At 39.9% G+C, this 72,089-nt stretch overlaps 1 protein-coding gene across 3 annotated transcripts; it reads left to right on the top strand.

The window, feature by feature from the left end:
• Positions 1 to 21,053: 21,053 nt before the first annotated feature.
• Positions 21,054 to 70,975, top strand: DAB2 (DAB adaptor protein 2). 3 transcript variants are annotated; one of them, XM_087443226.1, is made up of 16 exons: positions 21,054 to 21,450; positions 50,320 to 50,509; positions 51,806 to 51,945; positions 52,633 to 52,731; positions 54,414 to 54,545; positions 55,042 to 55,122; positions 55,572 to 55,598; positions 56,634 to 56,687; positions 57,085 to 57,147; positions 61,538 to 62,191; positions 63,173 to 63,332; positions 67,105 to 67,725; positions 68,281 to 68,390; positions 68,973 to 69,043; positions 69,817 to 69,852; positions 70,697 to 70,975. In XM_087443226.1, the coding sequence occupies exons 2-14, from the start codon at positions 50,419 to 50,421 to the stop codon at positions 69,036 to 69,038; spliced, it is 2,298 nt and encodes a 765-aa protein (XP_087299352.1). In that variant the 5' UTR covers positions 21,054 to 21,450; positions 50,320 to 50,418; the 3' UTR covers positions 69,039 to 69,043; positions 69,817 to 69,852; positions 70,697 to 70,975. The 3 variants fall into 3 exon arrangements, with proteins under 3 accessions (XP_087299352.1, XP_004422820.1, XP_004422822.1); XM_004422763.3 differs by having other exon boundaries at positions 69,817 to 70,975; XM_004422765.3 differs by lacking the exon at positions 57,085 to 57,147 and having other exon boundaries at positions 21,055 to 21,450; positions 69,817 to 70,975.
• The last annotated feature ends 1,114 nt before the right edge of the window (positions 70,976 to 72,089 follow it).

Below are 72,089 nucleotides of genomic sequence, written 5' to 3'. Positions count from 1 at the left end.
GTAAAGGCATTAATAGAACCACTGACTTCCTCCCATTTTGATTTACTGATTGTCAATAGCCCTGCCTATCTCTTTCTTCACTTGATTTCTTCATTATGAAAAAATATTTGATGCCTACTATGTGCAGGTCCTGTAGCAGGTGCTGGGGACACACAATAAACAAGAGACAGTCTTTGTGTTTAAGATGCTTTTCGTTTGGGGAGTGGATATAAAAGGCAGCTGGAGAATTACAGTACCATACAGTGACTATCGCTATACTAGACAGAAGCTCAGGACAGAAGTGAAAGGTGACTTAACTAAGTCTTGCAGAGGTTATGGAGAACACTCCAGAAAGGCAGTGTTTGAGCCAAGATCTCAAAGATGAATAAGAAGAGTTAGCCATTCAAAGGGACAAGGCAGATGAGGAAAGGAAGGATAGATATTCAGATAAAGGAAATAGTAGGCAGCAAGAGAAATTTTAGCATTGTGTTCTGGCAAATACAAAGGGTTCCCTAAGACTGCGGGACAGGAAGAAGTGAGGTAAACTAGGACCAGCTCGTGAATGGCCTTGCCTACTGTGCAGAGGAGATGAAAATTGATTCTGAGGAGATTGGGTAATCAGTAAAGGACTTAAGCATAAAGTGACAAGATTGGTTTAACCCTTTGTTTTAATTTGCCTTACTTTACTTTGTAAGAATCAAATTAATCATGAATCATAATTTGGATCTTCCCTGTACCCTTGGTTTCTGAAGTTGCTCTATGATTGTACTGGATACTCAGTTTTGTCTTCTCCTTTTGAAGATGCCTACCTATATCCATTTCGATAAATTTTCTTTAGTACTTTATAATTTTATCCCTCTAATATCTCTTTCTGAAATTCCCACTAGTCAGATACTCAGCTCCCTAGATTAATCTTCTGTGATTCTTACCTTATTGAAATTTTCCATCTCTTCATCATGGTTCCATTTCTGGGAGCATTCATAGAATTGATCTTCCAAGTCTACTGCTCATTTTGGGGGGGAAGAACAACACTATCATAATTTTAATTTCTAAGATCTCTATTGTTTTTTATTTTTACAGAAATTTGTTATTGTTTATGGATTTAATAACTTTTAAAATCTCTCCAGGAATATTATTAACAGTTTTAGTATGTGTATGACTCCTGCATTATCTCCATTGTCTTCTCTTGCCCTGTTTTCACCTTGTTTGCTTTGGTCCCTCTCTCCGCGGTGAGGGTTTCCCTTAACTTTCTGTGATCCCAGGTTGCTTATTCATATTTAAGAGTGGAGCTTTAGAAGCTGAGTGGAAGCTCAGAACACATGGACAGGGTTAGCTGACTTCCTTTCAGGAAGACCTTGTAGGGAGCTGGCCATTCCACTAAGTCTGTAGGGGTCTTTCTTCTGGGTGATTCAATTTTTCTAGAAAAATAACATTCTAATCTCTTGTCTTGGAGGTACCTTCTTTATTGTAGTGCTGTGTGCATAGGAAGGAAAAGGGGGATCAAACTATTCTCAAAGTTTCTAATAAGAGCAGACTTTTACTAGTTTCCTTGTGTTGAGCCGTGACTCTCACCTTCACTCACCCTTCACCACACCTGGTGTCTTTGAATCAACGGCCACTCTCATTCAATTTCTCCTGTTCATAAATAAAGCTCTGGTCTCCTGTGGTAATGATGGGCAATGTGGGGGGTGTTGTAGGCATTAGTGTTCTGTTCATGGTGGGCATTGGGCAGTTGGAAGGACCTGATTGTTAGTGTTCCATTCCTTGGGGAGAGGATAAACTTATATAACCTTACCATCTACTCCCTGGTCCAGCCCCATGCCTCAACTCTCCATCTACCATACCAGCTGCTGCTGTGAGCTGAACCTCTCCAGGATTCGGCAGTGTGAACTGCTGCTACTATAGTTATTGCGCTACCTGCATGTACGTGAGATCTGGAGTCCTCTGCCCAAATTAGTCAATATCTACACCTTCATCCACTTTCCATCGTTTGCTGATTTGTTCAAATAGCTTGCCTGCCGAAGCCCTCTTCTGTTCTCTTTGTCCTCCTGGGTTTATAGCCTTCTATTCATTTAATAATAGTTCAGTGGGGACTTAGAAGAGAGGGAGGGTAAACATGTGAATTCAATCTGCCTTCTTTAACTGAACACTATGTTTGCACTTTAGATTTGCAATGTTTTTGCTCAAATAATTCGTTAGGCTCATATATGGAATAAACATATTGTCTGAACCATAAATTAATAAGCATGATATGAACATTATGAGAGACATAAAGACAGAACATTTGAAGTCAGAGCTAGCCTGAAAAATCATGAGTGTGGTCATAGTTCTTAGCTAACACCTACTCTCTGCTTTCTTCTATTTTCATATGATTTATGGGCTTAATTAAATTTTCTAAAGTCATAAGTCACAGTGGGATAGTAATATGTCAGAAAAACTTGAACTCAGGCAACTCTCACCCCCAATCCCCACTTTCTCGCTCTGTTCCCGCAAAGAACTTTCACCACTACTTCAAAGAATTTATACACACATTTTAAGACTTAGACAAATTTTTAATCTAGATAAGGGCCAAATTTTTCACTCTTAGCCCAAAAGGACATATCATTTTACTTTTTCGTATTTGGCACAGCACAACTGAGCCAACAGCTAAGGTTTAAAAAATCTGCACTTTGCAGTCGGTTCGGTTACTTAAATTCAGTCTTCATTCCTCTTTTGTTCAGTTGCTTGAAATCTGCCTTTCCCTTGTAACCTTTCTCAACAAATGCACTGTAAATGGGGCAAAACCTGGAAAGATTCTCAAACACCAAAAATTTTTAAATATATACATATGTAGTCTCCTCAAGGAGGGAACAGGTTTTATTTAAAATGTCTTGATAAACCTTTGGGGTGGATGATAGGAAGCTGAGGGCATGAAAAGGCTCCAGGCGAGATAAAGTATATCAGCATGTCACCAACAAGAATTTAGAAGCCTGCAAAGACAGGAGGGAGCAAACAAAAGGGATTTCTAAATCACTTTTCATATGGAAAGAATGGGAATTTGAGGAAGGGAAAAGAGTATGGCTCTGCAAAGGAGCAAAGAATAAGACTTTTAACCATAGGGATGTCTAATATTCAAATACATATGTGTATATGTCAAAATAAATATATATCTATTTCAATATATATTAAAATATGTAATATATATTTAATTTATATACGTGTATGTCAAAATAAATACATATACATGTCAAAATAAATCCCATTCTTTTCCACACACCTTCTGCAAAGACTGCTGCACGCACAAAGGTCTTGATTTAGGCAGGTTTCGTATCGAGGGTAGGGTGAACCAGTCAAGGAAGGATGTTGAGTTTGATGTGGTGCAAAACAGAGATGGCAGATGAGGAGCAGCAGAGTGAACCAGGAACCGACAAGAAAGGAGCAGAAGCAAGAGCTCCAAGCCAGCAGTGACCGAGAAAACTGTAAATCATCTCTGCTCAAGAAGCCAGACACAGACAGGGACTCAAAGTTCCCACTCTAAGTTCATAATCCATCAGTTGACATCTGGGTTAGTTTTATGCAATGTCTCTGAGCCTTAAAAAAATGCAAGCAAAACCTGTAGCTTGCTAAAAATAGCTGAATATTACACTGTATCTGCTTTTGATGAGGACCAGATAGAGAAGGTATTTAACCCAAGTAAGGACAAAATAGAATGCCTCGGGAAATCCCCTTTGCTGAAAGTGTTCTCAGGTGAAGTTGAATAACCTCTTGGGGCAGAGAGAAGCTGTATCAGAGAAGGAATTAAGTACTGGATGGAAGGCTGGACTGGAGGACCCCTGAGGCTCTTTAAGATCCTGAGAGCCTATGGTTCTAGGAGCTATGCAGACTCAGATCATTTCAATTTCCCCAAGTCTAACTAAAGTTAAACTGATGTTATGTGTGATGTCTCATAGCTCTCTTAGCAAAGTTCAGCAACACCACATGGTAGTCCTTATTCTTGTAGAAGCCAGTGGTGGAGAAATGGATGTCTTGCAAAAACTATTCCAGTATTTCCTGTTGGATAAACTCTGTCGTTCTCTAAAAACACCAAAAGCAGAAGTGAGCAGAATCAGAAGTGGAAAAGCTTACAAAACCGGGAGAGGCTGGGCCAGGTTGGAAGAGCAGGGTCAGCCTCGTACACAGAGGTTTCCTCCTGGTTGGGACTGGGTTTTCATTTCTGTGAAAAGAGTTGGCATGCTAAATTATTATTTGTATTTATGATGCTTTCTCAAAAGCACCCTCTGGGGACTTGCATTTTAATTCAAGATGCGGTCTTTATTTTAGGGATAAATTAGTAAAAAGGGTCTGCACTAACCTGTCATTTTCCTCTTCTATTTTGAAGCTCTCTGTACGGGAGTTAACTTCTCCCAAAAAAGCCTTTGGAAAATTCCTGGTTAGGCCACTTGCTTGTTTTGTGAATGACGTTTGCGGTCAGCTATAACATATATAGCATGCCTTCTTCTTATTGCTGCCTTTTTCATGCATGTTTTTCTGATTTTGGCATTTTTATGGAAGTGATTAAATATTATTTGGTTTCAAGCTGGCGTAGAAACTGTGGAGATGTAGAAAATGCTCTCTAGCTGAAATTCAACATACGCATACGCACGCAATCATAAATACACACACATATGCATGCAACATTCCTAGAATATGTCCAGATAGCTTTTGTTTGATTCAGTTTGCTTTTCTTCTTTCCCTCCTTTCCTTCCTTTCTCCCTCCCTCCCTCCCTTATTCCTCCCTCCCTCTTTCCTTCCTTCCTTCCTTCCTTCCTCTCTCTGCCTCTCTCTCTCTTTCTTTGTTCTGATAGTGTGGAGGGAGGCAAATGAAAGTCAATATGATTTCCATTTCATTTGAAGCTTGCTTTCTAAAAGAGGGAGCATTGTTTGGATGCCCAAGCCTCCTGCTTTTACCCAGAGTTAAATGTTGTTTCAAGTCTTATTCAGAATGACTGAAATATTTTTTCAAGGTCACCTTCCAAGCCTTCATCAATGTTTACAGTTTCAATAGCAAATTGTAGTGCTATAGTAACTCTTAAAGGGATATTCTTTCTCAACACCACCCCACTCCACTCCACCTCCAAAAAACATTAAGCTGAAGAGAAAGTAAATCCTGGTATTTAGATAAAAATTCCTGACACACCGATTATTAGTATTTATTAAGTCCCAAAAAGTATCCCCAAGAAGCAAAATGTTTCTTATTCTATTAAATCAGTATTATATAATGTTGTACAAGAAAATCTAACAATTTTAAGAGAAACTCTGTTTTTTGTTATTAGAAAATTCAACTTCTATGACACAGAGAGAGGGGAGTATGAAAGAGTAAAATTGGGACTCATGTCAGAGTCAATTTTTTGTGAGGAATTCTACAGCTATTAGAAGAGTTAAAAAGTCTGTTCGATATCCCGTATCTGCCCATAGACTTAATGAGAGGAAAAAAAATCTATTCCATTTAATTACTTTCCAGAAGGTTTAATTAGAATATCTGGCTTCGTTACCATATAATCCAGCAGTTGGGTCTGCATAATATTCATGTTACAACTCAAAGGAGATTATATATGTGAATACATTTTAAAATACTCTATTTATATATGTTATAATAATAATAATGATTAAAGACATATTCAGAAATTTTCTTTCCCTATCCATATTATTTAGTTGCTAGGAGGCAAATGAATCATCTAATATCATTATTATTATTAAACGGGTCGAAATCCACTTTCAATTTCACAATACCAGTTACTTTGGGACGTGTATTTATTGAGACTCTGTAGACATATCGTATACTCAAAGCAAATAACAACATCTTTCTCTGCCTGATCTTTCATCGGTAATTTAGAGAAGGGTTAATAAACATGAACCTTGATAACCAAGCACGTTGCATGTTTAGTTGCATACTCTCCTAAAAAGCAAGATGATCTTTAACTCAGAGCATTGTCAAATTATTTGCATTTAAAAGTTATTTATGATTTACATAAATCAACTGAAAACAAAACTTGATATGTTTAATTCTCTTTTCACAACAAAAATGTGTAATGATAGCTCTTTCAACAATAGAAGTATTTTATATAACGTTTCTGTCATGATTAGTTTTCGCTCTTTTATCATGATATGCAGAACAGGTATTTTTCCCATTGAAGAATGACACACATAGAGATTAGTCATTTGCCAAGGACACAAAGTAGTGGTTGGCCCAGTATTAGCCACTAGGTCAACTATACCCCAGCCCAGTGTACCCTCTATTGGACTGGAAAAAGTCTCTCTTCTACTGAGGAATCTCAAACTTCAGTCTTCCTTGTTATTAATAAATTATCCTATGATTTTGTGTCTTCTAATGAAATGCTAATGCATTGTGTTCTTTAGAATAAGCACCTTCTATTACATTTTAAGAAGATCCACTCAGATAAATAACAAATATCTTTACTTCTTCAATTAACATAATACTTTGTTGCTTTTTTTAAAATCCCTAAATTTTTATTATGTCCAGACTTACATGGCAGTTCAGCTTGGAGACTATTCAATAATACTGAATAAGACAAATTCTTCCAAAAGATGATTTCAGCCCAAAATATCTCCCAGTCTAAAGAGTAAGTTTCCTACCTGATTCATGTCAGGTTTTACTTTTTTGTGTGAATAGCACTTCCTTGCCAACCCTACCTCTAGTCCCTCGCATTGTTTTCCTTGCTTAGATTGAAGGCTATATCTCTTCCTGTGAGCTTTGCTCAGGACTGACATAACCGGTGAGCATTCCTCAGCTAAGAAGAACCAAATGGCCATGAAAAACCCTTCATGTTCTCCTCACATGTCCTCGGGGCAATCTTTCTTCACATGGGACAATTGTGCTGATTTACCACTGCTCTGAGACTCACCTAATCCAAATAACAAAGGACAGTTGTCCTATCTTGATGGCAGGCATAAACCAGAAGGATCCTACCTTTATGGAGCAAGAAATCAATTTGTTGGGAGAACAACTTGTTTGGAGAAAGCCCTGAATTGTACCATATATAGTACTAAAATAATTTTCTGATCCAATTAATTAAAATATTTTAGGCAGGGCCGGTCCCGTGGTTTAGCGGTTAAGTGCGTGCGCTCCGCTACTGGTGGCCCGAGTTTGGATTCAGGGCACGCACTGACGCACCGCTTCTCCGGCCATGCTGAGGCCGCGTCCCACATACAGCAACCAGAAGGATGTGCAACTATGACATACAACTATCTACTGGGGCTTTGGGGGGAAAAAAAAAAAGAGGATGATTGGCAATATATGTTAGCTCAGAGCCGGTCTTCCTCAGCAAAAAAAGGAGGATTAACATGGATGTTAGCTCAGGGCTGACCTTCCTCACAAAAAAAATATATATATTTTAGGCAAAATAGAAATAGAAGACACTATGATTTTACATTATAATGCCCAGAGATACTTGGAGATTAAAAACAGTATGCATTTAGTAAAAACAAATAAATAAAACATAGCTAAGTTCACAGCATTTGTGCCAGCAGAGACATTATGGATATTTATATCCTGCTTCCTTCTTCTTCATCAAATGTTTAAGAGGTCATTCAGAGTAGTTGAAAGGTCACTGAGCAGGATAATAAGAGTTAGAAGAATTGGTTTGAATCTTGGCACCTTCACCAGCAATCTACATGCACTTGAAGGAGTTCCCTGACCTCTCTGAAACCCAGTTTTATCATCTTTAAAATAGAGACAATTATACCAGTCTAACTTGCAAGACGGATATGAGGATCAAATGAGAATATATTTGAAAGTTTGTTAAACTATAAAGTTGCATACAAAATATGCATAATCAGCATCCTCTTCATCAAGGTCAAACTAATTTCCAAGTTCTATCCCATTCCTCTTTTGTTCCCTGGTAGAGGTGCCATTAATGCCAGAAGAACAAACAATAAGGAAGAGAAGTGAAGCCCCCCACCCCGAAAATATTAGCAGTACCTTCGTAGAATTGCCTTTTGTAACCAGATCCTGACTACCCCAAAAGAAAATCAACTTGAAGCTTTGTAGATTAACATCCTGACTTTATGAAACCAGGAAAAAGAAAAAGCAAACTCTGGAACATCTCATCAGACAAGCACATGACAGCAATACAGGCCTCTTTCTAGGGCTCAGAAGCCAAACAGACTTTGTACCTATTTGTCCTCCTCGCCCTGTGGTGTGAAACAGGCAGGAAAGACGAGGTCATTTTGCAAATCATCTGACTCCAGCCTGAAATCAGTAACCCAGAGAAAAAGCACTTGGGAGAATAGGGGAATCAAAGAGGGGGCCAGGCCTGGGCCTTCTGATAAGACCTAATGTTGAGTGGAGAGTGATTAATATGACTCAATTGATCCTTGATCCCAGAGGGCACTCCTCCAGCACGCAGATGTCTGGATCCCCTCTGGAGGGGAACTAGGGAAACAAAGCGACTTTCTCTGTCAAGGGGTACTGTGATATTCAGAGCCTGGATTCTGAGCTTCTAAATGCTGACAAAATATTAGTTTTCCTATGAAATAACTCCACATGGAAAGCTGTATGAGGTAAATCATGAAAATTCTAGAGAGTGAAGCTATGGCTTGTTTATTTGCATCATCCAACTGGTAACCCAGCAGTAACTAGCACATGGAAAATGTTGAATGAATGAGTGAATGAATGAATGAATGAACTTCATGGAACACCTAAGGGTAGAAGTGATCTATAATTTTTTTTATTATGGAAATTTTTAAACATAAACAAAAATAGAGAGAACTGTATATTGAACCCCCATATACCCATCACTGTGCTTCAACAATCTCGTTTTGTCTATTCCTTCTCAATTTGGGGGATGGAATAGGTTATTTTAAAGAAAATCCAAGATATCATATCATTTCACCCTAAACACTTCACATCTCTAACACATAAGGACAATGCATTCACACACTTGGCAAAATTAACAATAATTCCTAAATATCTTCTAAATTCCAATTTCTCTGTCTCAAAAATATCTTTTAATGTTTTCTGTTAGACTCAGAATCCAAACAAGAGTCACAAAATTACATAGTTTTATTGTCTTATAAGTCTCCATAAATCTATAGTAGTCTTTCCCACCATCGCCCCCCGCACCCTACTCTGTTTTGTTAACAACGTTGACCTGCTGGAGAAAGCAGGTCATTAGTCCTGTAGAATGGGCCACATTCTGGATTTGGCTGACATGCGTGGTGGTGTCATTTAATTCGATCCTCTATCTGTGTATTTCCCCTAAACTGATAGATATATCTAGAGGCTTGATTAGACTCAGGCTACTGCAAATAAACTTCCTAGTTAGCTGTGTACTTGTTGCAGCCTCTCGCAGAAGTGATCTTTTTTTTCTTTTTTTTTTTTTTGTGAGGAAGATCAGCCCTGAGCTAACATTTGTGCTAATCTTCCTCCTTTTGCTGAGGAAGACCAGCTCTGAGCTAACATCTATTGCCAATCCTCCTCCTTTTTTCTCCCCAAATCCCCAGCAGATAGTTGCATGTCATAGTTGCACATCCTTCTAGTTTCTGTATGTGGGACGCGGCCTCAGCATGGCCAGGGAAGCGGTGCGTTGGTGCGTGCCCTGGATCCCAACCCTGGCCGCCAGTAGCGGAGCGCACGCACTTAACCGCTAAGCCGCGGGGCCAGCCCCCAGAAGCGATCTTTTAATAAGCACCAAATGGCAGGAATCTATTTGGCCTGTCTATGTGCCAAGTATAGAACATAGCAAGTCCATATTCCAGACCTACTGGAAATCGGATCCTCAAATTAAACAATACATGATCTCTCTTCGTGGTTTCATTTGTTTTAATGGGTCTGTATTGGTGCAGTAACTCACTAAGTGCAGCTATTTTCTTGAACCTGGGACAAGAGGAACAGTAGAAGTCAGACAAGTTTAGTGGTCATCCCCCTTACTAGAGAAGGAATGTCATGCATGTAAGGATAGACATTTCCAGTTTGGAAGGGTAGGTGAGAAGGGCAGCTAAATCTTGTTTGGAGACCGCAATGATTTGCTGATAGTTAGAGTCAGTGAAACATGTTGCTTAAGGAACCTGTGGAAATCATCAGGCTCTGTCAGTTAGTAATAATTGCTATGAAGAAAATGTAAATCAGAGAAGAGGTTATAAGATAGTAGGGCAGCAACTTGAAATCACATGGTTTTGTTAGCTTTCTAGGGCTGCTGTAACAAATTATAAAGGTCTAGTTTGTTTAAAACAAGACAAATATATTCTCTCACAGTTTTGGAAGTTTGAAATCAAGGAGGCATCAGGGCCCTGCTCCTTCTGAAGGTTCTGGGGAAGAATCTGGTTCATATTTCTCTCCTAGCTTCTGTTAACAGCCTCGATCCTTAGTGCACCTTGCCTTGCAGCTGCATCATTCCAACCTCTACCTCCGTCTCCACTTCACCTTCCCTATGTGTCTGTGTCCAAATTTCTCTCTTCTTATAAGGCCACCAGTTGTTGGATTTGGGGCCCATCCTAATCCAGTATGACCTCACCTTAACTTGATTACATCTACAAAAATCCTACTTCCAAATAAGGCCACATTCCCAAGTTCCAGGTGGACATGTATTTTTAGAGGACACCATTCAACCCAGTACAATGGTTAAAATGACTCTCCATGAGGAGATGACATGTGAGTAACTATCTAAAATAGATGGGGAGCTAGCCAGTCATGAATCTGGAGAAAGATAATCTGGGCAAAGAACGGCAAGTGTGAGGGTCTGAGATGTGAATGGGCCTGATGTGTGGAGCCTGTGAAGGGATGATGGGTAAGAGTGGCACTTACAAAAGGTACTGGGGGTGGAGGGCAGATCAATACAGCCCTGGAGGCTGTTTCTAAGGACTTTGGCTGTGTCTCTGGTGGAGATGGGAGTTATTGAAGGATTCTAAAAAAAGTGTGATATTATTGGACATTTTTCATGGGAATCACCAGCTGCTATGTTGATGGTAGACTGTGGGAGGGATAAGAGCCAAAGTAGTTAGAGGTTATTTCAATAACCCATGTGATAAACAATGATGGTTTGGACCACACTAGTAGCAGTGGAGGTAGTTAGAAGCTATCAGATAATAAGAATAATACAATAAAATTTTCCAAATTTTTTTTCCGTCAATACTTACCTACTATATTATAAAGTGTTTTGTCACCTGTTAGTATTCATTCTTAGGCAATGGAGGCAAGCACCAAAAGTTTAAGAACTCTTTTTATGAGAAAATCTTAAAATGAAAGAATCTGAGCATTTCCTCTTTCCTGTAACTAATAATGACAGCCACCATGGGAACTCTTATTTGCCAGGAATTTATTTTACATCATTATTACATCATTTAATTCTCAAAATAAACCTGTACCACAGGAATTATTTTCTACTTTATATGTAAGAAATTTAAGGTTCAGAGAAGGTAAGCAATTTACGCAGTCATATGGATAGTTAATGACAGAGCCCGGATTCTGATTTATGTACACTTCATCTCAGTCCCATGTGATGTTCACCGTACCACAGTGTGAATTAGGAAGACAAAAGTCATTATTCTGTTTAAATATCTAATCATTGTGGTCCAGATCTTTAGATATCATGTTCCAGAAAGACTTCACTTGATATTCTTCATTTATAGGTTGTTGATTAATCAATTTGACTGATTATTACCAGGAATATTGTAAAAAGAGACCCTTCAGCAGTCAACACATTGAGAGAGAAAGAAGCTAGTACATCGCTTGTAACCAGGGATGTGCTAGAGTCGGCACCCACGCTCACAAGAGCAGATTGTGCACATCTCTTTCTATCTCTACGTTGAATGATGTCACATGATACCTTGAAATAAGCCTTGGTGGGGGTAGTGACCCCATGGAAATCAGCAAACACAATAAATCAGAGCTTTTTCATCCAGAAACCCGGTTTACCAACATACTGTTGCCTATAACTCAAATTCAATCACAATAAAATACAAAGGGTGTGTGTGTGTGTGTTAGAGGGAGAGAGAGAGAGAAAGAGACAGAAGAGACAGAGAGCGTTTTCAAATTCCTAGGTGTAGTGAATGTCTAATATTAGTTTAAAAACTGCCGCAATATAAACCAAAATAACAGAAAGTGTTCACTTGACAGATGAACACATACGAAGTTTATGATTACACATTTCCTGGTTGACCTCAGCAAAGTGTCTATAGGACTTATGCATTCTCAGCAGTAACTACAGAGTTCCAGACCAGTTTTCCCTCTGCCCAAACCCACACCTAGCCTAGCCTTCACAGGTGGTGTTTTCTTTAGCAAATACACTTTTGGTGAGCTAGGTTCTTCCACGGAAGACTGAAGCAACAGCAATCCGGGCAGAGGCCTGTGGCATGGGTTTCAGGAGCTTTGGCTTCTCTCCCATTAGAAGCAAGTGATGAGGTTTCCTTCCCTGGGCTGGCCTGGAGGAAGCTTCTTTCACCCAGGAGAGGTTGAGGAGGAGAATCAGTCTGAATATTAACCAAAATAAGTATGATTCCTTGCCATGGGGAAAAATTCAGGGTACCTCCATTTAGGTGGAGTGATTACGTCTGAAAGTCAAGTAGAAGTTGTTTGAGGGCTATTGATTATTTTGAATCATCTCCACAACTTGTATCTTTCACCAGTATTTCTTCTAAAAAACAGCAGCTTATATCTTGAACCAACATACACACGCACAAACACACATCTGCTACCACCTCCACTTTTACCCAATCTCTCCTAAAACCTTTCTCAAAGAATGGCATCAGTGGCTCTCCATTGCTGTGCTCAGCTGTGATGTATAACTGCCCATCTTCTCGCCTCCCTCTCTCTGACCATTGTCCAGTCAGGGCCAGACTCCGGCAGAGGGTCAGGACAGAAGTTTATATTTATGGTCAAAATCCAAACACCACAGACAGCCTGGAAAGGGTGCTTAGGTAATGATCAAAGCCAGAAAAATTAATCCAAATGAGGCCATTGATTCAGGAAGGAGAGAACAGGAGCTGAGGTACAAAACCAAAATGGGACAGAGAAAGACAAGGGGCCTGGAGAACTGAAGGCGAGGAGCAGTCACAGCAACAAGCAAGTGAATGTGATCAGCGTGTGTTCTGAAGTGGTGTTGGAAAGTCAATGTCACTTATGGCCTTTTCATTTCTTTATAAAATACTAAATGCAAGTCAATGTTGCGTAGGGGTTAAGTCACAGACTCTGGAAATAAACTACCTAGCTTTGAAGGCTGGCTCTACCATTTACTAGCTCTGTGACCTTAATGAGTTTCCTCAGTTTCTTCGTCTGTAAAATGGATAGAATAACAGGTTTTCACTCACAGGATTGTTATGAGGATTAAACAAATTAATATCTGTAAAATGCTTAGAAGAGCGTCTATTAAAAAAAGACACAAAAATCGGGCCGGCTCCGTGGCTTAGCGGTTAAGTGTGCGCGCTCTGATGCTGGCGGCCCGGGTTCGGATCCCGGGAGCGCCCCGAGGCACCACTTCTCCGTCCAACGTGAGGCCGAGTCCCACGTACAGCAACTAGAAGGATGTGAACCTATGACATACAACTATCTACTGGGGCTTTGGGGGGAAAAAACTGAATAAATAAAATCTTTAAAAAAAAAAAAAAAAAAAAAGACACAAAAATAAAACAATATGCACCCAGGTACCCCGCATGAAACCTCAGGAAAAAAAATGACCAGCATGGTCGGAGTTCCCTTTTATTTATCCCTTGTCCTTCTTTCAAAGGAAACCGCCATCTTGAATTTGTGATTTATCATTCCTACGCATCTTTATATTCATTTATATGAATAGTTATATCTCTAAGTAATGAGTAATTTTATTTTTTATATATTAAACTGTATATAAATGGTATCGTGCTTTATGTATTCATCTGTAACTTGTTCTGTTTACTCGATTCATCTGTGTTGATACCAGCAGCTCTGGGTCACACACCCACGTCACTCCTATTACTGCTAGAGTATTCCCAATGGATGCATGCACCACAATTTGTCTGCTCTCCTGTTGATGAACATATAAGTTTGCTTCTACTTTTTGCTACTCTAAGCATTCTTAGACATATTTCTTGACAAATGAATTGAGTTCCTCCAAGCTGATTTAGAAGTGAAATTTCTGAGATTTAGAGTAAGCTTATTTTCAAATTTGCTTAATATTTTTAAAACTATTCTTTTAAGATATTCAGACAAATTTACCTTATCATCAGCACTCTACTACGTACGTGCTGACTACTACTGCAAGTCCTTTCAACGGATTAACTTATTTAATCCTCATAACAACACTGTGAAGGAAGTTCTATTATTTCCCTCACTTTATAGAAGAGAAGTTCAGCAATTTTCCTCAGATCACACAACTGGTAAGCTATAGAGCTGGGATTCACACCTAGACACAGTGGTTCCAGAGTTGTGCTAAATGCAAAACAGGATATAATAAGATGTCAAGCTATTCTGACCAAAAAGTATCACCAGGCAGATAAAAAGGTTCATTGAAGGAAGCGAGACTTCATATAATTCAGTATGACTTCATCTTATTTCCGAATGAGGCCCAGTCTGAGGTTCCAGATGGACATGAATCTTGGGGGGACATTATTCAACCCAATCCTAGTACATGTCTTCTACCATCTGTGACCAAAGAAAGGAATCTAATTGACTTTCCACATGACAAGGCTTCGGATATTTGGAAAGAGCTCTACTATTCACGGATCTCTGCTCTCTACCCACCTCATATGCCCAAGGCATCCCTCACCCTGGCTACACTTACCCAATTCAGTCAGGCCACCCTGTAGTAGAGTCTCCAGTAGTTCTCAGTCCCCAGGAAAGTTCTGTCACTCTCCAAGCAGCTCTGCTCAGGACACACTTCCATTTACCAGTGTCTTTCGCTTGAAGGGGTATCCACAACAGATATTCTTTTCCAGGTGTGGACAGACCAATACAGTGAACTCTAAGAGTTGTCATTGACCACTATAATTATGGCTTGGCCATGACTGCATGAGCCTTTTGTTCTAGGTCACTCAAGAGAGTTGAATAATAGTTCCAGTTCTGTCCATAACTCTGTAAACAGAAGTAAATCAAGAATTCAGCGCTTACATTTCTTAACCTTTAGAAAAAGGAATCCTTGCCCTAACCTGTTTGACAATGATGTTGTGAGGACAAATATCAGATTGGTACAAAAGACTCAGATAAAATCCTCAGATAAGAATGCCTAGGAAGAATGTGGCTATATACTCATAATACAAAGGAATGTAACCTTGTTTTATGTCAAGGGGTCCTTTGATAAGCCAATGAAATCTATGGTGCACCTCCTCAGAAAATGCACGTAAGCATGGTAACACACAGGTAGATAAGCTTCAAAATTATTAAGGATTTAAATTACCCTAGAGTTCAGACATGGTTTCCCTCCATTCTCTAACTAAGGAGTGATTTGGAACCTGAGCATTAAATGAGTACAGCAAACAGTATTCTTTCTTGATTCACAAGTGGCTGTTCCAGTTTAGAACAGAGGCTATTAAGCCAGTCCAGGAACCCCAGCACATGGTGTGGCCATAGTTGGTGTGGAGTGGAAACTTTTTTGGATTGAAGTGAGCGTCTATGGATGGTGAGGCACTTTTCTCGGTAGCAACAGATCTCCAAAGTAAAGGAGGTTTTTCTCTAGTGTCCATTTTCTGTCTTTTGCCCCCTTTTAATATTCTCATTTCCTAAGAAATTCACTCATCTCTCTCTGACAGGATGAAATTGATCCATTAAAGTAATCCTCACTAATATGCTAGAAAATCAGGGTCTGGAACTATCCCACGTGAGGGGTCAGCCTTGGGAAAAGTCATTACAGCCAGAGGAGCATAGTTATCCAAACACGTGATTTACTAATGATGGACTTTCTGATATTGGTGGTGGAAATAATTTGGGACAAGAACACCTTTCTAGTAATAATGTACTTTTTGCACAACTTTTACATAATTTATAGTGTTTGTATAGTCTCAAACTTTCCAAAGTCATCTCATGAATATGACTTCCTTTGCTTCTCACCAAAAGCCAAAATGGGAGAGGAAGACAGAGAATGCCCATCTTATAGATAAGGAAATTGCATCCTTGAGAAGTTAGGTGACTTGCCCTAAATCTTGCAGTTGATACGAGATGGAGCCAGGACTTTAACCCAGATCTGGTCCTATATCTCACTTTCCTTTGCTATATCATAAAGGCAATCATGTACCCAATATACAGTTTCAGTTTTCAAATGGCCCCTCTGAAGCCAACATGTAGTATGACTTCAGGATTAGTAGAGGGTCATCCCAGGAGTTGGAAGTCCTATAATCTTCTCTCTTTGTGGGTAACCTTAAGCTGGGTGCCGGATGGAGTTGACATTGCCTCCACCTCCTCCAGAATAGGAAAAAAAAATCTGTCCCTCCTCTGTCTGTTGCCTGAGATCCCTTGAACAATGAGCAGCGTCTTTCACTCCACATAAGGCACAGGCTTGGAAATGCAAATATCTGTGTATAAGTCAATGCAAATGGCTGATATCATATCTTTCTCTGAAAACAGGGGAGGGGACAGGGAGAGATGTCACCAGCAGAACCAGGACACTGTCTGAGGCTGCAGAGAGCCAAGGGTAGAGAGAGAGACCAGTGTCAAAAGACCAACGGCACCTGCCTCCTTTCAACATTGCGGGTCTCCCCCTCCACACAGTTCTCGTTGCTCAGAGAACAAAATGGGTATCTTTTTGACCACAGGAGAAATGCAGTGTTTCTCAAAGTGTGGTCCCCAAAACAACAGCATCCTAATTAGCCAGAAGTGCTGACTAAACATGCAGATTCCCAGGCACTTCACAACCCCACCCCCACCAACCCACCCACACACTTTTCCAGTCCAGGTCTCTGGGGCTGGACACAGGAATTTGCCCTTGTAGCAAGCTCCCAGGATGTCTGTTGTGAACATTAAAGTTTGGAAACTATTGCTCTAGAGGCCATACTAGATCTTGAGAACAGTGATGAACACAGTCACACACTGCATAACAAGGTTTTGGTCAACGATGGACCACGTATATGACGGCGGTCCCCTAAGATTAGTATCAGATAGCCTAGGTAAGTAGCAGGCTATACCATCTAGGTTTGTGTAAGTACACTCTATGATGTTCACACAATGACAAAATCGTCTAACGATGCTTTTCTCAGAATGTATCCCTGTCATTAAGAGACGCATGATTGTACCACTTTTGAAAGACCTTGAGGAGAGCACCTCAATGAAGGTTCTTTTACGGGGTTTCTTTTGCAACTCTTCTCTTTCCTTATCTTAAAATCATTTGGTGTATTTTTTTAATTATGCAAATCTGTGCATATACTATTTCAGTTAAATGCACAAATGTTATCTATATCTCTATCTGCAAACAGGCTATTTCTTTCTTAATTTCTTTCCCCTTTTGCACACCTATTACTCCGTTTCTCTCCTCTGCCTACTCTCATCTCCATCAGGTCCCCAGTAATCTATATTGCAATCCAGTGTCTAGTATCCTTTATAATCATGCATACACACACACACACAAACACATATACTCAAACCTATATGGATATGTGTTGCTTTTTGTATTACTAAAATAGAAACGTATTTGATATTTTTTCTGTATCTTGCTTTTCTCACTCAAAAATACCTGGTAGAAATCCTTCCACATTACAAGGTTTAACTCCAACTTATTCTTTCAAATGATTGCATATGATTTCACAGTGAAGATGAATCATAACTTATTCAATCATTCCCCTATCAACAGATGTAATTTGTTCCCTGGTTCCTGCTGCTATGGACAATGCAGCAATTAACATCTTTGTATTTTATATATATGCTTTATTTCTTGGGGATAGATTCTTATTCATAGGATAAAGAACTGTATAAGTGTTTGCTACAATAATAACTAATATTAGTATTTCGCAGGATTATGTTATTTTTATTTTTAATAACTCTTTTCAACTTGCTTCCCAAATAAGACAATATTTAACCAGTAATTCATATGAATACTCTTTTTCCCCTTTACAACTCACTATAAAAATTTATATTGGCAGCAAAATGTAATTAGTTATACAAATTTATCATATTGAATTTTTAAACATCCTTCACTTTACAACATCCCATTTGAGTTTTGCAACTATTTCACATCCTTAGCAAATAATAAGTATTGAGCTCTGAAGTGCCAAACAGGTGTAATCAAGAAAACAAACAAAAGCAACCAACAAAACAAAACGGATTGCTTTCAATGAGACTACCTTCCAAATATTTTAGATAGATAGATAGACAGATACTGATAGATAGGTAGGTAGATGGATAGAGAGTTGGCTGATAGGAAAAAGCCTCCAATATTTGTCCTGCCTTGCCAACAGCCAAATCTGATAGGGCCAGTTTTTCTGCATCTATAAATATGGAGGACCAGTCAAGGTCAAGGAACAGAGTCTGGAAACAATAGTTATTCTCTTCACTCTTTTGTGACACTGAAGAGGAAAAAAAAGAGATGTGACCTTGCTTGATCCACAGACTTCAACCATCCCTTGTTTGATCAGAACATCTGGAAGAGTCCAGCAAGGCATCAAGGTGCACAGACAGTTAACCTCTGGCCAAGTCTCAAGTGCCACTTACAGTCCATGGGAAATGGCAGGAATCAAAAACGGGATGTTCAAGGGAGACAAGAGCAGTAGGGAAGGGGGCAGAAGAAGGGCTGGCGAAAGGAGAGAGAAAGCAGTAGGTCTGTGAGTTAAGGGGGAAAAAACCCAGCTTAATTATAGAAGAAAAGACAGACACATAGGATAGCTCTCACAGGCAGAGTTGCTGTGGAAGCACATTCCAGGAAAATCTTAAGAGATTACTTTAATAATAAACCATGCATTCTTCAGCAAGCCATCACGGGATTAACTACCCCTTTCCTCAGCTGGAAACACAGTCGTCAGTTTTTTGTTTTATTTTTCCTTCTTCCTCACAGGCAGGTTTTGTACAAGGAGAAGAGACATGCAAGGATCATAGTTTTTCAAACATGGCATTGAATTTTCCTCACCTTAATTTTCTAGAGATGAATTTCAGTGGTGATAAGAAAAGCTCATGGTTTAGGAAGGGGGTTAACATCCGAGTGGGCTTGGGTCTGATACTCCAGCTGCAAGGATGTTCATTTTAGACTCACTGAAAAGTGAACAACTTCGATGGGACAGGAGACTACGTTCCACCAGGGATCAAAAGGGTTAAATTTATTTTCATTCTTCCTTTTTTTTCCCCCGAATGTGAGCAGGACACTGAATCACTGCCAGAAGCAATATCAGCTCCCTAGAGATACAAAAATACACTTCAAATCAGAGTTCTCCACCGTCGACTCCTAAGATTTTGGTGTAAGATGACAGAGCTGTCCATTTTAAGCTGTATGTGTGAGCCCTCTGCTCATAAATGAACTCTTTTCCTAAAGTCTTCTCTTGTAACTATAGCTTATTGTAGACGAAATCATTTTCTTCCTCTGGCTTCTTAGATAAATCCTTTCCATTTGGTGGGGAAAAGCAAACATAAATTAACTTTTCTCGGTCAGAGTTTTTCGATTTAAAAAATGGATTTGTGTTGTCACTTCTGAGTTGAGAAAGTATTACATATTGAGGTGAAAAGAGAGACCCATTTTTTTTTTTAATTGTCAAAGCCTCCATTTGCCTGAAATCAGCTGTCATTTTTCCAGCTACTTAGCCTTTGGAAGTGAAACCATCCCTCTGGACTTCAGGATCTCAGAAGTAAAGCACTATGTCCTAAGATGCACCAGAGTAAAAGTTCTCTGCACAAATATTATAAATACCATCCTAAGACTAAAGTTTATATATCTCTCGTCATTCACACGAAGTCATTTTTTTTTAATAATAGCAAATTACCTCAGAGGAATATTGAAAACCATCAGCCCACCTTCCCCACCCCGACACCTCCAGGTGTGAGGAGATGAGGCAGGTGGCAGAAATAGTAGAGGCCAGGAGAGGTAGTATTCTCATTGTCACCAGCTATGCTGCTCTGTGCCTTTGGGTCACTGGGTATTCCAAGCCTGACCTACTTGAGAGCAGGGACTGCCACTCACATTGAATTGCCCCAAATTACACAGTGGCTTTGCAGTCAGGGCTAGGCTTGGACCACAAAATACATCCTTGGTGTCCCATGCGCCCAGTTCGAACCCCCAGTTTCCAGAGGTAAAATGCAAATCCGCTGTGTGTTGCTTACCCGATAAAATCAATAACCCCTTCCCCTCCGAGTCATAATTTGGCGTTTTCACCGTTAGTACACACTGTCTCCCCCTTAAAAACAAATAAATAAATAAAAGGGAACATGGATATGCTTTCCACAAGAAAGGAAGGAAATTATTTCCTAATTCTTAAAAAGCAACCAAGCTTCTGGGGATGTTTTACAATTGTTCATGATTTTAAAATATGGAGAAAATGAATTCCCAGCTTAAGGCCCACTAACATCTGCTGTGACATGCCTTCTACTGCTGAGCACTGTACATCAATATTTTCAAATATTTTATTTCTCATAGTTTATATTTTTCATGGAGGTATATGAAACGGTAGGGAAATCAGTGCAGATGAAGTCACGTTACGTGTCTACACGTGGATGGACACACTGTGAGGGAAGCCAGTATACAATCTTTGTTTATATCAGATATATAGCTTATTTAGATAGGTGATATAGACGTGCACATTTTTGTTTATATCAATTTCATAGAGAGAGAATTGTTTTTATGTCTGTGTATACAGGATTCTATTTCATACATAAATACAGTATGTTTTACATATACACACACAGATTTCCCACCAATTTAAGCGCATTCACATCTGCAATGGAGACACTAATTCCTTTAAAGGGGGCAATCACACGTTCCACTGTAGAAACAGCAGATCTGAGCTAGGATCCACTGCCTCTTGCCAGGAAAGTCAGGAGTAAAGGCAGCCCTTTGTTCAAAGGGGCCCCAACGCGTAAGGATGACTTCGCGTGCCACATCACTCCAGTGGCAATCCAGAGAAGGAATTCGTGAAATGAAGGTTGGGTGGATCCCACCCCTTTCCTGCGGAGTTTCCCTTTCCTGTCCTTATTTGCACCCTCCTCTGTCCCGCGTCCCCAGCCCCGCGAGTCTGGGGCTGTTGACTGCGCCCTTGCTCGTTTCTCCTCCCCTTCGCTCCTGTTCCCTGCGATCGCCCCCCGCTGGCGGGGCTCGCCGAGCCGAGGGGACCCGGGTCCTCTGCGTGACTGGAGCTCGAGTTAATAAACAGTTAAGTTTGGAAGACTCAGCAGACACGTTGAGGGGGAGTTACCAAGCCCAGGCAGCAAAAACATCCCGGCGCATTCCTGGGGAGTCCTCAGCTGCCAGCATCTGATTAGAACCATATCTCGCCGGGAGTGGCCGCGCGGCTCCGAGGCTCCCGGCCGGCGGCTATTTAAGCGCGGCCGCCGTGTCGGCTGCGCGGCAGCCTGGAGGCTCGGGCACCGGGGAGTCATGCTCGCTCCGCAGAGGCGCTAGCCAGCCTGTGAGTAGCTTTCAAATCCTCCTTCCCTTTGGCTCCATTTTTTGGCGACCTCCTTCCCTGTTTTGCTTTCTCCCCCCTCGGGGTGCAGACCTGAGACTGTGGGTGAATCTGAGAAATGAGCCAGTGTACTTGGGGAAACAAGCGAGTTTGTGGCCTGACGTCCGAGGAATGCGTCCGCGGAGTGCGTTTTACCTTTGGGGTCGGCCTCCAGATGTCCAGCTTGTGACATTTAACCAGCGCCTCCCTTTTGTGTGTGTTAGTCTGTGTGCTTGTTTAAAAGCTCTGCAGGCAGCCCTGGCAGGACGCTGGTGTGGCTGCTGACCGCCTAATCAACTCCTCCAAGGGTGTTTATTTTTGCCTGTGACAAAGGCTGGGGACCTGGGTTGTGCCCTGGGGAAGCTTTTTCCTGGTGACTGACAACGTATGGCATTAAAATGTGAACTTTGTCTCACACCCGCATTCTTAAGAAAGTATCTGCCCCAGAGACTGAACAAACTTGTTTTAAAACCCCAAAGCACTGAGCGTTTAAATGGTGTCTGCCTCCTTGCTGGAAACTGACTGGAAAGATTAAGCAAGAATTCTAGAAAAGGGGAAAAAGTGAATGGGTTAAAACCATGGAGCCCCAGTCAACAGCGCGGTTTTCATAGCATAGAGCTGACTCTGTTATTTGTTTCTGCCCTCCTTTCCTCTTGACTTAATTCTCAGCCTGGAATTCAGGTCCGCAGTCAGTTTCAGCAGGGAGCTGTTTGAGTCCAAAGGGAAATTTAGCTGGATTAAAAACACTTAAAGAATCTGGATATTATCTCCACCCCATTCCCCCCCAAGCCCCCCCCCCACCTTTTCCTCTTTCTTTTTAGTTTGTGTTTGGAAGGAAGACAGGCACTCTGTAAAACGAGAAGAGCAGAAATAAGCTTCCAGACACATGGAAAGACTTAAAAATCATGGAGGGGCGACTTCATGAATAGTAAATGTTGTTATTGCACTATAAAGTGACTTAATGAAAAAATTTCTGGCCCTAATCAGGCAAAGCAGGGGAGTGGGGGAGAAGGAGGTAAAATAGAGCTAATTCAAACAGAAGTAATGGCCGAGAGAAAAAGGCAGCTACAAAAATGCCTTCAAGACATCTGATAAGGCTCTTGGAATGCCTTTGATGGGGTATATTGTTGATCTTCCTTATAGGCTTGAGGTTGGCTCCCCACACTGGAGCATCTACTGGCTGGTGGGGAGGCAGGAACTACCTGGGATTGTGGGAGCACTGCAGCTACCAAATGGTATGTCTCCATGCTCTACGGCACCTCCATGCGTGTTTCTTACACCAGCAGCCAGATCTTGATTCGGCTGCTCTTCTCTGGGCCTGGTGCCCCACTCACCCCAGATTCTGTCTCTACCTCATTGAAGGGAAATAGGCCTCAGTGACACTGTAAGAAAGTTTATTGCCTTGAGAATTGAGGAGTATTTGGGATGGAGCTCTCCTTAATCTTTGGGGAAGGACCTTTTTGGTGAAGTGCTGGGTATATGCAATAATGCCACACTTATACAACACGGAGTGTGCAGTGTGGACAGTGTCCTAGAGAGAGCACAAAGGAGGCCTAGTGGTCCTTTCCAAACTGTATTTCTGGGACAAATTACTTCTTCTAAATTCCTGATCAGTTTCCTCCTAAGGCAGACTGGATTCTCTTGCCTGTTGTTGGTGAATAACTTAACTTCCCCCTTCCCTTCCCACTCCCAGCTCTGTCCCTTCTTATTCAAATGACTACACTAGAAACCAGTTCTTCTTAAACTATACCCTCCTACGTTTTAACGTATGACCAGAACAAGTAGATGGTAGAGGAATGTCTTCCAGCTTTGAGCTATGACACACATGTAGTTGCCATTCTGGTGATCTTGGGCACAGTCAACCTTCACTTGAGTGTGTAAGAGAGGGAAGGGAGCCCCAGCACTTTAAAAGCCTTGCCTAATTTGTTAAGGACAGAATCCAGAGTCTGCATTTTTACTCAAGACTTTTTATAGTTTTAGATTCAACGAAAAGTCCAAATTCCTGTGTATTAGGCTTATTTGTTGCCTTGCTCAAAAGATTGAATTGGTTTTTGTCACCGCGTTTGGGTTGAAGGGAATTGCTTTTAAGACACTCATTAGCATGAAGGTCGTACAGGTGCCTCTGGAAGCTGCTGACCAGTAGGGTGGGGGTGATATTTATTGGCCTGCTCAGCCATGCCTCAATTACCTGAAGATTAAGAGAGCAGGAAGACATACACCTTGCTGAGTGGCTCCTGGCTGGCAGGGGACTTCGTGGAAATGTGGGCTCTTGGTGGTGCAGTGAGTACGTGCTGCTTCATTTCTAATTCTACCCTCATATGTCTGTTTTTCTACCTGGATAATTTCTACCTGGATAGTTTTGAAGGCTCCGTGTGTTTCTCTTCCTCAGTCTCTCCTGAGTTGAGGATTTAATTAACGCTTTTCTTAAAGACAAAGCTAAGATGCTGAAACACTTGAGAAGGCTGCTAAAGACTGAGCTCTCCAGGGTGTCAAGTCGCCCTAATGTTCGTCAGAACCTGCCTCCCCAGGTGGCAAGGCTTGACAGCAGACTGGTTGGAGAGGTTCTGATAACTGACTGAACCCGTAAGGTTCAGTCTTATTCTGGTCCTCCAAACAGAACCAGAATAAGAACTATACTGGCAATACGAAGCACCTAAGGAACAGGATGTGGTATTTTAAAATTCTTCCTGGTGCTGCTGAGTAATTCTAAAGTTGAAGCTGTGCCACCGACTTGCACAGAGGGAGGCCAAAATCACAGTTAGATGAAATAGCAGTGACATCAGATATGTGTGTTTCAGGGAAACCTAATTCATGGTAATGTGTCCTGCCTGGATTAATTGTGTGAATCAGAAAGAAAGCGGGCCATCAAGTCTCCTCTTCTACAAAAAACATGCTAATTTCTGATGAGGGGAACAAATGATACTGAGTGTGGACACAAAGGGCTAGCCTTCCTGCCAGTTTCTGCTCCCCCTGCCCCCAGCCCAGTCAGGTAGTGGTTGAGAGCCTGAGTTCTGGAGTTCCATTGCCTTGGTTCAAATCGCAGCTACACCACCGCTGCATACGTCACCTCCGGCAAACTGTTTAACCTCTCTGTACTTAAGCTTTCTTATCTGGAGAGAATAATAGTACCTACCCTCAGGTTTGTTGGGAAGATTGTTAATCTAATATGCTTAGAATACTTTCTTCTGTCTGACTTAGAAAATTGTGTTTTGTTTTGTTTTTACCCCCTGAACAACTGAATTGTGTATCTTTGTGAAAACTGAAGTCGGAATGGAGAATTTCTTTGTCAAAATTGGACACTACTCGTCTACCTGAAAAATGTTAATCATTCAAGCATTTCATATTAACAAAGCCAGCTTCTGTGCTGTGCTCACGCTAGAACAGACAGGGAGTTACTCTCTGTTCTCCGCCTAGAAGCCTGCAGTTTGGTTTGGTCATGCTGACCTCCTCTGGTGTCATTGAAGTCTTCTCCACCCCCTCTCGGACTCCCAACCAAGAGGGAGCAATTCTTCGACCTGAAGTCAGCATTATAGCAGAAGGAAGTGGGAAGGGAGGGACCACCCGTACTAAACTGAGCGACTAGGCTAGAAATAAAAAGTCTTCCGTGTGCGTGCAGCCCCATACTATCCTTGCCAACATTGCTGGGCGGGTTGCCATGGTTACTCCCCTTCTCGCATCCTTCTCCTACCCTGGAAGGAAGCCTGCCACTCTAGGGTAAGCAAAACCTGAACAAATTGCTTCCTGGTCTAAAAATGGAAGTTACTTTTTTATTAAGTGAGGTAGAATCTCCTCTTTACCTACTTCATCCTTTTCCTCTTCTTCTAAACCTATTTTAATCCTAACACTTGATTGTCTAACTCTTGCTAATTCTTACATCATCAAGATAGCAAAATATTAAGGCTTATGAAATTTCAGGAACATAAGAGCTGTTGCCTTGATATAGAAGAAGCCTGGCAATATTTCTCTGCTACCATAACTTATACAAGCGGGCTAGAGGCAAGCAACCTTTAACTGCCTTAAACTGGTAAGAATTCTGAGTGAATGGGGCAGGCTGAGTCAGTGTTCAGCTGTAGGGAAGTTAGCAGGAGGCAGAATGCTTATACGGAATGCAAGTGACAGGGGGCTGTCACTTAGGTAACACAGAGTAAAGGAAGCAGGTAGAACAGGAGGCGATAATCCTGGAGAAGCGGAGTTTGAAACACTATTCAGCCTGGAAGAAATTTGGGTGAGGAATACATGGTTTAACATTTTCTCTGGGTAAAAAGCTACCCTATTTCTCTTTAGCATTGTGATGCAAAATGCTACTCTGAAACAGACTTAGATCTTTATGTGGCAGGTGAACCTTCGTAAGTTCTCATTTCACAATCAAATTCATTCAGTCTTTCAAGACTGGACACTTAGTTAGCTTGGTGTGTATTTTACAGCTAGAGAGAACTCATCTAAGATAGTGGTTCTCAGAGTGTGGTCCCCAGACCAGCAACATCAGCATCACCTGGGAACTTGTTAGAAATGCAAATTCTTGGTCACCATCCCAGATTCACTGAACCAAATTCTAGCAGTAGGACCCATCTAGCTGTATTTCAACAAGCCCTCCACATGATCTCAGAGTAACTTTCCTAATTCAGTTGCTCAGTGGAAAGCATAGCAAAGTGTCTGAATTCCTACAGTCATGGAAATAATAAAGCAAAACATTTAAACACAGCTCAATTCAACTGAATCTGAGGATGCAGACAGATGAAAAAGCACAGACCTTGACATTTTTCCTACTATCTCAGGTATTGCTTTCTTGATCCTAGGAAAGCTGATGTACTCTTTAGTTTTACATAATCACCTTGCTTCCAAATCCTTTCCCCTCTTTTGGTGTTTTAAAAAGTGTAATTAATCTCCATTTATTAGGAAACTGTCCCAGTTACTTCTTTTAAAAAAGATTCTGGTAAACTAGATCATTATCCTTGAACCAGATGGTTTTCTCTAACCTATAAACTTTTTCTTTTGTTTTTCATACCATGCCCAGAGTGCAGATGAAGCCTTCTCCATACTGGTAAATGAACCCACTGCACTTAGTATTTATTGAGTTTTATGGTTTATGAAGTACTGTTCCATTCTCCCATTTGACTTTCACTTTATATAACTTAAGATAGATAGAAAAAAATCTTCATTTCTTAGCTCCAATATGATCAGTAGATATCAGCTTCACATGGTCATATCATTACATGGTAGAGCCAGGATTCAAGGATGAATCTTTGTGATTTGAATCTTGGTGTTTATCTGAATATTTGGTAAGTACCTCGTATGTGAAGTATGTTGCTAGGTTGGCAGTGGGAGAACTCCTAGTGAGTAGAAATCTAGAAGAAAGTCTACATCATGTGCAGCAAAGAACATAGAATCTAGTTCTACAGTGGAATGGCAGCTCTGCCATTTCTTAGGCATGCTATTCAATGTCTCTGACCCTTAATTGCTTCACCCACTTTGCAAAACACGTCCTAAGAATGACTGATGTTAATGTAAGACTGACGTTTAGCAAAGATCACACCTTAGACTGAAAAATGCAAGAGCGTGATCTAGAAGTAGAGAATTGGAACTCTGGTTTTGAGGAGGCAACATAGGTTAGTGGTTAAGAGCTTGGGCTCTGAACTACAACTGACTGTGTCCACAACCCAGTTTTGCCATTTAAGGCAAGAGACATAACATCTGAGCTTCTTTTTCTCCATCAGTAAAATGAGTTGCCTCGAAATTAAAATTAAAGGAGAAGCCATAAAAAATACTTCCTCAGAGCTGTTGCTTCAGAAATGTACCTGTTCTAGAACTACAACTTTCAATGCAATAACTAAGCTGATATTGAAAATAGTCTTGTTCTCATTGCTTGTGAGCTTTAGGCAAGCTAAAATCTAGAGATGAACACATTTGGGCTGAAAGTTAGAAGACCATCTTTCCTACATACCTTGAAACTATCAATGTGAGAGTCAAGCAAGACAATGTGGAAATGCTTCATAAACCAGTACATAAACCAGGCACACAAATGTTAACTCTTAATGTACCAGTTAAATCTCCTCTGGGCAGGAAAGTTGAGTCCCCCTGAGGTCTAGAGTTCATTCATACCCAAATAACTGGAAAGTGAAGAATAACTTCATTAAATCTGTCTGTATTGAACACAACTGCCCTCCTTTTTCTAAACATTTCACCCAAATGACTTCGCTTTTCATATTTTAAGTGTCCTATTAAGGGGCCAAGACCTGTTCTAATCTTCTATAATATGTACTACAGATGCTAACATGCTTTTTGTTACCATTTAGTGCAACAGAAATAAGCCAAATGTGTTTGAACATTTGTCAGAGGGCTGGCATAGTCATATGAAGAATGCTGAGCCAGTTTGACTTTGAGGAACAATGTTAATCCAAATGGGAAACATATAATTGAGTCTAGATCAGAGGATCAGAAGTCAGAACGGTACACATAGTAGGTGCTCAAATATCTGTATTTTAAAGGAAAGTCTCAGCTGTGCTTTAATTACATCAGCATTGGGTGGTGGTGTCCCTTTTTTGTTTTTGTTTTGGGTTTCTTTTTTTAACCTTTGCCTGTGAAGTCAAACATCTTAAATGCAATCTCATTTTTGAAGCAGAAAATAAATATGTAACAGAGAGAACAGGCTCTTCTATCCATAGCTGATTGCTAATAAGGAGATTTAATGTTGATTTCTGCCTGGACCAAGGTTCAACTATAGCCGAGGCTTTTCAGAAACATACATGTACTTGAATTGAAATGATAATTTTATTCGATGTCCAAGCTGTCTTCTGAAGGATATCTTCATGCACAGATGATTGCTTAGCTGCCTGATAACTTGTTCTCTAGGGTTTCTGATTTGGCCAGCTGGTCTAAAGTTCTCAATGACTAAAATTTGGTTGTGATTGAAAGTTGGATGAAAATATTTACCTAACACCTACTAAAGGATACATAGAGGTCAACAATTGCTGCCTGCAAGAAATTGAGACAGAGCCAGCCCTGGTGGTCTAGTGGTTAAGATTCGGTGCTCTCGCCACCCTGGCCCAGGTTCATTTCCCAGTCGTGGAACCACACCGCCAGTCTGTCAGTTGTCATACTGTGGTGGCATCTCACACAGAGAACTAAAAACTAACAACTAGGATACACAACTATGCACTGAAGCTTTAAAAAAAAATTTAGGCAAAATGACAGCTGTTCAACAAACATATGGTTTTATTACAGTTAAGTGGTATAGAGTAGGGTCCGGAGAAAGCAAAGGACTCAAGTGTGATAATGGACTTGGCCTTTAAAGGAATGGTGGAAGTCAGATCAGCAACGGTAGGAAGAAAAATGCATTCTAAGCAGAAGCTCATAAGCAAATCATGCAGATGTATGCCCAAAGAATACTGACCGGCCAGTTTGGCCAAGAGAACGTATAGGTGGCAGAGAGGTAAGAGGTGATATTGTTTGGAAAGGAGAGATGGATTGCACTGAGCTTTGGATGTCAGGGCAAGAACTTAGTTTTTTTTGTGTGTGTGTGTGAGGAAGGCCAGCCCTGAGCTAACATTCAATGCCAATCCTCCTCTTTTTTGCTGAGGAAGACTGGCCCTGGGCTAACATCCGTGCCCACCTTCCTCTACTCTATATGGGACGCCGCCACAGCATGGCTTAGCAAGCGGTGCATCGATGGGTCCCTGGGATCTGAACCGGCGAACCCCGGGCCGCCGCAGCAGAGTGCGCGCACCTAACCACTTGTGCCACTGGGCCAGCCCCAAGAACTTAGATCTTTATTTGCTAAGCAGTAGGTCTCTTTATGAAATCAGGAAAACAAAATGCTGACTTAGATAAATTAACCTGGCTATATTGGTAGGATGAGTTTGAGTAGAGATTGCTCAGCAGTTGAAGAAAAAACTATATTTCATGAAAAATCAGCAAAGTAAACATTTGCCTCATCAAATAATAAGGAGCAAATGGAAAATATGTGTTACCTCTAATGTTTTAAATGCACTGCTCTTTACCAGACTGTGTGGTGCCTAGAAAAGTAGGACAAATGATTCCCTGACCTCAGAACTTCACTGAGTTAGGGGAAGAGTCCTACATGAGTCAGAGGGCAACAAAGGTCATGGCAAGTGTAGGAAAATGTAGGGCTGGTAAGAGCTCAGTGAAGACTTCCCTGAGACAACACACCTTGAGTCGACTTTGAATAACAGGTAGGAATTCTAGTAGATGAAAGCAGTATTATAGGCCAGCGAGGCAACATGAGAAGGTGCAGTGTGTGTGTGTGTGTCCAGGGTAAATGGAAGAGATCAGCCTCTCCAGGGAACAGGTGGCTATGTGTATATCTACTGTGCATTCTAATTATGAAGGACTTGGAATCTCAGGTTGACTGCGAATGGAGGACTTGAACACTGATACCTGATTAGTACAAATCAGGAAGGTCATGAGGTCTGAGAGGGCACTACTGCAAGAATTTAGCCATGAAAGTAGGTCAACTAGAGTCTCTTACAACCTAGATTCTCATTGGACTCTTCTGAGGAGAGGGAAGGAAAAATTCATCCCACAAAGTTTCTTTACTTCTAAATTATGAAAAAATACCTATGCTGTATGTATAGACAATATCAAAATAACACTGTAGGGGCAGGCCTGGTGGCATAGTGGTTAAGTTTAGCATGCCGCACTTCAGCAGCCCAGGTTTGCATGTTCGGATCCCAGGCATGGACCTACACCACTCATCAGCCATGCTGTGGTGGCGACCCACATACAAAATAGAGGAAGATTGGCCACAGATGTTAGTTCAGGGCGAATCTTCCTCAGCAAAAAAAAATAATAATAATAATTACACTGTAATATGAGTTGACTAATTGTGAGGAACAAGGTATGTGATACAGGGTAGTACATCTTTTTTGGAAGCAGCAACTTGGGGTGGCGATGAGGCAAGATTGGGGAGAAATGCTGGAATTAAGTAAAAAGAATTTTTTCAGTGGGGAGAGAGGAGAGGTATGGAAATAAAGGGTAATTATGGAAAACAGAGGGTCAAAGTTTTACCAGATCCAGTAGACATGTGAACAGTCTACGATAAAATCTTAGCTTCATGCTAAGCTACAGACAATACCGGTGTGGGTCTTTTAGGTATGTCCATGAACAAAGTAAATTCTGCAGCTCTGTTTCCAGATAGTGTATAGAGATACAAATGTTCAGCTTTCTGTACCAGAACTTTTTAATAGAAACAGTGGATACAACTGTGTTCTGTCTTAGGATCTGGACTCTTCATTTCATGCAGCCAGCACTTGTTGAGAGCTTACTATTTGGGGTGATAAAAAGTCCATTTTCTTGATGAAGGCTGACATTAAGCAAATGCTACCTGATATTCACTTGCTAATGCTCTTGTAACTAGGTAGTGCTCCTTAAATAACCAAAGCCACGTGTCAGGGTCCCTGGTTACATTTTCATAATTGCTTCCTTTAAATCTGTGATTCAGTAGTTTAGCCTGATCTGAAAGTGACACTACTGTACTCTAAGAGAATCGGGTAATTAAGAGTGCCACAGAACATGTTTGGTTCTAGAATACAGAGGTTTGTGTCATCTCTGAATTGCTTGCACTTCTGAAGTGACAAAACTGAATGCCATATGAGCATGTGTTTCTTTCTGATGTTTCTGAAAATAGTATTGATTCAGAACTTTGGATTTTAAGACAACTTTGCCGGAAACATCATTGACATACTTTAATAACCTAGTGATTCACAAGATTCTTCCCTCCTACTCACTCTGTCATGCAGACACTCTTCCAGATTGCAATATGGTTATAGGAGATTTCCAAACATGAAGTGTGAATATCCCTCATCTAATTAATGTTTTAAGTAAATGTCATACTTTTAAAACTGTCTGTTGAAGAGGGTAATTAAGCCCTAAGACAAAATTTGCATCTTTCCATTGTTGATATTAATAAGAAAGCAATTTATATAGAATTTCTTAAAGTAGTACTAATTTTGCTTTCTCTCACTAAACATTATTAATAACAGTGAAGCTCTCTATCCTAATCAAAAACATTTCCTCTAAAGCAGTTGTAACTGTTGCTTATTCTCTTTCCCCAGCTTATCCTGTAAACCCCCTGAGAGTAGAGACCATGTCTATTTTTGTCATTGTATATACAGAATAATACAGTGCATGGCACATAGTAGGTGTTCCATAAACAATAACCAGATGGCCAGGTGAATGAGTGATTCAAGCCACTCTCATCTGGAACATTAGTTGTAATTTATTGTAGAGTGAGCAAAATGAGAAACTTCAGCTTGCCTTATCATCTGTTAGTATAACAATTCTGAGTCCCATATTTTTAACTTGAAGTTTATTTATAATGAGCAATATCCATATGTTCCTCTAGTTCATATCTGCTCAGGGCCTGAGAAAGGCAGAAAAGCTGTGACTAAAATTCTCCAGATGGTGTGGTCTTTTCAAGTCCTTGGTTTAACTTCTACCAGTGGAGTATTCATCATGGCGCACACATCTTTCTAACCCGATGGATGTAATCACGTGGATAATAGTAATCGTAGTGGTGGATAGTTTTCAACCTGATATTTCAACCAAGGACAACTTCTTATTCTCCATCTGTTTCTCTTTTTAAAAGTGACCACCACACTGTTTACTAAAGAACTAATAAAAGTTGAGAAAAGAGATGAAACCTTTGACTCAGCACTGGATCATTAAGGTTATCCCTTTGACTTACAATTTCTGCTCAAATCAAAGAAATCTGTTTTTTTCTCCCCTCCCCAAAGCCCCAGTACATAGTTGTATATTCTAGTTGTAAATGCATCTAGTTCTTCTGTGTGAGCCACTGCCACCACGTGGCTACTGACAGGCCAGTGGTGTGGTTCCACACCCGGGAACAGAACTGGGCCGCCAAAGCGGAGCACACCGAACTTTAACCACTAGGCCATCAGGGCTGGCTCAAAACCTGGTTTTTTAATTTGTGTGCATCTGTATTATGGGTAAAGACATGATATCCATTTGGCGCTTTAAAATGTTTATATCAGATTGCCAACTCATTACTATCCACGCAGACCTCAGTGGGTCCGGGAAAACCAGTCTGGAAACCAACTTTCGAAATCATAGCATAAAAGAGTTTTTTCAAACCCTAGTGACATTTGATTCAAAACTTACTGTTCCTTTTTGAATATATCAGGAGCTTTTCTCAACAACTTTGAACAGGTGAGTATCAGTTAATGATGTCTAAGATGATGGTGTCGGAAGCTTACTGTGGGCACCCTTTATGCTTTCAGATGTGCCCATGTTCACTTTGTAGGTTCTCCTAGCTTTTGAGTTTAATTTCATGTGACTGAACCTAGATATCTTCATGATTCTACCTTTAGCCCAAGTTAGACTATAGAGTTACCTACATTTTAAATATTGCTATCTGACAAATTAGCACGTCTCTAAGGAATTTAGTTTTAAAAATACAAAAAGACATGTGTCTCTCTAATATCATTATTCCAAATGTATAAGAAGCGGAAGTCTGTCTCTCATCATACTAAGTACCACCCTTCTTAACCAGCATTTCCTTGGCGTTCTGATCTTTCTGGTCTTTCAATAGTTATATAGGGAAACATATATAAAATGGGAAAATGCTATATATTCTGCTTTAAATGAGGAATTATAATGACATGACTATTTTAGTCAATAGCTGCCTTTTTCAAAAGATGTTCCTCTAGGTGCTCATATTTTAAAATATGATTTCTTTTATATAAGTGCTTATAAAACTGATGTTATGGAATTTTTTTAAAGGATGAAATGGATCTTAGAATGAAGGTTGTAAGACATAATAGCCTTTGATTTTTTTTTTTAAGCCACCTTTAGGACACTTTGTTTATTTGAAGTTTGAGGGTCACCAAGCATCATAGCTTGGCAAGATGGGATAACCTTGAATCTGACATTCGAGATTGTTAGACCTTAACCTTTCGATTAAAAGGCTTTGTTTCAGAAGGATTAGCCAAGTATTTAAATGAAAGAAACCAGCAGTGTTGAATCACTCAAAGTGGCAAGTTCGTGCAACTATCATACTACAAAGCTATCTGACTCTTTGATGCCATGGCTCCATACTTGGATTTGTCACCACCCCAACCTCCACACCATTGCTCAAAACCTCAAAGTCTTCCCAATAGTGTCTAGACAAAAATATAGTTCTGTAAACTCACCCTAATCCTGTTTGACTCACCTTTCAACCTCTTCCCTCTGATAACCCAGCATAGGTCCTGTATTCTAGCCAAGCTGACATAAATATCCTTTACGCATTGCTATCAATTCATCTTTCGCAAAAGTATTTTCTGGCTAAAACACATTCCACCTATCTGAAGAACCAGCTTAACTCTCTCTTTCTGCCTGTATTGCTCTAAAACAAAGACGTTAAGAGCGTGCTGTTAGCTCCGTGTGACTGTCAGTGGGTTGGTTAACTTCTGTGCTTGAGCTTCTGTCCCGTCAAATAGGGATGATGACACCTTCCCCACAGGATTAAATGCGAGGGTCTTAGCATCACACCTGGTCTAGAACAAACGTTCAATAAATTTAACTTGGAAAAATGTGGTGTTCCTTCTGTGTTTCTAAGAAACCTGTTTAAGCCATCCCCAACCACACAGTCCCAATCCACTTTACTCTGGTCTCTCTTTTCCAGGGCATTTATTATCTTCTGAAAGACTGTAATCCATTTATGTGTTTCCCCTGCTAGGGGATATTCCCTATAAGGGAATAGATCTTTATTTTGCTCACTAACATATCCCAAGCTCTAGAAGAGTGCCTGGCACATAACAGGGACATAGATTTAATACGCAAGTTAACTTGCTGAGGCTGATCACTGACATTCAGTGGCAAACTTTGTTTCCAGTCTGTAAGTCGTAATGGCTTTGAGCAGGGATCAATCAATCACCAAACCCCATATGCTCTGAACAAAAAAAAAAGCTATCAATATTTGAAGGCCTTTTAAATTTTCTAATAGCGTGGATTCAGAGCAAAATCTCGGGTAGCCAATGACTTACTATTGGCATAGTCACTCTGGCTAGGCACACTGTGAAATAGATGACATGCTCTTAAGAGTCAAAAGGGACGGCATTTGTTTTTACTCTCTTAAGGGAATTTCTTAGATGGAGGTACAAAAGTAGAATGCAATTTAGGGTAGGGAACCTCGACACTGGAGAGACTGATCCTGTGAAAGAAATTTTATCCACATCCCACTTCTGATAATTAGCCCTAAGAGTACAACTTTGCTTATTTTAGAGGGGCTAAGAAAACTTGTTAGTGTTATTTCCCTTACTATTTTATTTGCTGGAACCATTATCTACATGCTTCTATAGTTTGTGAAGGAGTACATTCTAGTTTTAAAAAACATTACAACAATAAACATATTCCTAATTTCAAATTTCGCTGCACTAGAAGGCATCTCTAGGGTATAGAAGGGCTCGATCATTACTTGTTTGAGGATTTGTCTTAACCTCCTTGTCTACAATATTGAGTCTTTTTAATAAAGATTGGATTAGGAACTTAATAGTGGCTTTCAAAGAAGACTTGTCTTTGCACAGGGCTGTAGAGTTCAGCTAAGGAAATGAATGATCTAACTGCATTCTTTGATGCTAAAAATGCTTATATAATGAGACTAGAAAATGGCAGATGCCACCATGGAGTGAATCTGTCTAAAGCTTCAAGGACCAACTCAAGTTGCTTTTACTTAACGACCATAATAGGGGTGGTAAAGAGAGACTACAAATGGAGCCCCTATCTAGTCACTTATATCCATCTCATATTTCTTTTAAGTATTTAAGTGTCAATTACTCAGCAGGCACAGAATTTTGCAACAGGTCATTAATGGTTCAGAGAACAGATGAGATTGCTCTAAAAGCTAATGAAACATCTTGCTTAAATATTACATTTTTTATGAACCAAGGAAACTTCTTTATAGTGAGTCATTGATGTTGACATTCCTGTGTAGTCTAACCAGAAGCCTTTTTTGTAGTTCATTATAAATGTGAATATGTCATAATGGGCCAGGAGGTCTCAGTGGAAATCCAGCGAAGTGACATAAGATAAGGAATCATTTCTACCAGTTTATCTCATGCTAGGACTATACACCCATGTGGCATCCCCATGATTTGTTATCTTAGAAAGGTAATAAAACCCAGTAGAGATGGTGTGTATTCAACAGGCCTGGGAGAAGGAACAACTCTCATCCCATCTGCTTATTCTGGGAAAGTCTCCCCGTGGTAAGTCACATTTTTGACCAACCTCTTGCCCCAAAGCCAAGCCTTGACCATTAAGTGACACTTTCTGACTCTGAGTGCTAGGCAGATTTGTAAATAATAACAATGCAAAGGACAAATACTCAACCCAATTTCTAGCCAACGTCTTGAGAAATAGAAAACAGAATATACTTCATAGGTTTTTCACACAACTGTTAGACAATACAGTAACCTCACTCTTAACTTAAGTCAAACTCATTTAACACGGAAGGAGCAGAGGGTCACCCAGCCTTAGATTCATACTAAAGCTGTCTGCAGCTGGAGATGATTTTGAATAACACTTAAAAGACACAGACATAGATCCAATAAACTGGTCTTTATAGACTAGAAAACCAGAAAAATTAGATTGTCCTAGTATATAAATTTATCATTTCAAATAAATTAAGCCCTTTGGAAAGATGCAATTCCTTTAGTATCATATGAATTGATAATTTCTTTAATTAATGCATTTATTGCCTTTTAAAATATCCACACTGAGTTGTTTTTTGGACTAGCAGTAGAGGTTTATAAGAAACAGCATATTGCATTGAACATTACTTCATATAAAGTTAAGACACTACTTCTTCGATCTTGTAGAATAATATCTAGACAAAAGTAAAAAAAAAAAACAAAATTATGTTTGACTGGGGGAAGAAAAAAAACATTTTTCTAGGCTCCTCACAGTCATTAATTAATGCCACTTCAGGAGCTTATCTTAAAAGAAAGAAAAAAAATGGAAATGAAATATTCAAGATTGAACCTTTGAAAATATTGTCTAATGACATAACTAGGACAATTTTCTTAGATATCTTGTTTTTATGCAACTGGTACAAATTTGATTTTTTTTTTCCTTCCCCCAGCCATAGAATGATTTTAATGTTAGAAGAGATGACTTAAGAAAACAATCCAGTGGAGTACATATAGTAGGAAATCTTCAAAGTCACTCTTTAAATCCCAGAATAAACTTTTTGTAACTTAGAGGGGAGAAACATGGGGAACAACTCACTCCACCATGATGCTGATGTCACCTGCCCTAAACTTTTTGAAATCTGTACAGATTGAGGTGATACTTGAGGTCTTTCCTTGTGTTCTTTGTTTATTACAACCAAGGAAGATGACCAGTAAGCTGTATCTTCATTTTCTAAGAACTCTTAACTTAGTTCTGCAAAACACCACCATCTATTTTAACCTTATTTGTCACTTAAATGACTTGCCAAAGGTGGTATAGAAATTGACTTCCTGAAAGCTTCTTTAGATTAGGAACAATATTTAATGTTTGGGATCACAGGGGGGTGGCTTCTTCCTGAAGGCTCTAGTAAATATGGGAGCCTTTGAATAGTAATTCAAAGCCAAGATTCCTTGAATTACTCCTCCAAACCTGCCTATTGTGCTTCGTGATCCCTAAGGTGGAGGTCTAGAAGTGTTTGTGGAAGGGGGGGACCTGTTAATGGTGATGACTTACATAATACTAACAGGTATAATTCTGGTTACATTAACTTGGATTTATATGTAGAATTCATGAAACAAAACCTGTCTCACCTACTTAGACTTTATAAGCAAAATTCTGATATTAAGTGATAGGCTTTTTATTGTAATTAGAACTTCCTGTGCTCCTCTATCTCTACAGTGAATGAACTGTGTACAGATATTTTGATACATTAGGACACTTTATCATTCAATGTAGTTGCTTCAATTGTGTAGCAACTAAAATCCCAAATCTGTTTCATTTAGCATAGGTTAATGTGCTGCCCTTTAGTATTTTTCATCCCTCAGTTTAAAAATGCGTTTATTTATTCCCACGTACTTATTTGGTCCAATACCATTTCCCAAAAGATGAGAGAATAATGACTATGTGACCTTTAGCTCAGGATACTTGTACATTTCTACCGCTTTGTCCATCTCGTACTCATCTGAAGCAGCTTCTTAGAGTATTTGTGCACACACAAGTTCAAAGCAGGTAGGCTAGCTATTTCAGGACCTTTTTTGGATCCCATCTCTTAAATTTTCAACACCCGAGTACTGTTAATACATCACCTGAAGAAGCAGGAAAACAAGTTGGCAGATTCACCTTTCTCCTTGTATGCCAGAACCAGAAATTACCTAGGGATGTCTTATCTGTTAACCTATAAAATTTGACCAGCAACCAAGAATTAAGCAAGTGACCCTATATTCTTATTCTTCTGGAAGCATCCCGCTGGCCTTTTAGATAGCATTCTGGATACTTCCTAGCCTTCTGCATGGTAGAATACTGGTATTGGGAGGGGAGAGGGCTGGTTGTCAGGTTGCTGGTTCTCTGCAAGCCTGAAATTTGGCAAATAAATAGTAAGTCCCTTTTTGTTTTTAAGTGACTTCTTTTTCCTTCATCATATTTAAAAACAACCAACTGTTCTCTAAGGGAAATCAGCTAAATCGTGAAGAACCATCCTTAAAGTGATAATCGATGTATCAAGCACACAGATAATAGTAAACAGTAGTGGTTTTAAAAAAAGAATTATTCTTAACCATGGGGGTTAGCAGGGCCACCATTATTCTTGAGAGGAAGCCAAAATGCCCTGTTGGCTGTGAATTTCTTGCCCAACTAGAATAGATCATTTCAGACGTGACAATGTGAGCCAATGGCAAGTCTCTCATGGAAGACATGCCAACTCTAAGGGGTGTGCTACATGTTTAGTGTTCTCATATTGAACACTAAAACACAGGGCATACTCTACTGAAAAGGCCACCTAGAACCCAGAGACAACGTGCTAGAGTCAGATAAACACTGATCTTGTGTTAAGTCTACACAATTATAAGAACTTTTTTTCATGGTTTTGGTCTATGTACAGAAATGTAGCAAAAAAGAAGTTCCACCTGTCTGTATATAATTACTACATACACCTCAGTTTGACTACTCTGTGCTGATGTTACAAGGCAGCTGGATTCTTCTTCCTTTAAACTCTTCAAAACACAGCACGTCTCTGAAACATGAGTTGCAGAAAGGTACAGAAACACTCAAGCAATGGCTTTGAGGATTATATAAATGTGGGGCTCTGCCTGGAAAGGGAAACCACATTGGGATTTAATATAACTCAGCCAGGCTATTAAAAAAGAAACCAAATATCAGGCAGTGTTTCTTGCACTAGTTTTTTGGAAGAGGAAAAGTTTAAGATTACCTGCCTGCTTTTAAAGTACTCTGATGTGGTATATCATAAAATAATTTTACTAGTGTGTGTGGCTCTTTGTTTATAGCTTAATGTTTAAAATGCAGACACTTCTAAATATCATGCTTTCTTTAACTTTCATAACATTCACATAGAATTTCAAGATGACTATTGTAATGGCTCGTGAGTAGGAAGTGGGACATGTTTAACAATTAAGATTTATGTGTACAAGCATAGTAGATGAAATCACAGAGGGGCTCAAATGAATAAACTATTGTACCCTGAAGTCCACAAGCTAGATATGCTGCATGTCCATGTTAACTTAATTCAAGATTATTTCATGTGGGAACGAGAAAGCACAACTTGATCTTGTGTGTTCTAGGAAACAAACTGCGGAGATTCATTTATATGATTTATTTAAAAACTAGCTTGGAACTAGGAAGAGGAATTAGTTTTGGTAGAAGTATCTAACACAACTTGGGAAAGATGGACATGAAAACAATGAAATATTTGCTGGTCAATTTGGGTAAGTATATGTAGATATGAGGGAAGATTGTTGAAAAGGTATGAATAGTGTCAGCGTATTGACCTCGGAATCAAATGGTACAAGGACGCTCCTTTTCTCTCACCCTGATTCATTAGCTTTTTGACCTTTTTTTGGAAGGTTCAAACATAATATCCATTGTAGATGTCAAATTCAAAGTAAAAATCATATAGTTACTGTGTTTTTGTACCAATTCCCTATGCTTCTTCTCAAATCACTGCCCCAAAGTCCCTCCAATATAAAAATTCTAGAGGTTTCCGTGTTAGAAGTAGTATTTTTTTATTTAAAACCCTAAAATTGTTCATGTAAATTGTTCATTCTTTATTTTCTTTGATTTAGGATGGGAGGGAAGCAGAATGAAGTATAGTATCCTACTTTATCATCTAATAGCACAGAATAGAGTTCTTCTAAATGCAAATTTTGAAACTGGTTTATTCCATTCACCCATTCCAGTTACCTGTGAAGACTTTACTTTTTAAAATCTTATTCCTTCCACATGCTTTTTTGGTATACTTTCTGCTTAATATCACTTCGTAACTAGAAATACCAAACCCTGTGAGGGCCCCTTTCTGTCATTGTTGCTGCAGCACAGTGTCCCCAGACTTATGACAGCATCCCAGTGCAGGCTATTGTGCTACCACTAAAACATGATGAGTTTTATCCACTGAAGCAAGTGCTCCGGTGACTAAGGCAGGTGGTGCCATCACTAGTCCTGCAGTAGTGTCTCAGGGTTGGGGAAAAAGTGTTCAGGAGAATTCTGTCATGTCCCCACAGGCTCTCTTTTAGTCACAGCTCTTTCAATGTGCTCATATGTACCACCCACCAGCCTCTGCACAAAATGCCAAAGTGTCTTCTTGCCTGGGTTAGATGGGAACCCTAACATTTGAGCCCAGGTCCTCAGTCTAGATTTCTTATCATCTACCTATTCTTCAGCCATGAGGAGTTTTCCCTTGTTCCCCCTCCTCTCCACACAGACCTGCCCTGTGTTGGACCACTTCAATCCATTGGCCATTTCCCAGAAATGTTTTGGCTTGCAATACAAATTTACCCCCCACGTTGCCAACTACCTTTGAGTCTAAAACCCAACGTGTATGGGGAACGGTAGCCTTTGCCAAGCCCCTCCCACCCCCCAAAAAGCCATATTACCCTTTCTCCCAGAGCAATGGTTCCTAGTAGCCTTTCCTCAGAATTAATGGGAATCACTCATGGTTCCTTCCACAGGTGACTTGATATCTCTCTAATAGAAAGAGAAGCATCAGTAAGGTGGTTCAGGACGGTACTTAATATTATGAACTTGACTCAAGGATGCAGTCGTTACCTTGCCAATCTCTCTTCCCCACATGGCTCCTGAGGGACAAGTACAAAAGGGACAGCAGCAGATAAGGAAACAAAAACCACATCATTAGGGGGATCAAGGCCCAATAACCCCCACATGCAGAGCTCTGGTAAGTCTGGTTGAAGCACACTGTATGCTAGACCAGAAACCCCCCATTCTCTTTTCCATATTAAGTTGTGCCTGCTGCATTGCCCTGCCCAGCTCACTTGAGATATACAGAGCACACGTGCCATAGGATGGTTGAGCCACATCCAGATGGTCCCTGGTGTCAGGGGTACCATGGCAGAGCATAGCCCAAGTGATCCAATGCCGGCAATGTAAAGCAATGATGGAAACATGATTTTTGAACCTCCAAAATTTCAATGTTACTTCCTTCCCTTTGTAGAAGTGAGCCAAATGATAAGGTTGGATTCCCGTTTTCCTGTTCTGGTAAGTCTAAGCTAGAGGAGGTCATACTCGAGAACCGAGGGAGAATGATTGGCTGGGATGTTCAAGTTGAGATAGTTATACTCTCTAATGTCGATTAATCTAACCCTAAGCCTCATGTGTCCGTCTTCACAAAAATCCCACCTGGTCAGAAGACCACAGGGATATTCCACCACCACTTTCTTTCTTAGAGTCTGAATAAGTGTAAGGAGGGATTCTAGACTCGATGCTCTATGCATGTCTTTGTTCATATAAGCCTATTAACTTGTGCCCAGCTTTGCCAACAGGCTAGAGCATACTCTGATTGTGAATCTACACTTTCTACTTTTTTCTAACCCGAGTAGAGTTAAGCATTCAAACTAATAGTCATTGGACTGAAACAACTGAGAAATATGATTGTAAAATTGATCATAAACTTAATACTTCAGTTCAACTTGTCAACAATTTTCAGACATTTCTAGTGAATTGATTGCATTGCCCAGTCTAGAGAATGGGCCCTCATTTGGAAAGTATTAAGCTCCTTTTTAAACCTTAAACTTTCCTAAACATTCTTTGTTATGATGACTATTCTTTAGGATCTAGTAGGAAATATTCCTAATAAAAACTTATTTTAAAAACAAAATGAGTGGGAGTGGGTACAAAATTAGCAGAGGTCATAATGAGTCAAGGATATTGAAAGTTGCCAACTCAAGAACTCAAACTTCTTATCATGCTTTTAAAAAACAAACAAACCTAAAAGGCCAAGCACTGAATAGTAGAGAATGTACTGAAATAAATTTGAATTCTTTGATCTGCGAGTTGCGTCTCAAACCTAGCCAAATACTTTCTTCCAAGCAGCCAAATCAACATTAATGAGCCAGTTTGAGCAAGCAGGACTCCAGCTACCTAGGCAAAAAAAAAAAATCCAGCAACCTTGTATAATTAGACCACCTAAAATCCTTTCTCTGTCTTGGTTCGGAAAACATCTATGAAATTCCATGTTCAAACTATTCTGCTAAGCTATCTTCTTGTTCTTTCCTTGGTATATCTACTAAACGGAAGGTATTCTTGGTTCAGTCACTATGTAATGGGTTGGTACAGCCTTTTTAAAAAATAATTTTAAAAAACCTGACACATATAATCTCTAGGAATAGGACGGTAATGTCTCATGTTAGGATCTAGATTTCTCCAGCTCTATCCCCAACCAGCTGTTTAATAATTAGACAAATCATACACTCTTTCTTGCCCTCATTTTCCTAGTCTTAATAATGAAAGAGTATGACCAATTATTCCCTAGGTTTCTTCTAGCTCAATAGCCTAACCCACTTGGTATCTCTTTAAGGGGACAAAGAATTGTAGAAATAGACCATTGGATCTCAAACTTGTCAGTATATTAGAATTATCTGGGAATCTTTAAAATATATTGGCACCTGCCTCTCTTCCCTCAGAGATTCTGATTTAATTGATCTGGCTGTGGCATGGACATTGATGTTTTAGGAGCTCCCCAGTAAAAGTTTCCCAGGTGATGTGAGGCAGACCTTCAAAACTGCCAGTGGTAATGATGTAGGCTTGGATTTAACTCAGGATCCATTAGAACAGGCCTCTCTGGGTAACTTAGAGTAGATTTTGTTCCCAGAGTCCTGTTCCCATCAGAACCTACCTTCTGTAGGCTCAGAAGCTAGAGCTGAACAGGAGGTGACTCAAACATTGGCAAACCCTCTTATTTTTTCACCTGGGCCTTACTAATTAAAGCACTACATCCCTCCATGTTTCTACTTACTAGCTGTTTACTTATTGGTCCCAGTTGTTCTAAAATTGTTTAAACACTTCCTGCAGAAAACAGTGCTAGATGTAACACAAGACTACACAACACATAGTGTCTGTGAAACCTAGCTTTGATTTAATCGTAGCTACCATTTGTTGGGCACTTTCTGTATACTAGGTATTGTGGTCTCTACATAAGTTCTTACTGATTTCTCATAACAACTCTGCAAACTATATTCCCATTCTACAGGTGAAGAAATGACTATTAGATAAGTTGCCTCGAGCCACAGAGCTAGAAATGGTGAAACTGTGTAAGACTCCGAAGCCTGAACTCTTAGCTGCTGTGCTGCCTCACGTCTACCCAAAATTAACTGAACAGGGAACTCTTCACTCTGATCTGATTTGGTTCCAAAAACAGGGAAAAGCTTCTTGGTTCAGGGCTTTATGTGTCCTCTAAGTTGTGCAGCATCCTTTCCAAGGGTTAAAAGCAATGATACATGCTCTCTGTAAATGCTTAACTTGTGTATACCTCCTTGACTCAGGCGTGTTTTGTTACTGAGGCTCCTACAGCAGTGTCAGCATTGACAAGAAAGTCTTCTAAGGACTCCTTTCCAGGGTTCATTAACATAGTCTCATTTCCTCAATTAAACAGTCTGCAAAAATCGTACTGTCTGCTCAACTTGGCCTTTGCAGAGTAGAGTAAGCCTTCTTAAAAGTATAAGAATCCAAGCAGTTAAGGGAGAAAGGCTTTGCATTAAGTATCAGCAATAGCCTAACTTCACTGCATTATTTCTGGCAATGTACCTTATTCTCAAAAGGCTACTTTGAAGATAGTGGTGAAGACTGTTTGCTGCCCTCTTGGACCCCAAGATCTGCCTTAGAGGTTAATATTTCACGTGTCCTAATTCAGTCCCTCAGCTGAGACAGGCATAAAGCTCCAAAGAACAAGGAAGCACATTCTCTGACCAGTACAAAGTACCAGACCCTCTAGCAAAGATGTTTGTATTGCTTTGTTCTTGACTCTCCTTAACTCCCTTTCCTGTGTCTATTTTATGTGACTCTTTCTGAAAAGTTAACTGGCATGTTAAAGTCAACGGGATTATGACTTTGAAAGCAGCTTATAAAATACAGGTTAAAATCGGTGGGATTTTTAAAAAAATAGCAGCATGTATAGTACAAAAGAGATCACAGATCATGTTCAATTTTGAGCCTAGCGACTTATTAGTGATTAATCTTGTGTTACTGAATCCATTTCATGATTCATAAAATAGAGACACATTCTATTTCGTAGGGCTGTCAGGATAAATGTTTTAAGTGCTTGGTGGGTTAGATGTTGGTCCCATTCCCCTTAACATTAAAAACAGATTCTCTACCATTTGTGGAATGGAGCTACCATTAAATAAATCCTTAACTCAAGGTATTCCTTTTACCAGCATTTGGTGACTGACCAAGCAAATTCCTCTCTGCTCTGTATAATTCGGGTAAGAAGGTAGACTGGGAGGAAGGTGGCAAACTTGTGTCATGATATTGCATTAGAACCCTGGAATCATTAAGTAGTATCATTGCTGATACCGATGCATTCCTACTGATGGAAAGGGTAAACAAGAATAAGACGGTGCAAGCCAAATTTCTCCCTACACAAATTTGTCCCTACGCTGAGTGTTCCAGGGTTCTAAATACTACACGTCTTGCATGAATCACTTTAAGGGCTAAACAAACTAGAGCAGATTTTTTTCTAGTGCAAAGGACATAGTCATCCTAAGATGACTCACACAGTCTTCTTTTTTTTTTTTTTTTTTAAAGCACAGTGAATTGTCCTATTTCATGCAATGTAATCATTATTTTATTTATTTATTTAGTTTTCCCCCCAAAGCCCCAGTAGATAGTTGTAGGTCATAGCTGCACATCCTTCTAGTTGCTGTATGTGGGACGCGGCCTCAGCATGGCCGGAGAAGCGGTGCGTCGGGGCGTGCCTGGGATCCGAACCCAGGCCGCCAGCAGCGGAGCGCGAGCACTTAACCGCTAAGCCACGGGGCCGGCCCTCACACAGTCTTCTGGTATACGTTTCTCAGAGCCTTCTCAGAAACCAAAAAAGATGTGGCAAGCTCCAGAATCTCTCCTAGTCATCTGATTCTTGTGCCATGGAAAGGGGAAATCCCCACATTCTTTTAGGGAGGTTTGTATTAAGTCCACAATCCAAGTTAGATATCTTCACTCAAATGGAATCTAATTCTATTGACTTAGGAAAGTTTCCTTTACAACTTTCTGTTCTATATTAGGCCTTAAGAAGGAGTCAAGAATATACAATAACTTTGGATCTGCATCTGTTTCCAGATGTATCTTCTCAAGCTTCTAATGAAGGAAACAGCCCATCCCTAAGAACTAGAGCCAGCTAGGTTTAGATGGGGAGCTGTTCATATGACCCTGTGTATATGTTTTTGAGCTTTTAATTTGTAATCCCTGCCTTATGACGATACCCCTCGTGTGTGTTTCCTGATTAATTTTGTGCTCTTTGGTCAGAAGTGTCCCTGGGACTAACCCCAGTGAATGAGAAGACTGTACTCTTCCTGGTTGTCCTACACCCACTTGCTCGTCTTTATAAAAAACCTTTGACCTTACTAGAACTTGGGAACAGACTCTATAGCTTAATACAATCTAGATAATTTTTTTTAACAATGCCCTAGTTTGGGGAAGTGATCAAAGGAAATAACTTTTGGCCCTCAGATCACTTTTCCAGGCCCAAATCCTTTCCAAAAATCAATTCATTATAAAAGCTGCTGAAAGTTTTATGAGCACAAGTGACCACTCTGTAACATGGTTGGAAGGATTATGCATTTGAATTTTAAATATTCAATTTAAGTTGATTATTTTCTGCAGAGGGATGTAAGTCTGGAAGCAAGACTTCTTCCATCTACTACCTGTCAGATGGTAATATGGGCATTTGGAAAGTCCGTGATGAGGGATTTTCTCTTTAAATCTTGGGAGATATGTGAATGCATATCACTGTGGTATATGAATGTACACTTTTGTTAAAATGTTTAAAGAAATCTTTATTTCTTTATAAAGGAGTTTATCTTTGTATCTTGGGGCCTATGGGTCTATGAGCCTATTCTACTTTCTGATCATTTCAAGGAGCATAGATATATTTTAAATCATATGGCCTACAACAGAGACCTACCCTTGGCTATTGCAACCCCAACATGCACATACCTTTTCTTCAGGGAATTTATCCTGAAGTAAGTTTTTCTCCCTTGCCCCTTGTATCTGCTCATCCCCAAAGAGTGAAAAGAATAGTCAGAGGATCCCAAATACCTTTAAAACAATTTCATTGCTGTGAAAAGTTGTACTTAAGTGTTTGAAAAGAAAAGTTTTTGCTGTAAAATCAACGTAGCACAACTCACTATAGAACCCTTCCATTTAGGCCCAGTCTGCCAACACAAGATTTGATACCTGGTCTGGAGTTGTGAGGTTATGTCTTGTGTCGCTTTTGTGGCTAAACCACACACTGCCATTCCTTCTCCCAAGCCCCTCGAAGTGCCTTGTGGCACTTCTCAAATTTCTTTAAAATATTCTCTCTTTAGAATAAAATTTTCCAAAAGTTAATAAGCTAAATCTTGTCTTGTCAGAAATAATATTCTATAGAAAAGTACAATATCAGGCTTCAAAGATGGCCAACGTACTCCTATACTCAGGTTACTTTTCAACTAGAACTGGAGAGGAGGAGGGGGAAGCTTCAGGGATATGTCTTACCAACTGTCTTCAGGGACAACGAGTAATAGAGATGGGCAGGGTGTGGGGGTAGAGGAGCTTGGCAAATTTGAAAAGGTAAGGGGTCAAAAAAAAAGGTGCTCTAAAGCAAATGAGGAATGTGGGATTGGTATACAAGAGTGAAAGGAAAGGACACTGAAGATAAGAAGGGGCAAAATATTTGAGTCTCACAAACACAACAAAAAAAGTCTAAATCTTTATTCTAAATGCAAGGGGGACCACCACACGACTAAGCAGGAAAACTTCCAACGTTATCTTAAAATTTAGAGGAACTTCATCATTTGAAAAAAAAAAATCTAGATCATCCCAATTCAGCAAACACACACCATGGACTGGAGCTTCAAGGTTGTCACAGGAGCAAAAAACAGGGGTAAAAAAGGCTCAGGAAAGGGTAAAGGTATCTAGTGCATGCAGTCAGATACCCACAAAGGATGAAAAGCAAAGTAATTGGATTTGGTCAGGAGACCCATTAGCAGTTCAAATTGACTTTCTAAGACTAGAGTTGAGATGAACAGTCCTTTGAAGGGAAGGGAATATGAAAAGGCAGAGAGTAGGAGACCATCAACAGTAGATGTTTAATCGTGAAAAGATCGTGAGATGATGATCAGTGGACTACAGGGTCACAGGGAATTGTTTTCCTTATTTCTATGATGAGATCTGAGCAACTTATAAAGGAAAGGGCCTACTGGGGAGAAGGTGAGGATGCAGGAGGATGACTGTCAATATACCTCCTTAGATCAGAGCTTAGTCTCACCTCCTGATGTTGTTAAGGTGGGTAAATAGCCTCCTGAATTGGAATAGATTCTCTGAAATTAAGAAAATGATTACTGGCTTCCTGGAATTGGAAGAGTGTGCCTATGACTAGGAGATTTATCATGTCACCAGGAAACAAATCTTGGGAACCACTGAAACCAATTAAGGCATACAAAATAGAGGCATTGTATTGGTTTCCTAGGGCTGCCACAACAAATTACCAAAAACTGGGTGGCTTAAAACCACCGAAATTTATTTTCTCACAGTCCTGGAGTCCAGAAACCCAAAATCAAGATGTCAGCAAGGCAAATTGGCAATCCTTGATATTCCTGGTTTGTAGATGCATCAATCAAATCTCCTCCTCTGTCTTCATGTCACCTTCTCATTTGCATCAAATCTCCTATGTCTCAAATCTCCCTTTGCCTTTCTTTTATATGGACATTTGTTATGAAATTTAAGGCTCTCCCTAAATTCAAGATGATCCCAACTCAAGATCCTAAATTTCATCTGCAAATACTGTTTCCCAAAGAAGGCCACATTTGAAGTTTTGGGGTTTAGAACTTGGACATATCTTTCTGGGGGCCACTACAGGTGTATAACAGAGCATCTCTGTAGCTAGTATGAGGCTTCTCAGATGAGATCCATAAGTATAATGTTTGAAGAACTCTGGCTTGGGGCCAGATAGCCTGGGTTAGATCCAGGTTCTACCGCTTAGCAGCTGTGTAGTTTAAAATCTCTGTGCTTTGGTGTTCCTTCTGGAAAAGTGAAATAATACTATATCTTAACACTCAGAGGGTTACTGTGAACTTTTTGGAGTTAATACAGGTAAAAAGCTACTAGTGCCTGGCCCCAACTAAGTCTTGAGTAAATAGGGCTTTGAATCTTCTACTATGTAAGATGTTCACCTGTAAAGAGACTGTCTCCCTGGTTGCCTATGAGTCAAGTGTCTGAGCAAAATTAGCTACTAAATTTCCAAATGAAATAATTCAGAAAACATTAATCATACCTAGTTTTATGTATTTATATATGTATGTGTTTTTTTTTATGACGATTAAGACTATAAAGACTCTTTAAACACTTATGGGGGAAGAGATTATGTACTGACTCTCTGGAAAACGTGTTGACATTTACGAAGCAAGCTAAGTGCCATTTAAGCTGACTGAGCAAAACCTTGAGACTTACTTTTTTTTCCTTTAAGTATCTAGCAAATAGCATATATTCCCATGTGGTGGACTTGGTCCTTGAATTATAAACTCAAATAAATGGGCACTTTGTTAGTGCTGTCAAGTCAATTCCAACTCCTAGCGACCCTGTAAATAGCAGAGCAGAACCCTGCCTGGTCTTTTTGCGCCATCCTCTCACCTTCCAGCGCTGTATCAGACAATGCTCCATTGCTATTCATAGGGTTTTCATGGCCAATTTTTTCAGAAGTGGGTGGCCAGGTCTTTCTTCCTGGCCTGTCTTAGTCTGGAAGCTCTGCTGAAACCTGTCTACCATGGGTGACCCTGCTGGTATTTGAAATACCTGTAGCATAGCTTTCAGCACCATAGTAACACGTAGCTGCCACAACATGACAACAACAGATGGTTGTTGTGGTTCCCTGACTGGGAAATGAACCCAGGCCATAGCAGTGAGAGCACCAAATCTAAACCACTAGACCACCAGGGCTGGCTAAGTGGGTGCTGTAGGCACAGAATTAAGAGGGCTTTTTAGGGGAGGAGGAGTGTACCAGCCCGTGGGTGGTCTTAACAGGATTACAAAACTATGAACAGCTTTTCTTTGCCTTTGGTCTTCAGTCCATGTAGAAAGTTAACCTTTCTCTAGCTCTCTCAGGAGCTGTGTAGAAACTTTGACTCCTGGGACATGAAAAACCCTTTTGAAATGCTAGTTTACTTATGTGTGCTGACAGTGACTCTGGGCTTTTCTGTTTTACCTACTGTGTTACATGGGGGAGCTTTATGAGAGCACATACCACAAGTGTTTTGAGGACAGTAATGCTAAATAATGTCATAAAAGTATTTACACTCAAGGAATTGCACAATAGACACTCCATAAATTCATTGTTTCCCTAACACATTAAAGTAAAAAATGGACATCTTTTGAAGCATAGTGCTAAGATAGCCATGGAGAGCATATGAAGAATCCTCAAATTTTTAAAAATATTTATAAATATGAATAAGATAAAATTTATAACTCTACTCTTAATACTGCTTTTATAGTTAAATGATTTTTTGAAGAACCAAAATTTATAATGCCCAATTTCAGGTGCCAGTTGCAATCTTCTCAGGCTCAGCATTCAATTTACTTCTATTTTGCAACAAAAACTTGTTTTCCCATGTGTGACATATTTTGATCCCCATCTTTAATACTATATATTTTTTTTTATAATTTTATTTATTTATTTATTTATTTTCCCCCAAAGCCCCAGTAGATAGTTGTATGTCATAACTGCACATCCTTCTAGTTGCTGTATGTGGGACATGGCCTCAGCATGGCTGGAGAAGCAGTGCGTCGGCGTGTGCCCAGGATCCGAACCCAGGCCTCCAGCATCGGAGCGCATGCACTTAACCGCTAAGCCACGGGGCCGGCCCTAATACTATATTTTTATGCCAAATTTCTAACACAAGCTACTCAGCTAGATAATCATTAAATGCACCCAATATCAATTGCTTGAAGAAAAATCTAGTAAACACCCTCTGTCCATTTTGGAAACTACAAAGGAAACAGTCCTACCCACTCCCCTGCTTTCAGAGTTCAGTCTAATAGAGGAGAAAGAACAAAATGAGTCTGAAGAACTACACTCTCAAATCGGTTGTTGCAGGTCTGTTATAGCATAAAGTCTGGGTTTGCTGTGTTATGATCTCATTATGCCTCTAACTCTGCCTACAGGTGTCTGTGGTAGGTTATGTTCATTTGAGACTTCTCCATCGGTGATTGCCTGGTGTACTGTGTCTGCTGGTGGTGGAGTTTGCTGTCTGCCCTCTTGCCATGTCTAACGAAGTAGAAACGAGCACCACTAATGGTCAGCCTGACCAACAGGCCACACCAAAAGCACCATCGAAGAAGGAGAAGAAGAAAGGTATGGAGAAATCCTCTTGAGGCCAAGCAGGGGAGCTAGAGGTGGTTACCTCTGAAGAAATGTGAAGTTCAGGATAATGGAAGAGCTGGCCCTTGCCTTGCTTTAACCTCAGCCTAATCTCAAGTTCTCCTAAACAGGAAAGTTGGACTTTGGCAGAGGAGATGAGTTCACTGCATGTATCATAAGACAGGTCTCTGAATCTTGTGATCGCACCAACTCAGGTCCTGCCGGGAAGCTTTCATAGCATCTTGTGCAATTGATAAATGCAACTATCAGTTATTATATGGTTATATTTTAGTAATCTATTTACCACTTTGCTTCACTGAAGTAGCTGTTTTTCAAAAAATCAAGGTCTTTATTTTACTAGACTCTCTTCTCTCGACCTGAAGTACCACTGGAAAGTGCCAGAGTCCTTAATCATTCATAATTGAGACTATGCCATGCCTTGCTTGCCTTTCACTACTACATTTTAGCCATGAGAATGAGGCTGCACAGGCTTTTTAACCAAAGCAAAAGAAGTTATAAAGATGGGATAATTATCTTAATGGTTTTCAAAAGAATTTACTCGAAATTCTCTTCTGCCTTATTGACAGTTCAAAATGTTAGTAAATTGTGCAGTGGCTTATTTTTCTTTCATTAAAAAAAGTATTATCCTCCTTATATTCTTTTAAAAAATATTTTTAAAACTATGATCAAGAATATCCCCAAATCTCGCATAAGTTTCCAATAGTTCAGTCCATTTTGCACTTTGAAGAGTTCATTTTTTCTCCAACCCAACAGCATACACAGTAGTACAGAGCCTGATTTTACTCAAAGGAAGTAAGAATAAAGGTAGAATATTGCATATTTGATCAATTGTAGTATAATCAAGATTTATACTACTCAGGACTGGCCCCGTGGCTTAGCAGTTAAGGGTGCGCGCTCCGCTACTGGCGGCCCGGGGTTCGGATCCCGGGCGCGCACCGATGCACCGCTTCTCCGGCCATGCTGAGGCCACGTCCCACATACAGCAACTAGAAGGATGTGCAACTATGACATACAACTATCTACTGGGGCTTTGGGGAAGAAAATAAGGAGGAGGATTGGCAATAGATGTTAGCTCAGAGCTGGTCTTCCTCAGCAAAAAGAGGAGGACTAGCACGGATGTTAGCTCAGGGCTGATCTCCCTCACCAAAAAAAAAAAAAAAAAAAAGATTTATACTACTCAGATTTGGAGATTCTGGAGCATATTTGGTCATTTGGGCTGATATTTAAATACATTTATAAACTTTATCCTATATTTCTTTCTTTTCTCAGGCTCTGAAAAGACGGATGAGTATCTCTTGGCCAGATTCAAAGGTGATGGTGTAAAATACAAGGCCAAGCTAATTGGCATTGATGATGTGCCAGATGCAAGAGGGGATAAAATGAGCCAAGATTCTATGATGAAACTAAAGGTAAAAGGAGACAGCACACTTTGTCTGTATCTTAGGCAAATGTCCAACAGAGGGAATTATATTAGAAGCTGGTGTTTCCCTATTTCTCAATTATTTGAAAGAAAAACTTTTCTAATCACATAATTGATCCAGCAGTGCCTCATTTTTTGAGAAGCCATGAGTTGCGTATTTTGAGTGCTGTTCTAGAGACCTGATTTAGTTAAGCATAGCAAGATTCTAGAAGCCTTTCCCTTGGAGCAGATGAAATTTTAGACCCTGGAAGTATTCAGGGAAAATTCAGGACTCTAGTTGGAAACTGGTGTTCTTTAATGTTGGCCCTTTGGTTTTTTTAATTTTTAAATTCTAGCACTGCCTCTGTGAAACTAATTTTAAAAATAATACTTGTTAAATAAGACAAGGCCTAGAACGAATGTCTTTGAAAATCTTCTAGTCTAGTCTTCTTGTGTTTACCAATGACTATTCTGAGGCCAAGAGAATTAGAATTTGTCCAAGTTCACACAGCTAACTAGTGATGTCCTGGCTCAGTGTCTTCTATTCCATCCTGTTGTCTCTTCTGAAAGGTGCCTAATCCTTTCAGGGATGGTAAACCAAGCTGAAAACGAAGCTGACTGTCTTTTAAATTTTTAGTATTAGAAGTATCTTGGGGTACTTTTAACTCAATTTTTCTTGTTTTCCTAACATCATCAGGGAATGGCGGCAGCTGGTCGGTCTCAGGGACAGCACAAACAAAGGATCTGGGTCAACATTTCCCTTTCTGGGATAAAAATAATTGACGAGAAAACTGGGGTAAGAATTCCCTTTCACTGACACCTTTCTGGCCACCTGAGTCTGACAAACAATTTGTGACTTAAATTTCAGCTCCCTTTTTTCTTTTTCAAAATTCTGTAGGAAAAAAACGGGTATATATTACTTTTCCAGAAGTAACATGCAGAAATCAGATAGGGTAGGAGGTGAAGAGTCAGGATACTTCATTTTGAAATTCATTTCCTATGATAGATGTGAACCTCAAGTCTATAAACACAAGTATGCTATAAATATCACTTGGGTATCTTTTTGGACCCCAGGTACACAGAACTAGATTAATCCTAACTCCTGGCTTGTGATGCTATTGTAGGTCCACACATCGTGATGCTATTTTTCGTCTCATTTTAATGTATTAGTCACATGCAAACTTACTGGCTAACCTAAAGCTAGAATATTACCTGTAACACATCTACTCTTTTTTTCTTCTCTCTTTCCTTTCCTCCTCACCCCACAGATGTAATCTTGCTCATTTTTTGTGTTTGCTGTTGTTCTATCACATATGAACAGTTTTGCTTGTTTTTTTTACAGGGTGGGGGGGTGGGTTGAGCCTTATCAAAAGCTATCATACTTCAAGTCTTCTGGGACGTTTTTTTCTTTACTCAACATAACATCATAAGGTTCATCCACTTGCAATGTTGTTTGTAGGTCATTTTTGTTGCTGTTGAATACTCTATTGTATCAAGGTACTGTGGGGAGACCTCCATTACTATTCACCCCTTCCTAGACGTATCCATTATCTAATATGCAACATCCATTGGTCAAACTTAGGGCCCTGGATCCCTGGTACATGCTCACTCACCCTGCTAGTCCTCGTGCACTGCTATCTCCATTCTCCCTCATCTCTCAAGTCTTATTTTCCCAAACCCACCAGAGAATGATAGTTTCCCTCACAAGCATGCTCTCACTCCCCGAACCTTCTAAGATACCTGATATAAACTTTTCAGTGGACTTAGGCACTTGGAAACAAAAGCCAAGACACATTTTGACCACCTACAAATATCCATGAAGAGTTGAGCCCTGCTATCTGCTTGAAAGGACCAAGAGAAGAGGGGCAGAGGCAGAGAGGGAAGGCATGACTAGACCAGTAAACCCCCTGCCACATGGAGCTCCTGATAATGACGTGGACATCTATGTGAGGCAGAGGAGGACTGGATGACAACATTTGGTGAAAAACTTCCAGAATGTACTGGGGACACTTGTTCCAATAATACTTTGGGCGGTTCTCTGGCCACTCTGAGCCACTGTCAAAGGATCCCTGTGAACACTCCTCTAGCTTAGTTATGCTGTTCACTTGAGTTTGTCTTTGAATTGGGAAAGTAGACCTACTTGGAATGGTTTAGGGGTTGTATGCCCCATCTTTGCTTTGGAAATTATTGGTCTCCTAATCCTCAGTCCTTCCTTGCTATGTGGCATCTCATCTTTGGGATAGAGAGAATCAAGTATGAATATTTTAATAATTTTGTCATCTACTCTTTGTTCCTTTTGGAGCCCTTCCTAGGAAGCAAGAATAAATGTAGCTCTAGCCTTCAACCAGAGGCAAAAAAATTCTTTCTTCAAATGTTTTAGCCTTTTTGTGTATGTGGGGGTATCCGATGCTTAGTTGTGCTAGCCTACAAATAGATTCCAGTTTTCTCAATAAATCATTTTGTATGTTCCTTTTGCAGGTAATAGAGCATGAACATCCAGTAAATAAGATTTCTTTCATTGCCCGTGATGTGACAGACAACCGGGCGTTCGGTTATGTGTGTGGAGGAGAAGGCCAGCATCAGTTTTTTGCCATAAAAACAGGGCAACAGGTAAGCTCTAAGCCTTGAGCCATACCTGGAGGGGGGACTTGTCCTGAGTCCTACTCAACTAGAGAGCTTGATGGAAACAATTGGTTGTAGGAGGACTATACAATGATTCAAAAGATGACTATCTTTATTGGTCTAAGGAAGCTTTTTAAAGTGTCATTCATACCCATGTAGTATGTGGCGCAAGGATTGTTAGAATGGACTTTCTCATAAGGTCAATGCTGATTTTAGAGCAATATTGAATTATTTCCAGAAATCCTGAAAAGACTTGGAAAATTATCATGATGTTTCTTGTTTTGTCTAAATACTTATTAACCCTGCTGTCCTTTATGTATCTGGGGGTGGGGATAGAGTTGGTGGTGATCCCCTGTAAACCAGGGGAGGATAGTAAAGAGCTTTAAGAGAAAGGAGGAAAATGGTACTAATCAGAACTGATGGGCAAAAAGGGAAGAAAAGAGTAAGATTAAAACACTGATAAAGATGCTTTCTTTTGCTTCAGGCCGAGCCATTAGTCATTGATCTTAAAGACCTTTTTCAAGTTATCTATAATGTAAAGAAAAAGGAAGAAGAAAAGAAAAAGGCAAGTACTGCCCAATACAGGCTCTATTCAACTTAAGACTATATTCAGCACCATGTTTGAACATTATGTAAACATATGGTCTGAGGAGTTGACTTCTTTGTGGCTCTTCAAAGTACAGAAGGTAGATAAATGTATTGTCTGTTCTTCCCAGTGGGGCGATGGATGGATGTTATCGTTAGGCACTTCTGATTTCTAGTCCCTGACTCTTGTCTTTTCTCCCTACAAAGTTTACGTTGATTCCAAAGACTACACGGGACTACCAATTTAAGTCCCGTAACTCTATTCAAATCCAGTATCAGTATGTAAAGGAGAGGGGAATGTAGGGCAGAAATAATATACAGGACTCTCTCTTGCTTTATGCCTATGAACCCGTAGGTATATTTGTTCTTTCATTTAACTCCTTTTAAGTATAATTGCTAAGATTACTGAATTTGTGCCTTTCTTTTTAGATGGAAGAAGCCAACAAAGCAGTAGAGGTAAAACTGCATCTTTTTTATTATTATTTATTTTTATTGAAGTAACATTGATTTATAACATTGTAAAAGTTTCAGGTGTACATCATCACATTTCACTTCTGTATAGGCTACAGCGTGTTCCTCACCAAGAGTCTAGTGTCCATCCATCACTGTATACCTGTACCCCATTAACCCTCTCCGCCCTTGCCCCCCTTCCCCTCTGGTAACCACCAATCCGTTTTCTGTATCTATGTATTTGTCTGTTTGGTTGTTTATCTTCCATGTGAGTGAAATCATGTGGTATTTGTCTTTCTCTATCTATTTCACTTAGCATAATACCCTCAAGGTCCATCCCTGTTGGTGCAAATGGATGTCATCTTTTTATGGCTAAGTAGTATTCCATTGTGTATATATACCACATCTTCTTTATCCGTTCATCTGTCGATGGACATCTAGGTTGCCTAAAACTGTATCTTTACTTCTCGTGAATTGCACGCGTGATGTGTATAAGCCCTTGTTTGCTACCTGCCCAAGCATACTCCCCTCCTAACTTATTACTATGTGTTCATGACCCCTCTGGTCATAGAAAGTGTACAGTTGAATGATCTGTGCCAAGATCATAACTGCTGAGCCAGCCAACACACTAGGAAATTAAATTCTGTAGGGAAAACTCATCAACTACTTGGGCCGGCCCCGTGGCTTAGCAGTTAAGTGCGCGCGCTCTGCTACTGGCGGCCCAAGTTCGGATCCCGGGCGCACACTAAAGCACCACTTCTCCAGCCATGCTGAGGCCACGTCCCACATACAGCAATTAGAAGGATGTGCAACTATGACATACAACTATCTACTGGGGCTTTGGGGGGAAAAAAAAAAAAGAAGAGGATAGGCAATAGATGTTAACTCAGAGCCGGTCGTCCTCAGCAAAAAGAAGAGGATTAGCATGGTTGTTAGCTCAGGGCTGATCTTCCTCACAAAAAAATAAATAAATAAATAAAACTAGATTAAAAAAAAAAAAACAACTCACCAACTAAACTCAAATATTTGCCATCTTTTCAGAATGGGAGCGAGTCCCTAATGAGTCTTGATGACCAAGCTAACAAACTGAAATTGGTATGTATGTGATTTGTTATGATTCTTACTTATATAAACACGGGTTTTACTTCTTATAGATGTTGCTAATACTAAATCTGTATGAAAATCCAATTGCAGCAACTATGTCCCTAAACATTAGTATAACATTTATGTCAATATACAAAGTGATCTTTTTAGTAAACACATCTGAATCCAATCCAAATTCTTTATAAGAGTGTGGACCAGATGGATTTGTTTGGGAATATGTCTACACTTCCTGACCTAAATAGCCTAATATCAGATCTGTATTAGTTAAATGAAAATCCAATTGTGACAAATGTTTTCCTAAACTTTAGTTTAGGAAACAATTACAACAATATACAAAGTGATCTTTTTTAGAAGACACATCTGAATCTAATTCAAATACTTTTTTAAGGGTGTTGACCAGATGGATTTGTTTGGGGACATGTCTACACCTCCTGACCTAAATAGTCCAACAGTAAGTGTCTGTTTTTAAATTTGCAATGTAATGGCAATAACATCTATAAATCAAATTGGCAATTAATCAGAAATCTTGAGCATCGCATTAAAACTTGGAAGGTGACTGCTGATTTTTCTGCATAAAGTGTAAGTGGCTACTAGAGCAAATTTGCATTCTAAGTCATCATGGGCACTGTCGACACAAATTTAGGTATATTAACGTTGCTTAGAGGTTAAATCTGAGCAATGGGTCAGGCAATGTAGTCCTTCTTGGTATTACTTAGGATCAGGAGGAGTTGAAAAATAATCCTTGGCATAGGCCTACTTGAAGAAAGTGTGTTTGTTAGAAGATTAATTATAAAGCCTCCTGGCCTTTTCATTTTTTTTTTTCTATTCTTTCTATTGCAATTTACCAGCATGATTGGTGTGAAGTAAGACTTAAAACAAGCAAGAGGCTCAGTTATGTTTAACCAAGGCCTGTTGTTAAAAAAGTTGCTTATTCTTTACAGGATATTATAGTATATCAAGTCATCTTAATATTGGTTGATTGTAACAACTCTGTGAGAATGGAGCAATATTTTCTTTTACAGATAAGGAAATGGTGATTCGGAAAAAAAACTCATTTACCGAAGAAAGAGGTCCAGATTCAAGGCTTAAGCCTAGGTCTCAGACCTTCCAAAACAAGTGAAATTAACCATATAATTTTGAATGACTTCTTACAGCTTCTATTATTTGGTTAACAGTTTCTTGAGTACCTACTATCTGCAGGGCACGGAAGCAAGTGAGATGCACAGTGTCAATGACATCATGGAGTTTACTGTCTAGCTGGGAGACCAGCTTTAAAACTAATCACAAAGCCTATTAGTTGATATTAATTATGGGATATTCATCTCATTTAGAGGTTCAGATAATGCCTCTGAGTAAGTGAGTTTCTGGACTTGAACATAAAAGATGAGAAGGCAATAAGTAGACAAAAAAGGCATAAGTCTAGAATAATGGGGAGAATGTCTATCTAGGAGTCTCTTGTGTCAAGGAATTATCAAGCAAGCCTATAGGACCAAGAAAGTCATAGGAATTGAAGCAGCAGTAGATCGAGGACTGGATACGAGTCCATATAATCCTGAAAGGTCCATTCTAGCTCTGAGGTCCTTTTGATTCCTAGACAACTTTGCCCCTCCTTCATAGTAGCCCCCTTCCCAAATTGATATCTGAACCACCTACTTTCAAATTTTAACTGACATTCAAACAAGTATTTTGAAAGAGATCAAAGCACTCAAGCTATGAAGTAGACTTCCAGTGGGATAGGCAAGGAAGCACTGACTGTTTAATCTGCTCTGTAGACTTCTAGAAAGCTCTGAAAAAGGAAATGAAAACAACATGAGTAATCCTGAGTCTCATTTATGTTAGACTTCATGGATTCTAAGTTTTAGTTAAACAGTAAACTAAAGTAATAAATACCATCAAAGTAGATGATGTCTGATAAGTAAAAGAATGCTAATGGTGCTAATCGTGTGCTGGTTAGACTGCCAATGTATTCTTACATATTGACTCCATATTCATAGGTCACAAAATAGATTTATTTCTACTTGTTTAACAATATTCAAATCTTACAACAGCTGCTCTGGAAGAGATGAAGAGAGGAAGAAATCTAAATTATCTAGACTTTATTAGTGGTTCCCTGAAGTATCTGCCCCTTCCCCAACATTTATACAAAATAGTTTTATGCATTTCAGATAAAGCTCATGTTGCAAATTAAGTGGCATCCCTTAGAATGGAATTTTTATTGGAAAAGCACTTGAACAATATTCTTCTATTCTGTATCTCCAAAAAAGAAAAAAAAAACAAACAAAAAGACATGTCCTCTAACTTTAAAAACTTGACCACTTGAAAGCACAGTCATTATGAGAAGAACATAAGCTGTGGCCCCTCATCAAGGAGGTGACATCTGATACAGGGATGGGAGCAGGGCACAAAGCACAGTGTCATGAATACATAGGGTGCCATGAGTGGGCACAGGTGACTGAAATAGAAGGATCTTTGAGAAAAGGCTTTGTAAAGAATCTGAACTTGAGTTGGGTCTTTGCAGTGTGTAGGAAAATACAGAGTAGTTAGGATAGAAATAAACTGGGTCCTGTTGTGGGTCATTTTGAAAGTCTGGCTAATGAAGCTTATTTTAATATACAGAGTAGCAGGAAGCCACCAGAAGGTTTGGATAGGGGGGTCCAGGATTTGGCAGGCTGGAATGGCCAGGTGAGATTAGCTCCCTGGAGAAGAGCTAGGCTGTGGGACTCAGTATTTAAACCTCGTCTTTGTACAGACATCTCTTTCGTTGCCTACCTGCCACTCTTCCTGGAGCTCCTAAGAGCTGGGACTGTGTTTCACTTTCCAGTCCCCAGTGCTTTGTCTCTCAGGTGCTCAGATGATGACCGAGTGGATGCAGTGTTGAGAGTCCGAAAGAGAATTGATGAAGCTCTGACCTAGGGGGTGAATGAGGAGTCTTACATCTTTCGATTGTAGTCTATGAACTAAACTCTTAATTTTGGATTAACAACAAACCCAACCTGAGGAGAGCCTTATACATTTTACTTATAGGGTAACTATTCAGAAGTCTAACATTGTGGCTCCTGTTCCGTGTCTTAAGAACTTCTTCTGAAGTATTTGAAAAGGAGAACACTACCAGCTGTGAACACCCAACTATTCTAACCCAGAGGTGGCTCATAATAAATAAATATTGAAATCACAAGCTCTTGTAATACATTTTGTCCTGCCTTTTGATTGTTAAAGATCCGTACATTAAGAGATCTTCCAATCCGTTTCTTTGATTTAAAAAAAATTTTTTGTTTAAATTACAAGCTCTTTCTTCTGACAAATTCTTCTGGTTATAAAGAGAAAACCTAGCTTTTAAAAACTAAAAATTAAAAGTACAATACCTGATTGTAAAGGAAGCCAAAAGATAGAATGCTATTTAGGTCTGATTTAGAACGTAAATTTTCTAAAAATTTGTTCTTTTTTCTTAAAGCCAAGGAGGCCTATTCAGTCCTCTTTTTTACTTACTAGGTTGAGAATTTCATATTCCCTTGAGGTTGCTTCCTCCCAATGGTCAAAATATTTAGCAATCTGCTCAAGATAATGCTACACCTCTAACTTCCATTTCAGCTAGGCATTTCTTATTGTTTCTATTCTTTTATGGCTAGCATAGTTAAGTAATTAATGAATCAAAGCAGCCAGAAGGAAGGTCTGTCAGTATGACAGCTCTATCCCAGGGGGAATCCTTGTTAGTTATGTCATTGACCTGAATAAAGACATGTCAGATTTATCAAATTTGCTGCTTTTATGCTGAGAAGGAAATCTTATTTAACAATTAAGAACCCAAATAATTAACATACCAGAAAAATGATAGAGAGGGAATAGAATTTGTAGAGTTATGCATTCGGTATGTCTTTCAAATTGACTCTTAAATCCACATCTTCACCTTACACATAAATTAAAGATTAGATTTGTATATAAATTAAAGATTAGTTGACTTTATCCACTAAATAGATGAGATTACTGTCACAACACACACAACTCTAAGCTGTGTTATGAAAAAATGTACAAAAATGAGAGGTTAATGTGATATATCATGTTAGGTTATATCAGTGTTTTGAGTATCACTTTCTTAGAAGAACATAGACAAAAGGATATGTCCAAAGGAGAGACTAGGATGGTGAGGTTGAGAGATCCAACTTGGCTAGCATCTTCAACAAGGTCCTTAAATATTTAAAGAGGCATACCTGACAGGCTGTGATGTAAGGGGAAAATCCACCCCCCTCTGAGAAAAGACCAGTTATAGGGAAATATATCTGACCTTAAACTTCATTACAACCAGAACTATAAAATATGAAAGTATTAGCCAATGAATTCACTTATTTAAAGAGGTGATGCTGCGTGACTCTGGGGCACAGCAGAAAGGACTGTACATCAGTCAGGTAGGAAGCTGAGTTAGGTCATTTCTTACTTTTGAGCTCAATATACTTAGATAATCACTTCTAATGACTCACAATCAATTCCCATTAAGACTTTCAAAGGCATAAATTGAAACAAGAAGATCATGAACTCAGTCTGTAAGTGTGAGTGGACACATGAATACAGTAAACAGTAAACAACAGTAAGATTTCATTTAATGAAGGGCCAATAAAGTTGACACTTAAACAAAAGGGTGTGGGGTAGGGGAGGGGCAGGGAAGACCTATTCTACAACTGGTAAATGCACTCAGGGAGGTGATGGGAGGAGGTAACGGTCAACCAGTTTGTCAAGACCAAAATCTGATGGGAATTTTGATTATCCTGGTCATTTGATATAGCTTTCTCATTTGAAGTCACAACATGGACTAACACTTTCTTTTTTTTTTTTCTTTCCAAATGTGATAGGAAAGCAAAGATATCCTGTTAGTGGATCTAAACTCTGAAATCGACAACAATCAGAACTCTTTAAGAGATGATTCATTCTTAACAAATGGCATCACCTCCTGCTCTCTTCCTCGACCAAAGCCTCAGGCATCTTTCTTGCCTGAAAATGCCTTTTCTGCCAATCTCAACTTCTTTCCCACCCCTAATCCTGATCCTTTCCGTGATGATCCTTTTGCACAGCCAGACCAATCGACACCTTCTTCGTTTGATTCTCTCAAATCTCCAGATCAGAAGAAAGAGAATTTGAGTAGCATGTCTACTCCACTGAGTAACGGGTCCCTGAATGGGGATGTTGATTACTTTGGTCAGCAGTTTGACCAAATCTCTAACCGGACTGGCAAACAGGAAGCTCAGGCAGACCCGTGGCCCCTTTCAAGTACGCAAACACAGCCAGCAGTGAGAACTCAAAATGGGGTTTCTGAAAGAGAACAGAATGGCTTTCATATCAAATCCTCCCCGAACCCTTTTGTGGGGAGCCCTCCCAAAGGACTGTCCGTACCGAATGGCGTAAAGCAGGACTTGGAAAGCTCTGTCCAGTCCTCACCACATGACTCCATAGCCATTATCCCACCTCCACAAAGTACCAAACCAGGAAGAGGCAGAAGGACTGCTAAGGTGAATTGTCTTCTCCACATATCCATTGGCAGAATGCATGTTCGGTACCAAAGGGTGGTGTGATGCAAGCTCTCTTTCCTGCTGCTATTGTAGTTTCCCGTGTGGCTGTAAAATAGAAGGTGGGATAAGGCACATCATCCTCCAGGAATACTTTTCTCTGATCACCACTCTTTTTAAGCTTCTCGCTCATTAGTGTTTGTCACACTCTGCTTTCCATTTGCATGTCTTGTCACTTACTATTAACTAAACCCAAGTTTTTCCATTTTTAATGCTGCTATGCTTCTGTACCTCTGGTAAGTTTGATCGTCATGTTCTGGGAGGGGAGGGCAAGGGTTCTTATGATTCCTTTTGTACCTTCCCCCCACTAACACACGCCCCCACACACCCCTCATATTGTGTTAATGTCCAAGGTGGTGGTGTAAAATTCTTGAGTTTGTCACCTCTATTAAATGCTGACTGAATAATCCATTGTCTTAAAAGAAACTTATCTATTTACTATTACCACTTTGCTCGAAAGCAATTTAAACTGTGGTTTCTGTAAGTATCTTTTTAAAAATCTCATTGGAATATGCAGGCTAACCTAATGATTAGATTACTATATCCTCTTTATGCAGACTGATTTAAATCCAGTAGAATGAACAAAATATTTAGGCTACTTATTTATAGTTGTCCTTTCTTTCCCAGCTTCAAGCTTTTAGCTGATAAGGAGACCAGACAAATACAAATGTGCAAAAAAAGCAAAATAGATTTCATTTTGTGAGTCCTCTGTTGCATCCGTCATCAAGACCCAAAGTTCTTTCCATTGCAGGGATCTGTATCTTTTTGGGTGTGTGTTTTTGTTTTTTTGTAGTAGTTTATCAGTAATAGGAAAAAGTCTTTCTTTCTGTGGTTCCCAAATTTGAGATACAGAGTAGGACACAGAATAAAGCTGGATTTCACTGTTCCTCAGTAACTGTTCTGCCTCCCTCTCTGCCCTGTCAGTCTCCAGCAAAAGATTTGCTTGCATCAGACATCTTTGCTCCTCCCGTCTCAGAACCTCCAGGCCAGACATCACCTACTGGACAATCTGCAACCCAGACCAATCCTCTGGATCTCTTCAAAAGAAGTGCTTCTGCCCCAGTGGGGCCCCTTGGGGGTGTAGGTAGGTACCTAGAGATCAAGTTAGGTTTGGTTCTGCTACTTTCACTCATAAGATGCTAATGCATAGGAGGAAGGCACTTGAAGTCCATTTTCAATATTGCACTTACCTGAAACAACTGGTCACGGCTTACTGAAAACAATTGTAAGCAATTCTGAAGCTCAGACCAGCTTCATTAGAGAAACGGGGTTGAGATGAGAGAGCCTTGTCTATCATCTCTATTGGAGAAAGTAGCAATATGCAGGTCTTCCATGTAATTTGCCATTACCAGATTGAAGCTCTATCCTCTTTTAAACTGATATCCCTCTTGGAAGGGATATATACACCAAAAGGGATATAAGTTAAGTCTGAAGCAAGTGTAAGTCATAGAATGAAAGTTCTAGGTTCTGAGCCAAGCTCTGTTCCTAGGCATGTGGTGGGTGTGGGACAGGCATCCTGATCAGTCTCTGAATGTTTTAGCCTTAGCAGCTCCTTGCCAATATTTTGGCTACCTCAGTGTCTTAATAGGTTAGAAGATAAGAACTAGAAACCTGAAGTTGAAAAGAGTAGAGAGATAAGGGAAGAGAGAAATTTTATCAGATACCTGGGATGTGCTGGTGCTGTCATTCATAAATGTGTCATTAGCTCATGTGGACCACTGAGCCACTCTGTGGTAGGACAGTGGGCAAGGCCACTGGCTGAGGGCTGGCCCTGCCACTCCTCACCCACTGCCTCCACTTCTTTTCTGCCTCCATGGTATAGTCTTCAGAAACCCCGAAAACGGTCTTTCTGTCCTGCTGGGGAGTCTCTTTGTTTTTCTGCTTCTTGGCACCTCTACAAGCTCCAAATAGTCTCTGTCTTGGGAGGAAGTTGGGGGTGGGGCTATAAATGAAGAGAGACTCTCTTCCCCATTTTATAAAATTTAACCAGGGATCTTGGCTTTCCCTCTCCCCTGCAGAGTCAGTTATCAGGACTCTATTTTTTTTTTTCTTTGCGGTTATCCTGCAAAGGAAAATATTTTGGTTCTGTCCTATTAATCGGATCTGGAGTATGGTGGCAAGAGAGGGGTTGTTACCCAACTGCTGAGTCACTGAAATCCATGCGGGTGTGAGAAGCCAAGTTGTTCCAGGTCTCTGCTTGCATTTACACCATCAAGAGACTCTCTTGAGCACTTTGTGTCACTCGGGGGCTTGCCCTTTCCACATGGCCCTTTTTCCTGCCCTCCCAAGTGGAGCTAGTGGGTGCTTTTCCTTGCAGAAGGTCAGAGAGCTTCCATACAGTGCCTGTGACTAGATCACATTACAGAGCTTTGTAGCCCAATATCAATGCCCCGAAGAATTTTTACAGCCAATATTTAACAAGTCAGCCCGAAAATACAGCTGGACCCTATAACTGTTAATTTATTCAGACGAAGTGAAGCTTTTTGGCAAGGTGCCCCTGTTGAGGCCTTGGGTTATACAACTGCAGAATACTGATGATTCTTCCAAGTTTGGACATGGGACTCAAATTGAGCCCTACAGTATAGCCCCTGTCCACTAGCAGGGATCCTCGGCCAAACCAAGGAAGGTTGTAGGTCTGGCTTCCGCTAGACCCAGCTGGGAGACTGTCTCCTCTGGAGAACTGGGGGTGGGGAAAGGGTGTTTGTAGAAAGCTGAACCTTCAGCTTTGACTAGCTACCCTGTGTTTTAATGTAGCATCAGAAGGTAATAAAATTAACTTTTTGTACCCACGCTCTCTTTTTCCTTACCTCTTGCCTCTACTTTCTCCAGCGGGGCCTTAAATCTTGGAAACACAATGCATGGAATCTGGTAGGTGAGAATGCAGGCTGGCATAGGTATATACTGGGAAAGCCTTTAACTCCTGGCAAATATATTTTTCTCTTTTACCACCACTCCCACTAATACTATCTATGACTAAAGCCACACATTTTCCTGAGAGAAGGCAAGTCATCCAACATGAAAGATGATAAAATTCTACCCAATTTGCACATCCAATTGTGTAAATTATTAGTCAGTGACTCTGGCATCAGTTAAAATTTAAATAAATTTGTCTTAAAATGCTAGCAATAACTTCGTTCAGACTAACCCACTTTTAGAAGCCTGTATTATAGAATCTAAAAGAATTTTTCCCTTGATTAGTTGTGAAACAAATATGTATACTTTTTAGTGTAAATGAAGTCTGATTTCTGTATCTGTAAAATAAGTATTTGAATTAACATTCCATTAACAACAACAACAAAAAAAAAATAGTTCTGTCCAAGGAGGTAGAACAGGAGGATAGGGTGCTAGATTCAGAGCCGGTATGCCTGAGTTTTAGTCTCTACTGTCACAGACTGTGACCTCCCCAATTTTAATAATTAGTGTTCTTGTACCTAGTTCCCTCACCTCAAAAATAGCATGTTAATTTAGTAAGATGACCTTTTCTGAAACCTACCACTCTGGCCAGGTGGCTATCATTCTCGATGACAAAGTTGAATCAAATAACATCAATCTCCAATACAAAGAAAATTCAAGATAGAATATCTTGCTACATCAGCCCCTGAACAATGTTTTCAAAATATTTCTCACTCTGAAAACAAAAACATTCCTAAGCCAAGTTTGAAGGCCATTTTTCAGTTGGTTAGAAAACTTTTATAACTAAAGAACGCTCTGCTGCAAAGCTCAAAGCAAGTAGGTTTTGAGAGCAGAGCATCATTCATGAATAGGTTTGAGGCTGCATTGAGGTTTTCTGTCGGTGGTGACAGTTTGACTGGGTCATTAATACACTTGGGAAGAGGCAGGAGAGACAACGCCCTGCATATTAGAACAAGATGTAGGGAATGAGCTTCTTCAAGAAGAGAGGGGCAAACAGTGGAGGGACATTGATTTTAGTGATTTAGCTAATTCCCAGTCAACATGGCAAAGATGCAGGAGATGCAGACATTCCTCCACAAAGATCAGATGTCTGGACACAGGCAATTAGTTACCTTAGAAGGTTTTTGTGCTTGATGTTGTCTTCTCTCCTTCCCTTCTTCTTAAATAATCTGTTCCAACTTCTGGCAAGGTTTAGTGAGTGACACATGGCAGGAAGCCCTTTTATTGAAACAGCTCTCCCAGTATAACCAGCCATTCCTCCATTTTTATATATAAAAGTCTAAAACTATCTTGGCATCGACCAAATTTTATCATCCTTTTATATAGCTGTGTCAACGTTGGCAGCATTTAAAAGCAAGGAAACTTTGAAACGGTTTCTTCATGATGCGAGCATGTTGAGGGCTAATGCACATGCGCAATAGCTGGTCTCCGTAAGACTCCAGACGTGAGCCAGCTGCCAAATGAAAAGATCAAATCAATGATTGAGAGTGCCCAATGGATTATCTTAATTAACTACTTCATAATCAGCATGGTTTGTACATGTAAATGTATTCACTCAACAAATAAGTTCATGCTATTAACAGTCTCTGTTCTAGAGGTTTGAAATACATCAGGTTTGTATGATAAGGGCTCATTTTTTCCATGACTAGGTACTTATGGACTGTATTATCCTTCTAATGAGGTAAGTTAAAAAAGGTATGGTAGAAAGAAAGGGCTTCAAAATGCAACTAGCATGGGAATGCTAGCTATACTGTGTTAGCTAGTTAACCTTTAGAGTGATTTGATCTCTCAGAGCCTTTATTTCCATGTCAGCTTCAAGGCTTAATGAAGGTGTTTGTCACGTAGATATTCTATAAATGCTCCCCAAAGAGTTGTGCTTTCTGAAACTCAAGAATCCTCTTCAAGCTTGTCACCTGATAAGTCCTCTCTCCTGCTTCCTTCAGGTGGTGTATCAGTTACACCCTCTCAGGCGGGACCGTGGAGCCCAACATCTTTAGTCTTCAATCAGTCCACTTCAATGGTCCCGGGAGCCATCATGGGTGGTCAGCTTTCAGGATTCTGTCCACCAGTCATTTTTACCACAAGCCCGCCTGTTGCGAGTTGGAACCAGCCTTCCTCCTTTGCAGCCTCAACTGCCCCTCCAGCTCCTGTTGTTTGGGGCCCCTCAGCATCTGTAGCACCCAATACTTGGTCATCAGCAAGCCCTTTGGGGAATCCTTTTCAGAGCAATATCTTTCCAGCTTCTGCTTCTTCTGGCCAGCTCTCCTCTCTCCTGGACACTCCTCCTCAACCACCTCCCAGAACTGGCCCTCCAAAGGATATCTCCAGTGACGCCTTCACTGCCTTGGACCCACTTGGGGATAAAGAAGTCAAGGAAGTGAAAGAAATGTTTAAGGACTTCCAACTGCGGCAGCCACCTGCTGTGCCCGCTAGGAAGGGAGAGCAGACTGCCTCTGGGACTTCAAGTGCCTTCTCCAGTTATTTCAACAGCAAAGTTGGCATTCCTCAGGAGAATGCGGACCATGATGACTTTGATGCTAATCAATTGTTGAAAAAGATCAATGGTAAGCTACCCACACCTCTGTCTACTGTATCAACAAGTATTTCCACTATCATATGGGCCCACAGAGTCCCTCAGAAGTACCCTCTTCCACCCACCAATAGCCTTACTCTGCTTTTTTTGATAATCAGAGGTTACGGAGACAACTTAACCATTTACCCTATGGAGCTATTTATCTTCGTTAGCTGTTTCTAGGGGCTGGCCCAATGCTGCCCTCTTGTGACAATTCTTAAAAGGGCTGCTAAGAGCTGTTGAAATTCCATGGGTCATGGCCCTGGAGGGCTGTGTAATAAAACCTCAGCCAAACTCCATGGCCTTAAGTGAGAGAATTCTGAATCTCTTCCACTTCAGGTAAATATGCATGGCTTCCTCTTTTGAGAAGGGATGAATTTCCTGTAAGAATCATTGGAAGTCCTAGTATTTGGTGGTGATTTTTGTTCCATTGATGTAAATTTCACAAGTATGGCATTTAATATCTAAGATAAGCCTGACTGGGGGACGTGTGCCTATATTTGGGGGAAGCTTGTCTACTGACTATGCGGGGTTTTTCACCTTCTAGAACCACCAAGGCCAGCTCCTAGACAAGGTGCCCTGCCAGTTACCAAATCTGCTGACAATGCGTTTGAGAATCCTTTCTCTAAAGATTCTTTCAGTTCATCACAGGCCTCTGTAAGTATCACCTACTAGATGCTGTTGCTCCAAAGTACATGCCGCTTCCTGAATTAACCTTGTTTGTATAATAACTCTTTGACAATAAAGAACATTTGAATAAGATTTATCGTTAAGAACCATCACAGTGTAAAACATCAACTCAAACTGGGGCAAGAGTATTTTTGCAAGGACTGCTGTCCTGAACTTGAGAAATGAATGTCATATAGAAAAAGTCCTTTGTGTCTCACCTAACTTGGCTCGTGAAAGCATTCTGGGAGAAAATTGAGCCAAAATACTATCTTAAAAAATCTTTCAATAATTTAAGTTCCTGATTTCCCACCCATGATTCTTTAGTTCATAAAAATAATACTTCCCATTTTGGGGAGGCAAACATAATTCACCTGAACCTTGGTTTTGATGTAAATAATAAATATACATCACCAATTACAAGGAGGCAAACACAAATCATTATAGACCCATACAATATCTGATTCGTCTGTGACCTAAGTGATTTTTAAAAGAATTTGAGAAATCTTAATTATAGGTTTTTTTCTTATAACTGTAATTATACTTATTGACTGGATGGTTTTATTTCCATAGATGGCTTCTCCTCAACCCATACCTCCTGATGTTTATAAGGATCCTTTTGGAAATCCTTTTGCCTAACTTCTGTGAGTAGAAGATCCTATTAAGCTTAGTTTTGGTGAGAAAGGGTAGCACAGTGGGTGAGGGTGAAATTTTAATTTTAGAATTGGGAAGAGGTTAAAGCTCTGTAATTTAGAAGTAATAGACATGGAAATCTATACTTTAATTCAATAATGACTAGGCTGAGCATTTAAGAATAGATTCTTATACATAACTCTGCTTCAGAGAACTGGGTGAGATTAATGAAAGGGCACATTCCTGGGCCCCACCCCAGCCCATAAGGAATCCCCCTCGGTGCTGAGGAAAAGCTTCATTTTAACAAGCACCCAGGTGATTTCTAATGCTAATAAAGCAGTGTAATCTATTGAAGGGCTAGAAGTCTTAACAGAGACTCATTGTCACCCTCCTCTCCAGGGGAGGCATATGCAAAGGAATAGAAAGGAATAAACTACGCTAGGAGCCCAGAAAGATTGTTTGCACTGAATTGAATTGACTGGAGTTCTCTTTGGAGGCCTTTTCTTCTTTAGGTCATGAAGGAAGAATAATTTTGGTCAATCTGCTAAACTTATAGATTGGGGTGGGGCAAGGGAGCTCTCACAGGAGAAAATAGCCGACATTATTGAGCACTTGTGTTAATCACTTTAATACAGAGTCTACATTTATTATTTTATTCAGCTTTCTCGCATCAGCCCTAGGAGATCTTATTACTGATATTTTAAATAATGACTTAATATTTAATACATTGATATTCAATCCAAAAATTCTAACCACGGATTTTTTCTTCTTCATACTTCCCTAGGAACTTGGCATGCTGACTATCCGAAGGAACAAAAAGGTTGGCCTTAGTAGTCAAGGACAAAGCTAATAGCCAGACAAGTCTTGACCTCTGCCCTTGTCATAGCTTTGACATATTATCTGTTGCCTTATTTCTTGCCGCTTCTTCTACTTGTAAAATGCCTTTCACTTTCTGTTTAGGTTAAAGCTAAACTGAATCTATGGCTTTAAATAAATTAAGAACCTAAACTCTCTAGTTTAAATGTAAATGAAGTAGTTTTCCTACTTGAATCCTTGCCTATTGTGTCCCTAGAACCTTTTAGAACACTCTACCATGTACCCTCTGGTTGGGAGATGCAGCCACCACAACCCTTCAGATGATACTGTTCTGAATAAATTTTAAAATCTTTACTGTTCAAAATTGTTTGGGGGTTCTGTTTTAGAGCATAAAACCTGAAGATTTAGTAGAACAAGGCACCTCCTTAAATCTGGTTTCAGACCATCACTTAGAGAGAATTTTTACAGTAAAACTGAAGCAAATCCAACTTCTTCTTAGGCATTTTGGAATCTGACACACTTAAGAACCTTTTTAAAGATGTAACTTCTCTTTCTGAAGATTAGTTTTCTCTTAAGGACAAGGTTGTCCTTTTCCAATCTCTTGCTAGCTATTGAAATGAGGAAAAGCATTATTCGTCTCTCCTCTCCTTCTCCCTCTGATTCTTTTTTCAGTCAGTTTTGCTCCCAGGTTGATGTTACATGACCTCCCTTTTACAAGCAACAGAGTTTTATGGAGCAAAAAGTTCTAATGATTCACAGATCTGAAACCTCTCCGCCTTCTCAGTAATGGCTAATCCCAGTAACTAGAATTGCAAATGGGCACAACGTTTATCCTTTCTATGGACTAGGAGGCCATCCTCTTGAGCTGAACTTCCAGAAGAGCAGTACATGTTGAAGAAAAACGGAACTCAACTCAGCAATGAAGGACTGTATTCTGAAGAGCAACACATCACAAAGTTAAATGTGATTGTGCCAAACATATTAGGTGCTTATTTGAGGTCATGCTAGACCTTTATCAAGTAACTGGAAAACTTTCTTGAAGCCAGTCTCATAGTTAGTAGGAAGAGCAATGTAAAAAAAAAAAAAAAAAAAGCTGTAGAACAAGTATTTGGTGTTACCATTGAAAACCTATCATCTGCAATATTTTTCTCCTCATAACCTTGGAAACTTTCCCAGTTCATTTTCAGTCCTATTGTTAGCACAGTTCTGAAGGGTTTGTTCTTGCCAAAATGAGTTTTGTTTTGTTTTATGTTGGGTTTTTTAATGTTGTCTCTTGACCCCTAATGCTCAGGTTTTTGTAGATGTTAATCAACCACATACAATGTTACCTTTACGTAGAAGAGGATTACTGCTCAGGATCTAAACAAGACGATGGCCTCATGAACCTCTATTGATTAGCCCCAAGAAGTCCTAGCTAAATTCCTGTGGTTTTATGTTTCATGGTAATAGCTGATCATGGATGGCATAATTTTCCATCAGACTTCCTACTCAGTCATCATAAACACAGACTTGAAGTAGTATTTTATAAGTTCGAATACCTAAACGTGCTAAACTGGAGGTAATTATTTCTAGGTAGTTGAATTTTTGAAAGTAGAAAAAATTTTGAAAGTAATGATCAGCCACACAACTGTTTTGTACATACTTATTTTCTTGTGCACTTTTCTGTATGCAAATAAAGCTATAAATTTACTCATTTCAATAAACTGGAATGACAGAATCTCGTGTTTTACCCTCAGTTTATTCTAATATTTGACCCCAGCTTTGGGTTGATGTTTTAGGGTCAAGGTATAAAATATACCAGTCTAAGGTGAGCAAATGTTACTTATAATACATTCTGTTTTGTCGCAAAGATGAAGAGAAAGTGGCAATCTATGAAATAGGGTCATGATTAAATTATTATCTCATATCTTTCAATGCCTTAGTCTCCTTTCTCAGACCTACACATACTCCCTTCCTGGGAGTTTAATGGGAGTCCAGTGGTTAAGACCTGTACCAGAACAACCTCAACTGCTCTCTAGTATAAAAAACATTTATTAGTAAACTCTTGGTTCATCCATTTTACTCTTTGCCTCTCCTTGTTCTTTATTCAGCCGTGTTTGGCATCATCAAAATACAACTGTGTGACGGGTCCAGACTAGTGTAAGCCACTCAGGAGAGCTTCTGTGTGAGGTGGGCAGGCCAGTGATCAGACATCTTTAGCACTAGGATGCTCTTGAACACTCTTCCCTAGTATAAAAGTTC

This window comes from Ceratotherium simum, chromosome 18 (genome assembly GCF_057802395.1).
Source record: "Ceratotherium simum simum isolate JZ-2026a chromosome 18, ASM5780239v1, whole genome shotgun sequence".
Classification (NCBI taxonomy): domain Eukaryota; kingdom Metazoa; phylum Chordata; class Mammalia; order Perissodactyla; family Rhinocerotidae; genus Ceratotherium; species Ceratotherium simum.
This window is presented reverse-complemented; position numbering and strand designations above follow the sequence as displayed.

Excerpts from the sequence above, each read along its gene's own strand:
- DAB2 (XM_087443226.1), top strand. The coding sequence starts at position 50,419 with ATGTCTAACGAAGTAGAAACGAGCACCACTAATGGTCAGCCTGACCAA. Across the intron at positions 52,732-54,413 it reads TAATTGACGAGAAAACTGGG|GTAATAGAGCATGAACATCC; the intron begins GTAAGAATTCCC and ends TTCCTTTTGCAG. Across the intron at positions 55,599-56,633 it reads AAGCCAACAAAGCAGTAGAG|AATGGGAGCGAGTCCCTAAT; the intron begins GTAAAACTGCAT and ends CCATCTTTTCAG.